Source organism: Chamaea fasciata, unplaced genomic scaffold (assembly GCF_029207755.1).
Source record: "Chamaea fasciata isolate MVZ Bird 193981 ecotype frontalis unplaced genomic scaffold, bChaFas1.0.hap1 SCAF_1, whole genome shotgun sequence".
Taxonomy (NCBI): domain Eukaryota; kingdom Metazoa; phylum Chordata; class Aves; order Passeriformes; family Sylviidae; genus Chamaea; species Chamaea fasciata.
Genome location: NW_027094086.1, coordinates 87,876,930 through 87,946,915, shown reverse-complemented (window position 1 = coordinate 87,946,915; position 69,986 = coordinate 87,876,930). Strand labels below are relative to the sequence as shown.

At 47.9% G+C, this 69,986-nt stretch overlaps 2 protein-coding genes and 2 long non-coding RNA genes across 6 annotated transcripts in view; 2 read left to right on the top strand and 2 right to left on the bottom strand.

Annotated features, from left to right (window-relative positions):
• GCNT2 (glucosaminyl (N-acetyl) transferase 2 (I blood group)) overlaps positions 1-338 on the bottom strand; it is a gene marked incomplete at its 5' end in the record, with an annotated part of 3,582 nt that extends 3,244 nt beyond the window's left edge. The window contains 2 exon segments of the mRNA XM_066203034.1: positions 1-129; positions 132-338. The exon segment at positions 1-129 is cut by the window's left edge and continues 90 nt beyond it. Of these exon segments, the coding sequence (XP_066059131.1) occupies positions 1-129; positions 132-338 (336 nt within the window).
• The window catches only part of LOC136292361 (uncharacterized), an 18,493-nt gene extending 12,499 nt beyond the window's left edge, over positions 1-5,994 (bottom strand). The window contains exons 1-2 of the long non-coding RNA XR_010721892.1: positions 5,948-5,994; positions 2,720-2,921 (exon numbers count right to left, since the gene is read on the bottom strand). This is a non-coding gene — a long non-coding RNA (uncharacterized lncRNA). The remainder of the gene's footprint in view (positions 1-2,719; positions 2,922-5,947) is intronic.
• Positions 5,995-13,769: 7,775 nt separating this feature from the next.
• LOC136288124 (uncharacterized) lies at positions 13,770-18,185 on the top strand. The gene is made up of 4 exons (XR_010720505.1): positions 13,770-14,161; positions 14,391-15,964; positions 16,740-16,907; positions 17,150-18,185. It is a non-coding gene; the product is annotated as an uncharacterized lncRNA (long non-coding RNA).
• Positions 18,186-24,955: 6,770 nt separating this feature from the next.
• Positions 24,956-45,687, top strand: TFAP2A (transcription factor AP-2 alpha). Of its 3 annotated transcripts, none has more exons than XM_066187942.1 (7): positions 24,956-25,072; positions 33,204-33,638; positions 36,586-36,637; positions 38,267-38,498; positions 39,373-39,491; positions 41,792-41,933; positions 43,496-45,687. In XM_066187942.1, the coding sequence occupies exons 1-7, from the start codon at positions 25,040-25,042 to the stop codon at positions 43,782-43,784; spliced, it is 1,302 nt and encodes a 433-aa protein (XP_066044039.1). In that variant the 5' UTR covers positions 24,956-25,039; the 3' UTR covers positions 43,785-45,687. The 3 variants fall into 3 exon arrangements, with proteins under 3 accessions (XP_066044039.1, XP_066044031.1, XP_066044050.1); XM_066187934.1 differs by lacking the exon at positions 24,956-25,072 and adding an exon at positions 30,444-30,854; XM_066187953.1 differs by lacking the exon at positions 24,956-25,072 and adding an exon at positions 30,893-31,923.
• Positions 45,688-69,986: the final 24,299 nt, after the last annotated feature.

The following is a 69,986-nucleotide window of genomic DNA, read 5'->3' as shown; positions in this document are numbered from 1 at the left end:
AGGTAGCACGAGGGCACTGCCAAGGCCAAGCAAGTCTCTCGTGCCGTGGAGGTCAGTGTACAGGTGGGAGATGCTGCCTTAGACCGCCCCCTTTGCCCAGGAAACAAGGGAGGCACTGAGAAAGCAGTGCTGCCTGCTGCAAGGGAAATGGCTCCTTGAGTGACGTCCGCATGAATACAGTAGACATTCTGGAGCATGAGCAGCTTCCTGAAGAAAAGCTCGAAGGTCTCAAACTCTTTGAGCAATGTCATGATGTAAGCGAGGGTGCGGGCGGCCTCCTCAACTGTGAGGACACAGGTGATGTGGTGGTTCTGTGTGACCTACTCTGTGCAGTAGGGGGGTTAGGTTTGTTCCTTTTACTCTAAAGAATTTTTTCCCCGTAAGTTACCAAGGAGACCAAGTTGGATACTTAAGAGTACTTAACCAGAACAAAGAGGTGGACAAAGCTTGAAGGGGGAGTTAACGCGAGTTTTGGGGCAGGTAAAGGACAGAGCTTGAGGCAGGGGCGCTTTGTTCTTTTCAGCGTTCGGGGAGAGAGAGAACGGCTGGGTTGCTGCTTGCAGCTTGAGAAATTCACTGTCGCTGGAGGGGTCCAGTCCTGGGGTAATCTGCCATCATCTGCTTGCTCTGGAATTCTGAGCTTCTCTGCCGCCCTGCTGGAGCCGGGCCAGCCCTGCTCCACTTCGGCGCTGCTCCTCTTGCTACAGTGTGACCCTGCACCACCTGCCCTGCCGGGACATCCTGCTGTTCCAGCCATCAGCCCGGACTTTTCCACTGTTCCAGCTTGGTGCTCTGAGGATACTGCAGAAGCACCGAGACTAAACTGCCCTGGGTTTTTGTAAAGCAAAGCCCTCAAGGTTCTTGGTACTATTTTTGTTATTAATGCTGTAGTTCTTGTTGTTGGGGGTTTTGTTTGTTTGTTTGTTTGTTTGCTTTGTTATACATACTAGTAAAGAGCTGCTATTTCTATCCCCAAATCTTTTGCCTAAAAGCCTCCAACTGCACATTTATAATTAGACCAAAAAAAAAAAAAAAAAAAAAAAAAAAAGAAAAAAGAAAAAAAAAAAGGCGGGGTGGGGGGGTGCATTCTCCATTTCCAAAGGAAACTCCAGCTTTCCCTGGCAGATACCTGTCTTCCCAAAACAAGACATGCAGTTAGGTTCTCTGAATGGTATTTTCCTTCAGAAGGACACCTTATCTTCAATAAGTGCTTTACAGACTTCTGCTAAAATTAAGCTCACTTAGAAGTTCAGCCTCCTAAGAGGTTTTTGTGCTTGCAAATGAACAGCGTAGAAAACAAATGGAAGTGAAACACTGTGACTCAACAGCAAAAAGGCAGTATCTGAGTGTTGCACAGAGGAGCAATTCATTGCTTCTCAGAAAGAATCTCTCTTGAAATGCAATATCTGACACCACCAACAGCTTGCTTTGATGGCTGTGCTTGCTTCCTGCATGGATCCATCTGATGCAGAGTGTGCTGCTGCTGCCCTTACTTTCAATATTAATAGTTGCACAGTCATCACTGATGTGGAAGCAGCATAACTAAAGAACAACTTGCAGATGGAAGCTGCTCCACAGCACCCTGAAGATTAAACAGACATGTTGCATAATTACTGTCTTGGTAATGAGCAGCTGGCACATATTTCAGAGTGTCCCCAAATTCAATTTTTGGGTATGTTCTTAACTGCGTTCTCCCCACTCTCCCTGCATGTATTATACAGCTGTTAAAATTTCTGTGCATGTACCCTACGACAGGAAAACTTCATATTTATCTCATGCAATTATTTTTTTTTTTTACTTGCAGGATTTTTTTTAACCACCCCAAAGTGTCACACATCACTGCTTCTGAATTGTGAAAGATTTTTAACATGAAATAAATACTACTTCAGTATGCCCCAGTGGCAATTACACTACTAGATCAAGCATATATGTAAGCTGTTGTGGCCTTTCTGCTCTTTGATATTCTGGATAAATATAATTTCTAGAAGGCAATTATCAGAAACCCATTTAAATACATACCATTTTCCAGCCAAAGAACACAGGATGAAGAACCACTCATCCATTCATCTGTCTTCCATCTCTATATTTCTGTCTTCACTATTCTTCATTTCTCATATAAGGCCACCAACACTCACATATAAGAAGCAAGAGAATTTTTGCCCCTGAGTAGAGTTACATCACAGCCATCAAGTTTTTTCAGCAATATTTTCATTTGCAAATTTGAAACCTGACAAACAGTTTCTGGTAAGTCTCTTTGTTCCAGCTGTGAGTCTGTTCATGTGGATCTCCTGCTGTGACACAGCATGTTTGGGACATGCAAACTTTTCTCAACATCACCTTCTTTTGTTCCCATGTGAAGCAATGCTGAGGCAAAATCAGTTGCTCTGAGATTTTGCCAATAAATGTTCTAAGTGGGCAGCGCATTGTGCTGCAGAGGGAGAAACACCATCGCCCACCTTCCAGCCCTTGCAGACAAGTCACCCCTGACACTGGCAGATCTCTCCCAGAAGCTGCACTTCCCTCCCATCATGGCCCCCAACAGTCTCCAGGATTCTCTGTTCGAGCAGACTGCAAGCTGCTGGCAGTGGCTTCAGCCCATAAAATACAGTCACAAGATGTAACGAGGAGAGGAGCCCTGGAGAAGCTTTGTGAGGATTTATGGCCAGAATATCCCCCAGGAGGGGCAGCGGTGCAGGACAAATCTGGCAGTCAAGCTTACCTGGAGACAGCAAGCAGCTGAGCCGCTCCTCACTGGACAGTCAGCAGGGACAGGTGGGGATAGCTGTCTCACACTGGAGGTCCAGGGCAATGCTCTTTGTGGACACCAGTGCTTTCAGCAGGAGAACAGCTCCAGTGGAACTGAGGAGCTGGAATGGAGGTCTCCAAAGTCCCAGGAAGTAACACAGGCTCACCTGATGCTGCTGCAGGCCAACAGTACAGCTTGTTACAAGATGCACAATCCTGACCTGAGACCACTATCCAAGTCTAGCAAAGAAAGGCACAGCCAACACCACCATGAGGGAAAAACATGTCCCAGCTCAGTCACTGGTGAATGCTGTCCTAGGGAGCACAGACTTGCTCAGAATGCTTCAAACTAATTTGATTGTTACACTGAATTATATCCAGGAACAAACACCACTCCCGTCTGACACCTCAGAAAGGCAAATTACCATGACAGCTAGTGACTATCAGACCAGCAGCCTCTTGCTGTCCTCTCTGCATTCCACAGACTGTGGAGTTCATAGCCTTCCCACCTCCTCACTGGGTCAGCTGGCTGCAACACCATTTCTCCCCTTCTGCCATAGTCTTAACATGAGACCTCCATCCAGCTGGAGTTAGGAGGATGTGTAAGGAGAAAAGCAGAGGGAAAGATGCTAGCATTCCTGTAGGAGTCAGGGTTTCATTGAGAGGGTTCTCAGCTGGGGGCAGACAGCACAGGTAGCTTTTCTGAAGTACAATGGCTGAGATCTTTCAGGGCATTTAGATGTCTTGGAAACTATCAGATTTTTAAAACTGCAGTAGGCACGGTGTAATCTGCTACACAGCTGGGAAGGCCTCTAGGATCTCGAAATATTTATTTTATATATATTATATATATGTATGTAGATTCTTAGTTGTTGAAGCCTGCACTACTAGTATGGTCCATATGAAACAGGTAAAGCTACATGCAGAAAATGAGATGAGCCTGCTCCTCACAGGAGTACAATGCTGTAGTGGTTTGAAAGCAAAACAAATGAGAAGCTCCAAGTCAGAGACATAATTTAACAGGAAGAGAAAAAAAAAAGGTAAAATAAAAATAGATGCAATAATACAAAAGACCACTGAGAGAGTCGGAAAACAATCTGTGCAGGGTGATGGAAGCAGTCCAGATGAGGTGGTCTTCCTGAAGCAGTGATCCCGTAGAAAGGTCAGGTAGCTCAAATCCTCTGGGAATCCAGTGGGTAAGGGCCCCCTGTACTGTCCCAAACCTCAGATTATATCCAGGTGAGAATGCTTGGTTCCTCCCCCTGAGCAGAGCATCTCACAATAGGATGATGAGTCATGCAGGGGGTCCTTGATGGCCCATTAAACAGAGACAACTCCCAGACGGAGATATCCATGAGTCATGGGCAAGGCATTTGATGGGCTATTAACAGAAGATAATGGCCCAGAGGGAGAGGGTCTGGGAAAACACTGCCCCACCTGGATTCAACAGTTCATGAAGATGGTGATAGAATACTTTGTGCACATCCTATACTACAACCAGGGACAAATGCAATATTTAATTTTTCCTTGGTGTGTTTTGTTGTTGGTTGGGGTTTTTTGTTTTGTTTGTTTGTTTGTTTTCCTTGCACAGACATTGCTGCAACACCTTTGCAGAAATCCAGGCTCACTGTGATCCTTTGGTACCAAGAGCCTTGGGGAAAAGAAGGCAGCATGCTTGGTGCTACTTCTTAATCCCTGTGCCTAGATTCTCTGGCAGTTAATATTTAGATACCTGAAAACATACTGCTGTGGGAAATCACGCTGTCAAAAGCTTTGGGATTTTGAGGGACTTTTTTGGGTTTGTTTTTTAGCACTAGTTCTCTCTTCCGCTGCTCTGTGTGAAATAGACCCATGCTTGAATTATAGGCAAAAATCACCAAACCAAACTAACCCTCCCCACCCCAGGGAAAAAAAAAAAAAAAAAAAAAAAAGTACTGTACAAGTCACATGAGCCACCTCAATGGAAAAAAGTCTTTTTCAGGTATTGGTGTTGTTGATTTACAGACTCATCCAAAGTTCAGGTGCAAGGAGCAGACAAATCTAGATGTACATCTGAACCATCTTATGTCACCTATCACCAGCAAGGTGTGAGGAAACATCATGAGGGTCCTGGCATCTTCTGTCATATATTATATTGGACTTCTGCATATTCTGGGTGCAAGAACAGAGTTATGGGACAAAAAGATAACAGATGATCGAGTTTACCATGCAATTTAACAAACAGCCTCTGTAAAAGGGCTCTGTGCTGGCAGAACTAAGGTTGCTGCTGACTGAGATTTGCAGTGCCACTCCTTTCTATTGTTCCCTGGACCTGCATTGAAGCAATTTTCATTTTATCATGAGAGGAGTTTTTGGTGTGGTTCCTGTAGTAGAAACATAGTCCCCAGTAGGATTGGGGATTGAAATTGTCTTTCAGGTGGATGAATGGAAATAGACTTTTCCAGACAATGAGGATATTATCTTAGGAATAGGGTTAGAAGTCAGTAAGCGGCTCCTGGCCTTAATAAATACAGGTAATTGGTTTCAGCTAATTTGTTAGCTAATTAAAAAGCAAGATGCACAGGGTTTGCACATTGGTTTTGAGTTCCTGTTTGGCCTCAGTCAGTAGTGATGAATGTGACGCATTTCGTTTTTATTTGGAATCACTTGGCATATTTTATTTTGTTGTTAAGACCATCTGTATCATGATATTCCTTTTCCTGGCCCTCTCATGCAGAGCTGTCAGTTTGAACTGCCACCACTGTTAAATTCAGAGTGAGCCTGTAGGGAGCAGACAATTCTTCCTCAGTGTGGTTTTTCTGGTTAGGAAGTGCAGGTAGCCACAGATGACTGTTTTGTGCCCAAGTAACGGATCCCTTCATCCCTCAGCCTTCTAAACTGAATGAGATGAAACTTCTTTGGTCTTGTGTTGGTTTGGGATGTCCTACAATGTGCATGGTGTCTCTAAAACTGTCCACTTGGAGCAGCCCTGTTTTCTCTCAAACATGCCTTACTCACCTGCCCTGTCTGAGCTGGAAGGCAAATATATACACCGTATAACACAGGGGAAGTGAAAACAGACTCTGAGCGCAAAAGCAGTCAAAACTTATTCCTATCTCTCCTCTGCCCTTCCTTTTTCCTTATTCACAGCAGTCTTTGCCATTCCTGCACTTCCCAGCCAGCCACAATCTGACTGTTGAAAGAGAAGAAAATCCAAACCTACCTGGAGCAGGAGTTCCCAGGCAGACGTGCTGGCACCGGACAGTCACAGCACGGCAGCACAGGCAGCAGATGGGAGGAGAGATGAAATGACACATTGAGGCAAATGCTAGCTCAGCTCACATGGTCCAGCAAAACCACGGAGTAATCTGATTGCACACAGCCAGTGAGCACATCTGTTTGCACAAACAGCAGGGGCCAGACAATGCACCATCTCATCTGCCTTTGTCTTGCTGTGCTCTCAAGCTCCAGGCACAGAGCCTCTTAGCCTGTAGGAGCTTCACTGCTTGTCTGCCTTTGCAGTAGACTTGTAGAGCAAAGATTTTGGGAATAGGTAAGCTGCCTAGCCTCTTGGCAGAGCACATTTTGCCAGTCAGACTTACTACTGCTCCAAAGCAGAGCGCTCAACAGCTCCCTTCTCCAATTAATTTCCAACAGGGACATGCTCTCACCTCTGTGCAAACTACTCCTCATCAGCTGCTCAGGAGCAGCAGCACGGCATTCTCTTCCCTGCTCATTTATCCTCCTGCTCAGGGAAAGCAAGACATAATTAAACACGTCCTAATAGAGGACAGGCAGGCTGTGGTGGTGAAGCTGTTTTTTTTCTGTAAATATGACTAGATTTTATAGCTGACACTGGGGTAGTCGAGGCATGGATAGGCATAGGGATCTGTTTTTTCAATGCAGATTAATATACACACTAGTGTCCAGTAAAGTATGAATGTACACGAGCAGCTACTATTTGTCCTGGAGGAGTGTCCGAAGGCAGCTGACAGTGGGTTTTGCAAACATTTGGGCACTTGCTAGCTTTATGAACATGAACCCAAGGTGTTCCCCTCGGTGTGTGAAGTGACATAGTTTGTGTTGGACCCCCAGAGAGGTGTCAGGTCAGGGCAGTGACCCTGCAGCCCGGTGTCTGCACGGCCAAGGGTCTGCTCCCAGCTGCAGGTGTGTCAGCAGCTAGAGGAGTAAAGCAATTCCATTTGCAGGTTGGGAGTCACCTGCTCTGCCAAGCAAGTCTGACCACAGCCCTGGCTGCTGGTACAGGTGACTGGCTGTGTCAGAGAGAGCAGGTATATGGATCAGATCACTGTTATTATTTTTAATCCTCCACTAAACATGTAGCATTATCATGCTCTTTATTCTGACAATATAACTTCTTGCCAGGTACAACATGAGCAGAGAACTCACAGAGATCTAGAAAACACCTACTCTCAAGAATGACTGAAAAATATATATGTTTATTATGGCATTAAAGAAAAAAAATGGGCAGGAAGTCTTCACCTATGTAAAAAAGGTAAACCAGAAGCAAATTCTGGTTCAAACGGGAAGGGAGTAGCTGATTTTCTCTGTGCATAGGACAAGAACTAATCATCTTAGATAGCATCAGAAGAGGTGAAGATCAGACATAATGGAAGCTTTGTAGTGATAAACAGTTAAATGTGGATTAGATTGTCTGGAGAGGCTGGAATTTTCCTGATGATGGTTTTCATTGGCAGGTTAGGTGCAGCTTTTTCAGCAGTTTTACAGGTCATACTGGTTCAGACCTGGTGATTTTCTAGGTCTTTTCAGCTTTCTTTCCTATGATGGTCTCTATTACATTACCATAACCTGGTTGTAGCTGGGCTGGGGATCCTGTTACGCTCAGCAATGGTAACAAGTGGAGTTTGTCATCATTTAGAAATATGCGCATGATCTCTGCTAATTGCTATTAACATTGAAGTTTGGTTTAAATCGGGATAGTGCTGGACCATTCAGGAGGAAAAGAACATTTGTGAGATTTTATGATTAATCCTAAGCATAGAGAAAAATAATTTAATAAATGCTAAGTCTGTAACAGTTTACCTATTGACAGGTATTTCACATCTCATGTCTTTTCTTATCATAACACAAATTAGCTTGATGACTGTTCCATTTCTTTTTCCTTCAATGAATTATCAGGATTATTTTTCAGAGGGCTGTAATAGGTATCTGTTGTCCTTAATGTCTTCCTACCTAGGAGAGATTTTTCAGGTTTAGGTAGAAGCAAGGCAGAGCTTGCCTTAGAAAATAATCTTTCTCCTCACCACCAGTATCTGTGGGGTGCCACCTGTGCTTTGAGGCTCTGGAATCTCCCAAAGGGCTTTAGGATTGAAAGCATTCCCATCACACTGCACTGCAAGTCTGCTTGGGAGATAATGTTAGACATCCTTGACTGTTGGAGCCCGTCAGGTTCTTTGTGAGTAATGAGAAGCCACTGGCAGAAGTACAAGCACCGGCTGTCAGGGAAGGAAGCTGGCCAGTGCTGCACAGCTGCAGTTTTCTTCCCACCAGAGGAAATGTCACTATTTATAGCCCAAATCTTTGTCTTAAGATTTAGCCTAAGATTTTCAACTTCTGTTGCCTTCTTTTCCCTTTGGAGGCTTTACTGTGTGCCAGGGTCTCCTCAGTGTAAAACCAACAGTCTGGGCAAAGCAGTCTGTGCTGCTGAGCCCTCCACCTCACACTGTGTGAGCCCCAAACTTGCACTGAAAATTACCACAGTTCTAATGTGAAGACAGGGTACCTTTCCCCCCCTGTCTTTGCCATCCACAGACATATGGAAGCCTGTATCACCCTTTTTAGAAGGAGCCCTGCTTCAGGCTCTATCAGGTTTTTGCATCATCTCCACATCTTTTTCCTGGTTATCTTCTGGAGCTGCTGATGCCTGCACACCCAAAACTGATCAGCAAAAGCCTCGAACTCCGGTCCTGAGTGTTTCAAATTGCCAAGCACCTTTCTGTTTGCTTTTGCTTAGGGTGGAGCCTCATGTTTATGTTTTGGTCCCTTGTACGACTGTTTACACAAAAACCTTTTATGGCTGTGTTACGGGAAGGGGAGTGGCTGCAATCACCATTCCCTACGGGGTGGAAGACAGACCCTGATGGCATTACTGAAGCTGGGACAATCTTGTCTCCCCATATTGGATCACTGGAAAGTCGCCAAGACAGTTATAAAAGGACAAAGAGGCCAGAAAACTACGGGAAATCTCCTGCCTTGCACGACATCGCATTCCTCAGCTCCTGCAGACAGCCTTGTCTTGTCTGGCCCTTTCCTGCTACACAGCTTCTTCCAGGCTGAAGTTTTCTTACTGGATTACGCAGTTACACACTTGGCAGCTGGTATCCTAACATCTGTTTTCTGTCCTGAGACAGGTTATTTCACGGTGCTTTCTGGAGCCTTTCTTTAGCAGCAGGTGTGAATTCTGCTTTGAATTACAGTTGTATTCTGCAGTCAAAATTCTGGAAGTGTTTGTTTCTTTTCTTCCAGTTTAGCTCAGTTTATGTTTGGGAACTACTTACAGCTTCTTGGCTGTTGCTCACACTGAGAATGTTCCTTGGCCTGAACCCCAAGCCTTTATTTAAGTTTATACTACTTTTTATTTGCAAAGAATGTACACTTTTCCCTATACCTACAGCAATCAGAAGAAAACAGGCAGCTTTATCCCTAAATCTGTGCTTATTCCATCTCTGTGGACTCTGTTACATCACTGGGCAAGTTCATGACAGAGAACCATTTTTGGATACACAGCAGTTATGTCCTTCTCAGAAGATCCTGGTCTACAAATGGTTGTAGGCTGGAAGGGTGCCAGGAGAACTGGTTCATTTCCTTGCACATCTCCTTTGTTCTTCCAAAGGCCTCAGCACCTGCTGCGGACACAGCACTGGTCTGGGATGTTATGACCCTCCTGAGTTCCTGCTCCATCTCAGGGATGCACAGACAATTGCTCTTCTCACTCTCTGACCCTTTTCACACACATAGCTCAGCTGCAAACACTGCCCTGCTCCAGGCCATTTGTTGTCAGTAGATTGTGAGATTTCTCCAAGCCAGGTCTTGCTCAGGACATTAATGAACTCATTGTCTTGAATGGTGACTTCTGCTGTGACTAAATAGTACAGGAGTCTGCGTTGGTCCTGGTGGTCAGCCTGAAATGACTACAAAGAGATACACTGCACCCCTCAGCAGGCTCTGAGGTTTCTTACACACCCAACTTGCCATGTCCAGCATGAGGCCACCATGTCCTCTAATCAATACAGCAGTTCTGGGGTAACCTGGCTTCTCTGACAGAAAACAGTGGTGGATTTATGTGCCTGTATTCATACAGTGCCATATTAAACATTTCAGCTGGGCCATCTCATAGCGGAAGTAAGACTTTTTCCAGGGGCATTAGCTATGGGATCTCCAGAGTTATAGCCACATTAATCATGAATTCCCCAAGAAACTGCCCTACCCCATTAAATACACTGGCATATTTTTTAATAAGGTCACCTGCCTTGTGTCAGCTGAGATGGAACAATTCCCACTTTCATTACCAGTTTGATCAATTTAATATCCAGCCTGCTCAGGGACTAAGCTCTAGTGATGCTGCTGTGTGTACAGAATGAAATTTGTAGTGTTTTACATCCTATTTGATTGAGTCTTAAAGCACATCATGTCTGTTGATGCCCCCCTGCTTTACTTTTCTCTTGCAAAGGTGGGTTCTTACTCTCTTTTCCTCCAACCAGTCCTACTGTTGCCACACCAACATGGAAAACTACATAGCCATCTGGGGAGCTAGCTGAAGATTCTGCTTGTTCTCAGTTTCTTCTGGGACCTGACTGCTTTCATGGGAACCCCAGGAGTGTGGTCCTCTTCCTGCTGGCTGCCTGGTCTTAAGTATCACATATTCCTCCCTGGTTTCTGTTGCATGGACACTCGGGGTTGTTTGTCAGCTCTTTGTGGCAAATCTGTTCCAGGCCACCATACTGTCCCCAAGCAGTCTGCGTCCTGTTGTACAACAAGCAGCACGTTCTGATCTCCAGTCATAAACTCTGCTGTGGCAGCAGGACCTACTTCATGATACAGGGCCAGCAGCTGCACTGGACTTGCAGAGTAACCTCTGTGCTGTCCCTTTTACTCAGCTTTTGCAAAAAATAAACAGTCCTTTTGACTCCTCTTATGCAACTACTTACCATAGAATTATATATTCAAAGAACAGGCAGAAAAAGACCTCAAAGAACATTGAGTTCAACCTTTGACCAAACACCACCACATCAACTAAACCATGGCACTAAGTGCCACATCCAGTCAGTTCTTGAACACTTTAGGGATCGTGACTCCACCATTTCCCTGGGCATATTCCAATGCTTTGCCACCTCCTCAGCGGAAAAATTCTTCCTGATGTTAAGCCTGAACCTACCCTATATCAGTTAAGGTCATTTCCTCTTGATCTGTCACTTGTTAACTGGGAGAAGAGGTCAACCCCCACCTGAGACTCCTTTCAGGCAGTTGTAAAGAGTGATAGGGGCACACCTGGGCCTCCTTTTCCCCAGGCTAAACCTACTCAGATCCCTCAGCTGCTCCTCATGTGACTCTCTAATCTCCATTGCCCTTCTCTGGACAAGCTCCAGCCCCTCAGTGTCTTCCTTGTGTTGAGGGGCCCAGAACTGAACACAAGATTCCAGGGGTAGCCTCACCGGTGCTGAGTCCTGCAGGACAATCACTGCCCTGGTCCTGCTGGCCACACTGTCCCTGATCCAGGCCAGGATGCCCTTGGCCTTCTTGGCCACCTGGGCTCATGCTCGCTCATGCTCAGGCATGAGCATGATCTCTATCCCCAGGTCCTTTTCCTGTGGGCTGCTTTCCAGCCATCCATTCCCTATCCTGCAGAGCTGCATGGGGCTGTTACGGCCAAAGTGCAAGACCTGGCACCTGGTCATGTTGAACCTCATTCCATTGGCCTTGACCCTTCAATCCAGCCTGTCGATATCTTCTGCAAAGCCTTCCTGCTTTTCAGCAGGTCAACACTCCTGTTGAACTTAGTGTCATCCATGGATTTACTGAGGGTACACTCAATCCCCTTGTCCAGGTCATGGATAAAGATATTAAACAGAACTTCCCCCAGTACTGAGCTGGGGGGAACCCCGCTAGTGACCGGCCATGGAGGGGATGTGGCACCATTCACCACCATGGTGGGTGGCCATCCAGACAGGTTTTTACTCAGCAAGGAGTGCTGCTAAGCAGCTGTGGGCCACCAGCTTGTCCAGCATTGTGCCATGGAAGTGCAGGTAGACATCTGCAACCTTTCCCTCATCCACGAGGCAGATCACTTGGTCATAAAAGGAGACCAGGTTGATCAAGCAGGACCTGCCTTTCATGAACCCATGCCTGATTCCATGGTTGTCCTGTCTGTGCCATGTGATTGTGTACTCAAATGATCTGTTCCATAACCTTTCCCAGCACCAATGACAGGCTGACAGGTCTGTATTTTTTCAGATCCTCCTTCCAACCCTTCTTGGGGGTAGCCTTTTCTTTGACTAACCTCCAGTCATCTTGCACCTCCCCAGTTCACCAGGACTGATGATAAATGTTATAATTTAAAGCAGATGATTTTCAGTTTTCTTTCATCCAAATAGTAGTGAAAAAATGTCTGTCAATGGCTCCTTTGGGTTGGGCTTTGGTCCTTTGCAACCCTGCTGATTCAGAGGATTTCTCTCTGGGAAGCAAAAAATGGCACATGGCTATGCCCTGAAGAGTGGGTGGATGATAGATATGTTCCAAAGACTAGATCAGTGTAAATATTATGAGCCTTCTTGGGAAAAGAATGATCCCATATTTTTGCAGGTAATTTTTACCAGTAGTCTTCTGTGTTTGTTACGTAATGCTTGAGGTTTTGGGGAGCAACCTGGCTAGCAACATCTCAGAGAAAAAAAAAAAAAAAAAAGAAAAAAAGAAAGAAAGAAAACAAAAGGCTAGATGAGTGCATTAGAGTGGCCGTTTGATGCAGCAGTTTAGACAAGCCCTGTCTATGCACATTCAGATAGATTTAGTATTTAGTAATCTATAGAGAATTACTAAAGCAGACTTCTGACTGTTAAAGCACTGTGAATTCACACCAGGGAAACAAACAAACTAACAGGCAAACACAACACAATAGAAAACTTCACAGAAAACTTCAAATAAAAGCAGGATTCACTCACAGGCATTCTCTGAAAGGGCCCGGGTACCTTTCAGTCGGTACTCCATTTCCTGCTTGCGGTAAATGTTCGCCGCTTTCCCGGGACATCCCGGTTACAGCCGGCTGGTACCGAGCAGCGGTGTTTGTTGCAGGCTGGCAATAAATGACTTGTTCCATCCACCCATCAGGTTGCTGCCCAAGTGCGGACCAGCCTGTCAAGCCGCATCCTCGACGGGTGGAGCGCCTAAACTGCAGAAGGTCCCCGCTCCCATGACCAAGCTGCGCTGTCGTTTGTCGCCTGTGCCACTGGATGGCAATGTTGGATAAAGTATCGCAGACCTCATCGGTGAGGAGGAGGAGGAGGAGGAGGAGGCGGAAGGGGACGGCTCGCAGGGCCGGCACAGGGACCGGGTATGAACAACGCAAGGCAGGAGCGGGTATTGCCTTGGCGAGCCCGTGGGAAAAGCGTCCCACTGGGACGTCGCAACCTTTGCTGTAATTTTCAACCTGAAAGGAGATGCCCGAACCACGAGGCGTGAATTCTCAGGAGCCCGCACTTGGAGGGCTCGAACCACGGAAAACTAGTATTTGGTGACGAGTTTTTAAAGGAGTGACTGGAGTCATGCATTGGCGCGGGTCGCCAGAAATTGCCCAATTTTTATACTTAAAAACTCTACTCACACTTCGTGGAAAAAAAAAAAAAAAGAAAAAGACTTGGTAAACACGGCATGGCTGGGCTCAATGACTATTCAGTGAACTCATTTGAATGTGCATAGACAGGGCTTGCCTAAACTGCTGCATCAAAGAGAAATGCTGAAATGAGTCATTTGTGAACCACGGCTTATTTTCTGTTGTTAGCTCATCTGGAATCCCATGGTGATCAAACAGCCTTTTACAATGTGTTAATACATCACTACTCCATGTGTTTAGCAACAGCTCTGTTCCAATAAATTGTTGGTAGTCACCCATTACAAAGAAGTAGGTTTGGGGGTTTTTTTCTGCCGCGTGTAAACCAGCTGGGACGAACTCGGAGATGAAAACATCAGCAAAATTTCGTGCTGTTCCAAACACTGTTGTCCATTCCAATATCGTACATGCCTTCTGTCTCCTTGCTTGCAGGGCACCGTTCAGCCGGGAGAGATTGCCTGTAAGGACTAGGGCTCCCGTCCTCCAAGACGCTGCAAGCGGCAGCAGGCAAACCACTTTTCGGGCACAGGATTGAAAGGGAGGCAGAAAAAAATTCATCCTCGGCAGCAGTTTAAGGTAAGGCCCTGTTTTCCAAATTGGTGACTGTTCCCATCCTATGCTTTCAGCTGACTGGAGAGATTGGACCAGACTATAAGCTGTTTCAGGCTTTGGTCTGCTTAAATTTGGAGGGAGCAGTAATCCTTCCCTTTTTTTGTTGTTTTTGGTTTTTTGTTTTGTTTTGTGTTTTTGTTTGTTTGGGGTTTTTTTTGTTTTTTTTTCTTTCCTCTGTAACGAACTGAATCAGTCCAGCAGGTCTGCAAAAAGTTGACAAGTGTCTGAGGAAGAGGGTGTGAATCCCTTAAGGCTGCTATTGTCATTGAACTCTCCGTGGTGTGAAACCACAGCCTGAGGTGCTGAGCTTCTACCAAGAGCAACTGAGGCTGAGGAACCAATTCCCTTCTGCCAGCTCTTTTATTGGAGTGAGTGGCTGGAGATGGAATCATCTTCAACCAGTACTGCAAGCTTCACCACAACTCGTCTGTCAGAACCCTAAGCCCTTGTCTGCTTGTGAGTTACTTAGCCATAAAGGCCCAAATACTCTTTGCCATCATACTTATGTTTCTTCTGTCACATATAATCGTAGCTCAAAGGTCCTGAATAATTGCATTCGTATTGGGGCTGATCCAGCCCCCAATAATAATCTTAATAACGTTGCTCTTAACCAGCCACATGAATCCCTTTCAATCCCCAATGCAGGCTCAGTCATGCTGTAATACAGTAGAGGAGGCCAGTCACTGTGGGGCTAATTTAGTTTAAAAGGCAGCCAGCCTATTTATGGGACAATTTTTTGTTCGTGCTCTAAATTCTTATGCACAATCAACAGCCTGTAAACCTGGTCAAACTAACACATTAGTTGTTGCCCATTAGTGCAGGTATTTGGGGCTTACAGCCCTTAGGAGCAATGTTTGTGCTGCGCTCCCTCACAAGTGGGATGCATCCCCTATTTAGTCAGTGGGTCCTGTCATAGGGGAAAAGCACAGAAACTCTTTTCCTGCACTGAAAATCAATTTCATACCATCCCAGGATGAGTTTGAACTCACACTCACCCAACAGCTTTTGTGACCAATGCCAGCCTTGCAAAATCAAGAAGCACCACTTTTTCTCTCTGAGGGGAGAGCAGAAAATTGAGGCAAGCAAAAGAGTATCACCCCACTGGTTGTGTTGCCAGAGCAGAATTCCCAGGAACATGGGGAAAGACCTTGACCCTTGGGAAGGTTCCACATAAGGACTAGACTGTTAGCAAAGCTTGGGTTCCTTAATGGGTCTAAAAGAAGATGAAGTAGCAGCTGGTTCTTAGGTTTTGAAATGCAGTCCACAGCATGCAAGACCAGATAGGGGTTAAGGCATGTCAATATCCAGCAGGGAACAGGCATCAAGGTAGATGACCTAAGTCCTAACACAAGACCAGTCCCCTGAATTAAGCAACGCCTTAATTTTTTCTTCAGGGTTCTTTTTAGGCTGGCTACCTGAATTCAGCAGTGTGCCTTACCAAAAACTTTGGTGGGGCAGCTTGATACTGCATGAAGGAAGGGTAGAAACAAATAAAATAAATGAGGGCGGGGGGAAGCAGATGGAAGAAAACTTTTCAGATAGTTTCTCTTGGTGTGATTGCCTTAGGGAGCAGATTCACTTCTGACAAGGAAGGCTACAGTGGAAGAGCTGGTGAAAGGAGTAATAATCGCTCCAGGTGGGAAACCGAGGCAGGGTAACAACCTGCCCATAAATTTTGGCAGGGTAGGCCGACATCTACATTGCCCACAGCTGGAGTCATCTGTCTAGAGGCAGGCACGGGTGTTAGGAAAGGAGAGCCTTTTCCAGGTTAGCGAGGCTGAGTGTGAAGCAGGTGATGCTGACTCTGGGGCAAGTGATAGCCTGCCTGTGTTTGCATGCCATATTTTTTCCAGTGACACCTTGCAGAGTGTGTGCTTGTGTGTTTTCTAAATAGCCCCAAATAAACACCACACCCCTCAGACATGCACATCTCTTACTTGTTTTGAAATAAGAACTGACAGCTGGAAGGCAGGAAAGGAGACAAAGACTTATGAGACTCATTTCGGCAGAACCCATTTGTACCAAGACCTCCAACAGAGTAAATCTTGCCAGAACTTGGGCTGGCTAGATTTCCTTCCTCTATGTCCAGCTGCTTGCCACATCCTTGTACCCTTAGGCGACACACTTCATTCCTCTGTGTCACAGTTATTTTGAAGATATGAAATAAATAATGCAAACTACCTCACAGAAAAGTATTTACAGTTCATCTTATGATTTTACTAATTTTTGGGTCAAATTTCTTCTACCTCTGCCTGCACCTTTGAAGAAAAATTGATTGTAGTGCAACCCTGATGCAGAGATATAAATAAGTAGATAAGTATATCATACGTATTGCCTGTCTAGTTTGTAAATCTGACACTTTGACAGCTTAAGCACATCAAGTGTTGGGTTGTTTTTCTTCTTGTGAGTTGGTTTTGTGTGTGTGTGTGTTTTGTTTGTTGTTGTTGTTGTTGTTTTTGTTGTTTGTTTTTTTTTTTTTTTTTGTTTGGGTGGGGGGTTTTTGTTTGTTTGGTTTTTATTTTTTCCACCTGTTGTCTTTAAGGCTCTTTCCAGTCTGGACTTCAGACAAACTGGGAGATAAAGGAATGTAGAAAAGCTAATGATAAACGTCCTGACTCCAGGAAGTCGTGTTCTAAAGGCATTAGTCCTTTTGGATAAAATTGCCCAAGAAGGCAATTCCAGCAATCCTCCAGCATCTAAAGGAGGAGAGGTGAGGAGTGGAAATGTCACAGCTCAAATTAGAGTTAGACCACTGGGTAGCATTATCCAGGCTGTCCTGGCACAGCTTCCCCTGTTTCTAATGCAGTGTTTCTGGTGCTGGGTTAAAGGGAGAAAAGCCTGGGGTTGTTCTTCAGCTGAATTTGCCGAAAAGAAGACACACAGGGGCGCCAAAGTCTTAGGAAAAGAAGCACAAGCTTAAGCTTTTTTTCGTTTATCGCTTCTCTCTGGCAGGCTCCTCAGCCGGTGCAGTCGTAGGGCTTCGCTCCCGCCCCGGAGAAAGCAGCGTTAAGGGAGCAGCTCATCAGCTCAAGACTGATTTCACTTGCAAACGCACTGGGGCTTCGTAATCGCTCACACTTGCGCTGTGTAAACAGGCTGGGTGGCTGCTGGCTGCTTATGACTCTGTCCCTCTCCCAAGGGGAGTCCTGAGGAGAGATGGGATGTGCCGGGGTGTGTGGGGGGGTCTGATTCCCGTGGGAGGCTGGTGCATCTCTTTGTCCTTCTTGCACGGCCTCAAATTTGGTCTGGACAAACTTCCCAGATGAATTTGGAAAAGTGCCATCGTATCAGTATGGTAATACCACGCTTTGGAGAATAAGAAGTTTGTTTGTCCAGTGTCCAACTGTTTGCTTTCCTGGGTGTGAAGATGACGGTTTAAGCCTCTGTCTGGTCAGTTTGTCTCCGTGAGCTGAACCTGGCGTGGTGGTTCCTGCAGCTGATAGAATGGACACCGAGGTGAAAATCCCCAGGACAGCTATAACGTGGGTACTCGTCAGCCGTAACCTCCAACCGCGCCCTCGTTTCCTTTTGGTAGAGGGAGGAGGCTGGCGCAAGAGCGATTTCATCAGCCCCTGACTGCAATTAGACTGTACATATAGCGGGTTGGTATTCCTTCAGTGGCTATATGGAACGATTACACCAGATTATCCAGTGTACAGCCTGTTCTTTCACTCACCTCCAGAAGTTTTACTCCACAGTTGTCAGTCAGGCAGGACATTTTGGTATAAAACACCACATTAACCAGACCAAGTCAAGCAAACTATATCCATAGCATAAAGCTGCCATGGAAAAAAAAAAAAAAAAAAAACCAAAAAAAAAAAAACCACACAAAACCAAAAAAAAAACCCAAAAAAACCCCATGTTGTTCACTGTTTTGTCTTGCTCTCCACTGAGTGTTATATCTTAGTGACAAGTTGCTGTAACCACACAGCAATTCTTTTAAAACCATAAAGTGTCGTGGGGTGCAGACATGTCCTAGGACAATGGCTAGAGCTAATGTTAAAGGCTAAATGTATTGCAGCTGCATACAATCTGGGCTAGATTAAAGACTAGAGCTTTGGAAATTTCTTGCTTAAAAAAAAAAAAAGAAAAGAAAAAGCTTAAGAGGTTTTTTTTTTTTTATGAAGCTTAATTTTTTTGGACGTCAGAGCCTCCAACAGTCATTTTCCAGTAATATGTCTTATTGTAATTATTTGACACTAAAATATATGCCTTGCAGACAGCAGTTCCAATGTTAGCTTAGAAATATCAAAGTAGATTTTATTAAAACCTCTGCTGTGGGTAATACCAGGCTTTGTTTTCTAAACATGTCTCTATTAGGGTGTTTTATTCAATGCACTGAAAATGGAATTCCACTTCCATTATATCATGTCATGCCAGGATGGATGCAATGCCAAAGTGTCACTGGAGAAGCTGAGAGTTTCAAACGTGAGTGCCCAAGTTTAGACACCAAAGAGTACTGTGAGGTATCAGGCTGGAAATGGCCTGTTTTATGGAGTTTCCAACTGCCTGCTCCTCCTCTTAATATCACTTTCCTGGCTATGGGACATGTTCTGGTGGTTAGTTCCGTCTCTGTTCTTGGTTTCCTTTCCTTCCCTTGATCTCAAGCAAACCAGGTGCAAGACCTTGAGGAAATTCCTTATCTTCCCCTTGCATCAGTTTACCTATCTGTAAAGCAGATAAACTAATAACACTGCACTTCTCGAGGGTTTGCTGAAGCTTATTATACAGCAGTGAGTGCTGTAAGAGGGAAGTCATTACAAAAATGACAGTGTTAATATGACATGGAGGTAGCATGAAGGAGCCCCATTCTGCTCCATGCAAGTCACTGGAGCTCTGTTATTTTCTTTAGCAGAAACAGGGATTTGGTCTATGCTTAAATGACTTGCACTTGTTTTTCTTCTTGAATGCTAATATAGAGTTAAGAGATAGCATTACAAGGAAAGCTCATTCCTGCCTATGTGTAAATATTTAGCAGCTGAATAGGCATTATTGAGCAGGGCACAGTTTCTGCTTCTCCACAGTCTTCAAGGATGTCATTCTAAGCTGCTACAGATCAGAAGATACACTGAAATTACCAGATCAAAATCCTTCCCATATAAGTGTACACATACAGAATTTATTTTACTGGGCAATTAAATGTGTAAGATAAATATCCCTGGGGGAGGAGGGTTGTTTGAGGTTTTATGGCATATCTCATTATGGGCTCAGTTTTGAAATCTTAATCCAAGCAAAACTCCCCATGTGGAGACTTAATGCTGCAGCGTAACTGTGTTTTGTGCTCAGGATATGTGCAGTTGCATCAGTGGATTTTAGGGCAGGGGGGTAGCAAAGGCAGTGAAGTTTTGCCTAGAGAAAAGCAGCGCTTCCTAGAACGTTTATAATTAGCAATAACCCTTTGATCAAACACGACTTGTTGAAGGACCTTAGGCAGCATAGCCTTTTCTGGATTTCATCTGATAATGTTATTGATGAAAAATTAAAAATAAATGTAAAATAGAACTTATTTGTAATTATTTTGGGGTGGCATGATCAGTAAAACTGCAATCTACTACAGATATGAGATTGCTGGCAAAATAGTTGCCTGTGTTTCAAATGCAAAAGCTTTTTAAAGGACACGTGAGTAGTCAGAATTGCCCAGAAAATACTCCAATTTTATATCCAAGCTGCAAATGCAATTTTTTTCTAAAACTGAGTGGGTTTTATCTGTTTAGAAAATGAAATGTACAACAGAAAAAAGCATCCAAGTTGGAGTGAACAAATAATTATATCTTGACAAGTGGATAGATTTTTATTTCTAAAGACAAAAGTGCTTGATATCTTCTAGCCTAAATTTATTGTGCTTTGCAAGGGGAAACAAAAATACCTCACCACATTTGTGCTTGAGACCATACAACTACTCCCCGGGGAATCCAAAAAAAGATGAAGCCCAGAGTTTTACCCCACCGATGCTTTACTCATAGGGATAATCTTTTTAGGACCTTGTCTTCTGGACATGGCAATGACAGTAGCTAGCCCATAAGGGCCTAGGTTGAGAAAGGTATCTGGTGAAGCAGAATGCCCCAGTTACCTTTCCCTATGAGGTCTAGAGCATGGGAATTTTTACCATGTGGTTGCTCATACAAACACCGGTCAGTCGTCTATAGCTGGGTTGCATTGGCATCACAGTGTGTGCTCAGTATTAACTCCCGATTACTTGCCGGTTTTGCTTGTTTGGTTGGTTTAGTGTAGTTAGTTTAGCAAATAAATATTAAAGGAGCAGGTAAGACCCACATGCTCCTTGGAGAAAAACATCGCTTTTTCTCCCCCTCCAAAGAAAAGTTTTCATCACTTTTTGGAAGGAGGCAACTTCCAAAAAATTGCACTCAAACACCTCTCCCACACCGTCATTTGGCACTGAAAAAAGTTGCTATTTGTATGCATTTATAAGTATTTATTTGCTGATTTCCTAACTGATCACCCTCCTGACAACACTCTGGGGATTCACGCACCGGGCCGGGGCAAAGAGGGTCTCGGAAGGGTTTGAAGGGGGAGGGCAGAGACGCGCGCAAATGTACCACAGAGCCGTAACTCAGGGACACAGCATCCTCATCCTTCTCCTCCTGCTCCTCTGCAGAGGCTGCGCAGGGACCACGGCTCCGCGTCTTGTCCAAGCGGGACGTCCCGCATCCCCTTTCAAAGAGTATCCCTGAGCAAAGTCGCGACGCGGGGAGCCGGAGAAGGAAGGACAGGGAAGGGAAACTTGGTTCCGTGAGCTCCCGGGAGCAGCTGAAGCGACCTGTTGCACTCGGTGAGCTTCTCTCCTGTGGGAAACGGGCTTGAAAAACAAAACAAAACAAATAAAAACACCCCAAACTCTGCTAGACTGAATAGCTGGGAGACAGCACAGTGGACAAGGCGGTCACAGGTGGGCGCATACGGATTTCTTCTCTCATTTTTTCTTTTCTTTCCTTTGCGACATCCCAAGTCGCTCATCGGAAGGGCTCTCCCGGATCCACTGGCCGCAGGGTTGAGACTGCTCCGCTCGGGGACCCGTCTCCCCCACAGCAGGGCATAAAAACAAGACACAACCCCCCAAATCAACAGTGGAAAAGCCTCTCCTCTAACATCTGAGGCACGGCACCTCCCCTTCTCCGGCACCGGCCTCCCAAAAGTAATTGAATCATGTTGGACCGTAAAGTGCGAGAGAAAAAGGGCGGGGAGTATCTGTATATTTTTTCCTCCCTTTTTCGTCTTTGTTTTGTAGGGTTTGCGGTGTTTGGGGTGTTTTTATATCCTGCCAGGTTTTGCCTCTTTCTTTCTGGTCCCCTCTCTGCTATAAGGAGAGCCCGGGAAGACACACAGTGCCTGCAGTGAAGGCAACCCTCATCCCGGGGACAGCGGCCATCCTGCTTCCCCCCAACCTCGTAAAGCCGAGGTGGACCCACACCAGCCTGAACATCTCCTTTCTCCCTCCGAAAATACCGATACCGGGGGTTCAGCCTGGGCAGAGGACCGGACAGGGGGTGCTTCCTCCCGACCCCGCCGGGTAGCGAGCTCACCCCTCCGCCGCCTGCAGCCACCCGTCCACCGCCGAGCCTCTGTCCCGGACAGAGCGGGGCCTCCGCCGGCCCCGGGGCCGCCCCAGCTGCGAGTGGCCCCATGGGCGCAGACCAGCCACTGCCAAAAATTACTTTAGAGAAAACTTTTTTTTTTTAAATTTTATTTTTAATTTCCTATTTACGTGTCAGTGAGTCGGCGGAAATCAGCCGCGTTGAGCTTCTCCCCAGCCGGGCGGCGCTGGGGCAGGGAGAACTGGAAAGCAACAGTGAGAAAAATAACCAAGCCTAAACTCCCCGCAGAGAATCAGGAGTCAGATTTATCTAAACGTTCTGGCGGCTGGCCCTGGGGGCCGGCAGAACAGGCAGGAGGGAGTAGGAAAGACCTGTCCGGCATCTGAGAGCCGGGCTGGTGGGAACACTCAGGGGTGAGATCGGTAACTCAGACCGGCTGGGGAGCCTCGACGCCGGGAAGGTGAATGACCCCCAAGACCATCTCTTCCCTACTTTCTCGTTGGGAAGAGATCCGTGCGGGATTTAGTCATAAGAAAGCTGCCCGTGGAGGGAAAGGGAAGCGGATAGGGCTTTGCCCCGCTTGCTGCCCGCGCTGTGACACACGGGGAGGGACCCTGCGCGTCCATCGGAAATAATTCAGGGGGCACAGAGCTCCGCGACGACTACCTCGGAGCCACCTGCTAAAATCACTACCGAGCTGTGAATCAGGCGGTGTGACATAGAGGAGCGAGGACACGTCCGTGCGCTAGAAGACAGTTTTGTCTGAGGAGAGAGGGTGCCTCAGCTTCACTTCCCTTTACACAGGGAGGAGGCAGGCGGCAGGGCGAGACAGAGCTGGCACTTCAGGGATGACAGTAGCTCAGGGTGCGGCGATTTCAGTACCCGACACGGGCGGGATGTGCCCTCAAGGCTGCGAGGGAAAGGCGTCCTCTAAACGCCCGGGCCAGGGAAGTCGAATTCACCCCCGAAGTGCGGTCACCAAATGCCCCAGGGAGGGGAAAAGGAGCGCCCCACAACCCCGGGTTCTGCTGAGCGCCCAGCCCATGCCCTCTACCCCTAGGCTAAGAAAAAGAGCACGGATGAGCCCGATGCGAGCCAGGGTTGCCCATAGCCCCGAAAGCCCGGCTCACGCCCCGGGCACGGGCTGTGTTGGGGCTGCCTCGCTGCCAAGTGCCGCGGTGCAGAGCCGGGCTGAGGGAGCCGGGTCCTGAGCCCGGAGATTTAACCCTGTGTGGGGAGCGCTGGACTTAGGCAGAAGGGAAAGATCAGTCCGGGAGAAATGTGGGGCCCAAGTTTACTGGGAACGTTTCGCAGAAGGCCAACTTAAAATCGAATTAATTGCCCACCCCTCTCCGCAAAAGAGTGATAAAAGTTGACATTTTAAATAATCGTTAAGGGGCTAAAATTGCCACCCCCCTGGAGAGGGCTCGAGGGCCAAGGCGAGTGGCAAGCGGGGAAAGGAGAGGCGGCAGGGCTCCGGAGTCAGGAAATCTCCGTGCATCTTCGACATCCCTTTCCCGTTTTGCACGGGGCCGTCTTCGCTTCGTTTCGTCCCCGAGCAAGAGATTCCCCTGGACCGGGGGGGGGGGGGGGGGGAAGGGGGGGAAGGGGCAGGGCTGTGTAATTAAATTCCGGTGCCCGGTTAATTGCTGTAATTTGACGCTAACTGTACACCGCGGGCCGGCGCTGGGAGCGGCGGTGCGGAGCGCGCCTCGCACGGCCCATTGACCGCGCCCCGCCCCACCGACGCGCAGAAGCCGGCGAGTTCCGCCGAGGGTGCCCGGGCTCCGCCGACCCCGGCTCCCCGGGAGGGTGGCTGAGAAGCGAAGCCCGGCAGGAGCTGACGATTCGACTGCCCGCAGCCCCGGCGTCCCCCCGGGATCCAATGGCTGCGGGTACCAGGTCTTGCTTTCCTCTTCCCACCGCCCTGGAGACAGGGCAGGAACTCCCCTCTACAAGGTCCTTGTATCCAAGCCCTTATGGTGGGGCCAGGGGGTGTGATCCCCTTCCTTCTACTGGAGACTGGGGTTAACCCAAGAACCCAACCCGACACAGCTTCACTGGTGGGTGACAACGCACCCCGACATCCAGGGAGCCTCAAACTGTCCCATACCTGGGACATGATGCCCCATTCACCTGTCTCTGAAATGTGAAAGGGCTTGCTGTGCAACTGCGAAGTGGAAAATGTTTATATCCCTCCCCAAAATCCTGTAGCTGGAGTACTGCTTGTCCTCACGCCCCCACTGCCCTGCCCCTAGAAATGAAGCAGGGTCCGTGCTTCCTCGCATTTTCGGGGTGTGAAATCAGGGCTGCGCGACACACTGGCGAGCTTCCCGGGCACTTCGGCACTTGAATCCCCGAGGGAAAAAAAAACCCAACAAAACGTGGGCGGGGACAAGGGGTAAGGACATGGAGAGGCCCAAGCGCCACAGGCTGTTGCAGGCCAGCTTCCCCAGGGGGAACGCAGCATCCCTCACCCCACACCGCTCCCGCGCAGCCCAGCGGGACAGACCCCGGCCAGCCTGGTTCGCATACCCCCGGCCGCTTCTCCCGCCCCCTCTTGGTGCCCGTACCAGGGGCTGGAAAGACTCACTGCACGGGGGGGGATGTCTTTGTTTCTTCCTGGGCTCCCCTGGCAATTTGCAGTGCTTCCGACACCCATCTGGGCTACTTCAGCCCTCCCGGTGCTCTGCCATCTGGGTTGCTGATGTTGTGGTCATCATTATTATTATTATTATTATTATTATTATTATTATTATTATTATTATTATTACCACGTCCATGTACTCCTTGACAACTTGCTCCCGAGGTAACCTTCCACCGGTCCCCCGAGGGAAGGTGAAGCCTGGGGGACTCGCCCGCCCCCACCCCGGCCTCGGGCGGGCAGCCCGGCGGCAGAACTGCCCTCTGCTCGCGGCTGGGGGAGCACCAGGACGCTCACCCGGCTGGGGGAGCGCCGGGACGCGAAACCCTGGCGGAGCGGGCAGGGGTCCGGCGGCTGCAGGACGCCCGGGGCACGCTCGGGAGCCTCCCGAGGGGCAGCGCCGGCGGTGCCCCTGGAGCGGCGGTGCCGGACGGGCGCGGTGGGAGCGCGGTGGCGGGGGGCAGCGCGCAGGCAGAGCGGAGGCAGCGCGCAGGCGCGGGCAGGGAGCACCCAGCTCTTTATGGCCAGGTGAGAGAGTCCCGGCTCAGGTAAGGGGAGGATTTACCCACAGGCGTCCTAGGCGAGTGGCTTGCCCTCGCAGTCCATGACCAGCAGGGACCTGGGGACTCGGAGCCCGCAGCCAGGATGTCTATCCTTGCCAAGATGGGGGACTGGCAGGTAAGGTGACCCTCTGCCCTGGGGGGGTTTATTGTTATTTTGGGACGGAAGGCAGGGCTGGAGCGAGAAAGGTGACGGGCCCGGAGGGAGTCGGGGACAAGCCTGACGCTGGGGTTGGGTGTTTTGCGGCTCTCCGTGCTGGTAGTGCCCGCGGTCACTCGCGAGGCCCGACTGCAACAGGTAGAGTGCGGTGCACTGGGGTCGAGAGCTGCTCCGGCGCGGTGGGTGACACAACGCCGGCAGCGTGGGCCGGCCGAGGGCGGCGTGTGCCCGCCTGGCGTCCCTGTGCCCGGGGCTGACGGCGGCCTGCCCGCCGCGGAGCCCTGGACTGCCCGCGGGAGCCCAGGCGGGGCAGGGCCCGCAGCCTCCGGAGTGACCCGCCGCGCAGCGGGGCCGTGCCGCGGGAGCTGGAACCTCTCTACGAGCTCCCACCCCAGCCTGTCCCATGGAAAAATAACGCTGCTGGGTCCCACCCGGCAGCAGATGCGCCGGGGGCCCCCGAGGAAAGCACTACCTCGGGATGAGCTGAAGGGAAAAGCAGAACCCACCAGCGAAAGAGGCCGGGCGGGGAACACGCGGCCCGCCGGGGCCTCGGCCGGCCCCATGGACCCGAGGGGGACCCACACACACCACGGGCGACACTACACGTGTTGAGTTACCGAGGCTCACGATCCGGGAGACACTTGAAAAAACCCTGGAGAGCCCTGATGCCTGTCCGCTCGGGCCGGATGACCGCAATTTGCTGACTAATGAAAGGGAAGATGCACCCTCCTGTTCAAGCACACGGGATTTTCTTAGAGAAAATGACTTTTTAAATTTTTATTTATTCCCCAGGACAGTCCAGTTCCAGGTGGGAGCCTAGTTTCTTTTTCTGCTCCCAGCTTTTTACTCGCTTGACTAAGCTTTTCCTTAGACTACTTTATTTTTTTATTTCTTTAGGGTAGGAGCAAGTCGTCTTAAAAAAACCAAACAAACAAAAAAAAAAAAAAAAAAAAAAAAGGCGGGGGAGCAGTATAAGTAAACAAAAATTATTTAAAATTTTTCCATCTGCTAACATCTTTTAATCAGACCGGTGCGAAAAAACGATCAAAAGATTTTATTTTCTTTCACTGAAATCAATTCTTGCACAATCATCTTTACGGGTTATCTGCTTTGAAATCTATTCCCGACTTTTCCTTACAACTCGGCCTTCCTTGCTCCTTCTCCCCGCCGCTGCGAGGCCCCCCTGGCCGGAGGGGCCGGGCCGCGCGGACCCGCCTCCCGCTGTCCCGTGTGGATCTCTAGGGGAAAACCTCCCCCTCCCCTCGCAACCCTGCGCTCCACCGGCCGGGGCCTGGGGGAGAGAAGGCAAAAGGGTCAGGCCTTTGGCCCACGGGAGTACCGAGCAGCCGGAGGTGGGGGGCTGTCCCGGGTGGGAGGCTTTCCCGACCGCCCCGGTTCAGACAGGACGGCGCTAAGGGGCAATGGGCCCCTTTATCAACCCCCTTCCCTCCTCTTTTTCTCATCTCCAGCACACCCCCCCCCCCCCCCCCCCCCCGCCCCGGGGCATTAACTAGGCTTAATCTGCCAGCTCCATTTGAACCTCAATGGGAGTAAAAACAACAATTTACTCTCCTGCCAGTGGCAGACAAAAGCGCTGGTGAAAAAGAGCATCGGGGGTGGGTGGGAGTATGGTGGAGGTGGGGGGAAGGGGAAAGGGAAAAAAAAAAAAAAAAATCCGTTTAGGGGACATGGATGTTTGTGTGTGTGAAGGAGCAGTCCCGGGAGCCCGGAGACTTAGCCACCCTTCCCGGCGTGGCGACACGTGGGCCGGGGCCCCGAAGGCCCACTGCGGCTCCCCATCGGAGTTCAGGGGCCATTTGCTCCTAGAGGCAGTAAATTTTCCTCCGACGTCGAGGGCGGGGGGGAGGGTGGCCCCGGGAGGGTCTTCCAGGCCGACAAGTCAGGTTTTGCCGTCGGCAAAAGGAAGTTTCGGTGAGCAGTAGGGCAGCCAGGTGCGCAGGCAGCCATGGGGATGCCCGGCTCCTGGGGACGCCTGGGGACACGACTGGCGTGGCGAGCTGCGCCAGGCCCGACACGCCAGCCTTACGGCGAGGGGAATGCCTCGCCCTTCGGTCAAGCGAGGAGAGGATGGCGGGGAGGGAATAAAGGAAGAAAAACGGGAAAAACGAAGCCTTTCTCTGGATGGATCAAGGCTGGGCACCCGGAGAAATAAAAGACGAGAAGGGTGGAGAAGCAGCCCCCAGGAGGGCAGCCTTAGCGCTCTCTTAGCGGCACATTGTTAAGCAAACGAAGCGCTCCACCTAAGAAAGTACCGAAGTTTTATTGTGGTCATTGTTTTGTCCTTTTGCTCAAGTGCTTGCAAAAGACTTTTTGGCTCCTGCTACAGTCAATTTACCGCTCGCCCACTTCTATTTGGGAGATAATTTTGGATTTGTTTGGGGTGCTGTTTTTTTGGAGACGAATAGCCAACAGAGCCGAGAAGAAAAAAAAATAGTTTGCGAAGGAAAGAAGCTTTTAAATATATATATATATATATATATATATATATATATATATATATGAAAGAAGACAAAATACAGAGGGCAACAGAAGCCTCCACAGACAATAACCCTGTTCGAGCAGGACTCGAGCCTCGCATCTCCTCGCTTTTCGTCCTTTACCCCCTTGGAAAAAAAAAAGGAAAAAAATAAGTGGGTGGGGGGAGAGATAAATCCCATGGGGTGGCTTCATGGCTAGCTCCAAACTTTCTGAGGATCGGACGGTAGCCTCTTTGATTTCGCTGGCCACTTTCCTCCCCGCTGGCAGGCTGAGGCACGGGGGCTAGCAGCGGCCCGCAGGCAGACAGGCAGGGCCCACTGCCCCCCCGCGCCGCGGCTCAGCAGGTCGAAGAAAGCTTTTTTTTCTTTGTCGTTAATTTCTTCTCTTTTTTTTTTTTTTTTTTTTTTTCCTTGCTCGTGGGTCCCTTCTACCTGTGTCCATCGCTGCAGGTTGTTGTGCTGGCAAGCAATTGGGCTGTTGTTGATATGCTAATGAGGCGATTAGACTGTGGGTAAAGAGCTGGAAAAGGGAAAAGTTTCCACCATTAGAGGGAGATCTCCGAGCGCGGACGGGAGCGCTGCCGAGCCTCCGCCAGCCGCGCTCCCCACGCCGCCCGGCACCGCCACCGTAGGGAGAGGCAAGGCAGGGAGAACCAAATCCTCTCTCTCACGCCAATCCATGAAAATGCTTTGGAAACTGACGGATAATATCAAGTATGAGGAATGTGAGGTAAGCGCTTCCCCCGGGCCCGGGCAGAGCCCCGGCCCCGCAGCTGCAAGCAGGAGCCTTCAGCATCCCTCCGTCTCTCAATTTCGTTTAGGAAAACTTCTGCTCCGTCGTCAGGCTTCCTTGCGGTCCTGCAGCCGGAGAGGGGCTGGGGTCCTTCCCCAGGAACTTCGGGGCTTGTGGAAACACCGCTTTGTCGGAAGTGTATGAGGAAAGGCAAACAGGATCCAGAAGCAGCCTGGTCTATAGGTAGATCCTCCGTAGATAAGGCTCTTGTAGGATGCTACACTCATCCATATGGATGGATGGATGGATAGGCGGCTGGCTGAATGAATGGACAGATGAATGAATGAGAGGGCCAAGAGACAAAGGGAAGAGAATTATTCTTGCACTCTAGGTACCCGAGGCATCCAAATAAATTGGCTCAGGACCGACGCTTAAATTCAGCCTTTTCGATATATCTGCGGGTTCAATTATACCGAGCTGCACAAATTTACAGAGGTCAGCTGCCTAACTGAAATCACGGGAGCAGTGTTCCCTCAGCTTCCTAATTTTCAGGGCCACGTTCCCACGTGTTTCAGACATAGTAATTTAATCGCTTGGGACAAAAAAATCCACCTCATTCGGTTTTGGAGCCGTTCAGCACAGATTGCGTGCGCGCATCTCTCTCTGTGTCTGTATGTGCATCCATATATTTAGAATGAGGCGAGTGTCTTTTAATCTGACTAAAAAAGGAGAAGAGGAAAAAGAAGAGCGATTCTCAGGACCCATGCCTAGTCTCAAACCATCGAATACTATTGTCACCCGTTTCGAAAAAGTTGCCTGTGCAGTGCGTTCGAACCGCGCAATAAAAGACTCTACTTTGCAAGTGAACGCTGTTATTTGGTCGTGACCCACGCGGGAAGATCCCCTCAGCCTCGGCGGAGCCTTGCCGACATGCATCTCTGGGTCGAAGGGGGTACTCTCCCGTCCGACCCTGACGCTGGTTTGGGCGATGCTGTAGTTTAGGAAAGGGACCGAGGACTCGACAAGCTCAGCGCCGATTGATTTGGTGATCTAGTCCGGGATCGAGGAGTTTGGGATGAAGCTGTCTCCCGATGCGGGAGCTGAGTTTTAGGTCCACTCGCTGGCGGGTGCTTGATTTCTATGAATGAGGTGTCAGGGGTGTTGGTGTTTGCGGGTTGTGTAAGGTTTTTTTAATTATTATTTTTGGTTGGCTTTTTTTTTTTTTGTTTGTTTGTTTGTTTGATTTATATTTTTTTTTGGTGTTTTGGATTTAAAAAAAAATTCTTTCAACCCGGAGAAAAAGACATTCCTCAGCTGCATTTCGGGTGGAAAGAGTGCCTCTTCCCCCTCCCTCTCTTCAGGACCAGTCTTCCAGTTAGCACACGTGCGAGCGTGTGGATTTCATCGCAAATGGCTTTTGTTGCCTTGCGTTAATGGGACTTCGCACCGAGGTGTTACCAAACACGGAGGGAGCCGCTCCGCGAACCGGCCGGATTCTGTGCGTGTGTGTGGGGTTGGCTCTCCGTGTTTGCCTCGGGAGCGGGTGCGAGAACACTTAAGAGAGGATGGAAAAGAGGGTGGCTGTACACTGCCGGGGGTAGAACCTGCCTTAAAATTAAAAAAAAAAAAAAAAAAAAAAAAAAAAGGAAAAAAAGAAACACAAAATGAATGAAAGATGGGAAAAAATCCCCCCCCCCCCCAAAAAAAAAAAAAAAAAAAGAGGCAAAAACAAACCCAGAAAAAAGGGCATGAAAGCCCGGCCAGCCGCGCTCAGCGCCCGGGGCGGCCGGAGCGCCGGGGGGTCGGGGCGGGCGGGCGGAGCGTGGGGCCGGGCGCCGGCGGCGCGGCGGCTGCGGCGGGGCAGCGGCGGCGGCGAGCGGAGCGGTGCCTGTTTTAAGGGAGTTGTTTGGGAGTTGCACAGCCAGTCCGACGGGTTGCGCCGGAGCCCCGGCTTGTCTGGGCCGGGAGAAGCGCTCGCCTAGCCTCTTTTCCCGGCTCCCGCTCCCCCCAGCGTCCCTCCCGCCCTCCTTCCTTCCCCGCCTTGCTGCCTCTTGCCTTTTTTCCCCGTCTCTTCCCGGATCCTCCGAGAGGGGGGCCGCGGGGAGCCCGGCGGATGCTCCTTGGGCTCCCCAGCCCCCCCGCCTCGGGCGCCCGCTGGTCTCGGCTTTGGGTTCGAACCGGAGGAGGAGAAGGAGGAGGAGGAGGAGGAGGGCTGACACCCAGAGGGGGAGACACCCAAAAAAACTTTCCCAGCCGGTTTCCGGGACGTGGGGCACGGAGGCGAGCCGGCTCGGCGGCGCGGGGCGGCCGCCGCGGGGGCAGCGGCGAGGGGAGCCCCTTGGCGGGGCGCCGTCCGGGCATGGACGGGGCGGCGGGCGGTCCCACGGAGCCCACCCCGCGCAAAGGCGGCGGCGGTGTGGCTGAGGGCGGCAAGAACCAAGCGGGAAGCGAGCAGCCGCTCTTCTCTCTAGGCTTTGAGGCCGGCTACGCGCAGCAGCCGCAGCCCGAGGTGCGCCCGCGAAGGACTGCGGGGCTGGGGACATGGGAAGGCGACAGCCGGTGGGGGAGGGAAGGGAAGCGTAGCGAAGGTGAGGAAGGAAGGAAGGAGGGGGGGGAGATTCCGCGCCCCCTCCCCTCTCTCCTTCTGCCCGTCTCTTCCACTCCTCCCTGTCCCCCCCTCTTTCTGCACCCCCCCCCCCGGCTCCCACCCTCTCCCTCTCTCCGGATCTCTTTCTCTTTCACTTTTGCATGCCCTGCAACCTTTTAAAATGTTGCCCCTTTCCTGTGATTCGTCAGACGCAGCAGCATGTGCCCCCTCTCTCTCTCCCGCTCCCTCTCTCTCCCTTTTTGTCTCTCTCTCCCTCTCCCTCTCCCCCATCTCTGATTAGATACACTGATTCTTCATTCAATGGACGTCATTTAGAACAGGCTCTGCCTTGAGTTGCCTTCTCGCTTCACGCTCGATTTCCAGCCATTCTTCCCTTATTAAGTGTTCGTGTAATATTAATAGTCATGAATATCTGCTATTAGGAGTCTCCAGGAAGGCAGCAGATCTGTTATTAGGAGCTCAATTGAAGCAGCAGCTAAGTCAAAGGAGAAAAAGAAAGAAAGAGTCAGAGGAAAAAAAAAAGGATTAAGAAACAAACACACACACGCAAAAAAAAAAAAAAAGAAAAAAAGAAAAGAAAAAAAAAAGCGCAAAACAAACAAAAAACAAAACAAAACAAAAAAAGCAAAAAAAAGCAGCCAACTTTGACTCCTCACACCGCGCCAGGATAGAGAGCTCGCCTTGGGAACACCCGATGAAGGGCAGCAGAGATCGGTGCAAGTTCTGATGGATTATCGTGGCGCGCCCGCGGTGCAGGAGCAGCCTCGGCGCCCCGGTCCTGCCGCCCGTGCCTAGCGCCGGGCTCCGGCCGCGCTCCCTCCGCGTCCGCGCCTCGCCCGCACCCGCGGGGCTCCGCCGGGGGCTGCGCGCTTCGCCGGTCCCTTTCCTCTGGCTTTTTGTTAATTTTTTTCTACCTTGACTTGTAACCCCCGACTCTTCGCAGATGTTAGTGCACAGTTTTTCGGCTATGGTGAGTTGCTTCACGTTTCTCTCGGAGGGGGTTCGGTGCGCGCTGGGTGTTGTTGCTATTGTTGTCGGCGGTGGCAGTGGGGGTTTCGCACCCAGCTTTCCGGAGAGGGCTTTTTTTCCTTTCCTTCATTTTTATAAATTCGGTGGTTTGCATTTCCCCCTTTCTCTCTTTATTTTTCTTTTCTTCTCTCCCCTCCCCCCCCCGCTTTTTTTTTTTTTCGGTCTGCTTCTAGCGAACGGCTAAAGGCTTTGCTTGGACCCTACCGCTTCGATTCCTTCACCTTGCCACCTGCAAACGTAGTATTTTCGCTTTCTCGTTTCCCATTTTCGGAACCGTGGTTCTTTCCTTCGAATCCTACTCCGTGGAGGCCATTCCTTTTGCCCCAGACGTTCATGTGGGCTCATCTGCCCGGCCTGGGGAGCCGGCAGAGCCGTGCCGAAACGCCCGGGCTCATTTCGGTGCAGCTTGTCCGTCGGGGCGGCGGCGCTTCTCCCGGCTCCCTGCCGCATTCCTCCGCTTCCTCGGCGGCCGGGCCGCCGCCGCCGCCCGCTCCGCTCCCAAACCGCACGCTGGCCAGCCCGGGCTTCGGCCGGGCATCGGGACGGCTCTCCCCGTAGCTGGGGGACCGTGGCAGTGCTTTCTCCCCGAAACATTCCTAAAATTCTTGGGGGGAACTACCGGTTTGTTTGCAGCCCATTTCGGCGTTTTCTGGTAACAAAATGGCAGTGGGCTTGGATTTCCCAGGGTTTTCTTGGGACGCGCGCGATCGGTAATGTCAGCGACAGCATTTATCTCGGTTCTCCTAAGGGCCGGAGGAAGGATTTTGGGTCGTGGCCGAATTATTATTTCAATAACGCTCGCTTGTGAATTATTCTTTTTATTTGTGGGAAATACCTGCTCCTTAAATGCCCGGGCGCGATCTGTTGTGAATCCACGCTGTATCGCCGCAATGTTTTATTAATTATTATGTTGTAATTATTGCTATAATTGCTGTTATCATTATTGCCGTTATTATTGTTTTTTTAAAAAGTGAGACTGCCTCTTAATGATTTGGGAAGAGAAATCAGAGGCAGAGAGATCCCCAGATCTGCTTTTCTCCGCCTCGGAGATGATGATTTGCCCCTCATTGCCCTATAGATGAAATTTTCAAGGCGATTTTGAGGAAAATCAGTTTGATATTATCTTTGTTTTTCTTTTCTCCTTTCCCCTCCCCCTCCCCCCCTCCTCTACCCCCTCCATCCCCCAACCCGCGCCCCCCCCCCTCCCGCTCCCCACCTCAGGAGCGCCACGACAGTACCAGCAACGGGACAGCCCGGCTACCCCAGTTGGGGACCGTGGGTCAGTCTCCCTACACCAGCGCCCCACCGCTCTCCCACACCCCCAACGCCGACTTCCAGCCCCCTTACTTCCCTCCCCCTTACCAGCCCATCTACCCCCAGTCTCAGGACCCCTACTCCCACGTGAACGACCCGTACAGCCTCAACCCCCTCCATGCCCAGCCACAGCCCCAGCACCCAGGATGGCCGGGACAGAGGCAGAGCCAGGAGACGGGGCTGCTCCACACGCACCGGGGTTTGCCCCACCAGCTCTCGGGGCTCGACCCACGCAGGGACTACCGGCGGCACGACGACCTGCTGCATGCCCCGCACGGGCTGGGCTCGGGGCTGGCCGACCTGCCCCTCCACTCCATCCCCCACGCCATCGAGGACGTGCCGGTAAGCCGAGGGGCCGCCCCAGGGCCCATTCGTCCCTCTCACCGCGGGAGCTCAACGTCGGGGGCAGAGGGAGGGAGGGAGGGAAGAGAACACCCCACCCCCCCCGCCAAAAAAAAAAAAAAAAAGGTGGAAGGGAAGAAGCGAACTCCCCCCAGGGAAAAGTGAAGCCCCCACCTAGAACAAAAGGTTCCCTCAGCTCGTCCCTGTGCTATACCTCCCCGCTAACTTGCCCACTAAAATATAAATAAATCAAATTACTGTCATCGTTAACAATATATTTCCTTCTCAATGACAATAAGCTGTTACGATTGGAAGAATATATAATATCACCACAGGGCCGTGCATTTGGGGATTTCTTACTGCCTTGGGAAAGACACGAGTCTGAAATGCCTGTGAGGACATTTAACGAGATCTCACAAATGTAAAGGGGGGAGGAGGGGGTGGGAGGGAAGTGCATGAAAGTGGCCTAAGAAGGAAAAATTTGTTTCCTATTATTACAGGATTGGCATATGGGATAACCACATCCAAAGTTATAAGAGGGTATGGGCAGATTCTCTTCTATAAAGGAATTAATTGACAAATCAGGGAAGAGGTATACTAAAATGCTGCCGCCTTCTTTTAGTAGCGGTGCAAAGGGATGACCTCATAAATCATTACCTATGGGTTATCGAATTCGAGTCAGACCTACTACACCCTATATTAAATTAAATGTTGGGAGCCTATTGGAGGATGCATTATTTGGGGGATATAATTCTGTTATCGATGAGTACAGACTTTAGAAATGATTTCTAATTAAGCATGACATTAGTGCACAGGCTACTTACAAAGCAAGCCAGGGCTATTGTTCAGTTAGGAAAGTGGCCTTATGCAACATGATAGGTCATGATCAAAGTTCATCTTTCTGGGTTTCTCCCCGAAAATGGAATTAGAACATGGCAATAAATTTATTAAAGCCCACAGAGCTCATGCTGAGGGACTGAAGCTGCTTGACTTGCAGGAGAAAAGAGGAGGGAATTGTGGTATCTGGATGTGATTTTTGCTGAAATGCCATCCCAAATTACAGGATCAAATATTACAACAATATACTCGCTGACAGTTTAATGAGTACAGTTTCGTGTTGCAAGGATAATGTTCAGATGAACTTACCTATTTTTGGGGGTCATTTTGAAATCTTTTGTAAATTATACTCCGAGAAAATAGTGAATTTATTACAGCCCTCATCTGGCTAAATTAGCCACAGAAAATTGCTGGTTGTGTTTAGCAGTTTTGCAATAAACGCATACGTTTTCCAAAGTGGAGGATTTAGTAAGCAATTTGGATCCGTTAAAAGCAGGTCGACTCTTTAAACTTGATATAAAATAACATGGAGGCAATCGTATGAATAAACTAATTTGTTGACTGCAAGCCCCTGATTGCTATAGGAAGAACATGACCTAAAACGTTCTCTTGAATTCTCCCTCTTCTCACTTGTGCTCCATGGCAGTGGGCTGATTCGGGAAGCCTCCTCTGCAGATCTATGAATTAATAGCATTGCTCTACTTCGTGAAAACCAAATGCCATCTGGTTTAAATCCTTGAGCCAGACTAGCCTTTTTTTTTTTCCTCTGTAAGACTGAATCAGCAGGCTTCATGAAGGAGAGTAAAAAATAAGAGGGTGCATCTTTTAGGTGTATTTTATCTAGTTTGTTTTTTTTTTTTTTTTAAATCCTTTACAGAAATCTGAGTTGGGAGGGTAATTTTTGAATTTTTCTGTTGCTGCAACAGTTAACCTTTAATAAAATCGACTGCTAAATATTTAAGAAAGTCAAGTAGATGGTGAAAATTATTTAATCATAAATATCTCTGTGGGATTTTAAACTTAACAGTCCTCCCTGTACGGAATATGTGTAGAAATAACACAAATAAAAGTATTATGCCACACTACATTTACTTTATGGGTTTAGGGTGCATGCATAAAGGGATCATATTTCCCCATATAGTTAAAACACAAGAACTGCAGCAGTAGTCATTTCTGAACATTTCTCAATTTAATTATACTTAAATCCAGAAGCACTTTAGGCAAGTTACAAATGAGAGCATTGAGTATAATAAAACCTGTAATAAAGCAACTTAGTACCATCCACCCGGAATCATTGAGATCAGGCACAATTAACAGGAGCATAAATCCAAGACAGAATGGAAAATGTTAGAATCAGTATTATTGTTGGACAAAGACTAGAGAAGGAAGTAATAGTTTTTTAAATGGTAATGCCTGGGTTTTGTAACGATTGCGAAATCTTCTATCTCAGCAGCACTGGTGTTAATTTGTAAACACAGCCAGACATTATATTGCCTGTCAGTTTTTGGAATTAGAAAACATGATTTCATTTGACTTTCTAATCACGTCGTGACTCCGCCGCGCGAACCCCAGCTGTAGCCGCGACCGCGGAACCTGCGAGGGGACAATAGTGGGGGAGCCCGGGGGTGCGCGGGGTGCGCGGGCCCCCCCGGCCGCGCCGCGCTCCTTTGTGCTTTCCCTCCTGCGGGCGCGGGAGCGGGCACAGCGGCGGGGAAAGGTTGGGTCGGGCCCGGGCTGCTTCCCGGGGAGGAGGAAAGGGACCGGGAGGAGAGTCTTCAGAAGCTTGAGGCCACTCGGGCCTCGGGGGTGTGTGAGTGATTTATTATATTTTTCTTGGGGATCGGGGGAAGAGCTGAGAGGGATGCAGGATTCCTCTCGATAAAGGAAATCCCCCCCCCCCCCCCAAATCGCCTTCCTCCCTTCTCCTCCTCCCACCCCTCCCTTTCCATGCAGGATCTGTTGTTTCCCTCCTCATACCGTGCCTAGGAATGGCGGGGGGGGGGGGGGGGGGGGACACAGAAAACTTCTCCTGCACCCCATCCCACCGCGGCCCTCCCTGCCTTTTGTTGTGGTTGTACACTGACATCCCTGCCTGTTCCTTTTGTTGCAGCACGTAGAAGACCCCGGTATTAACATCCCAGATCAAACTGTAATTAAGAAAGGTAAGCTGTTTCCTTGCGCATACCAAACATGTCGTCACAGGCTGGGGACTGCTCGCAGGGAAGACTTACCCGGCCTCCCCCCTCTCCCCTCCAGCCCCCCGGCCCCGGGCTCCTTCCTCTGGCATGTACTGTTGGCCGAAAGGTTGGAAGCAAAGAAAAACGGGCGATGTGGGTTGAAATCTTAAGTGGCCACGTTTGCTGGGTATTTTAATTATTATTGTCGTTAACGGGGAAAAATGTTAGCAGATGATCTAGAAAATCCGAGCCGGTCTTTTAGTGCATTAGCAAACAATTGGGTTTCATGGTCCTGCCCCATGCATCTGGCTGAGCGGGGGGCTTGAATCGTTGGTGGTAAACGGGGCTGTGGAAGTGAAATCGTTGTACCCCATCCTTCGGGTTTTCTTATTTAAATCACGCCGGTGGTGAGGTGGACTGGTGGAGAACAAGGGGCGAGTTTCTGGAAACTGATGTCTATCGGTGGTTAGGATGATTCGGTTTTCGTTGGCTTTGTGCGCTTGCTTCACTTGGAATTTATTTGCATGGAAGCTGGTACCCAAATCGTGCAAAATATTTATTCCAAATTTTCACTCGATTTTCATTTCCCGTCGTTCTTCGGACAACCTAAGGATCGGGAAAGGTGGCACAGCTCATTTTGCAAAGCAGGTTTTCGGTGGAAAGGGATGGGGTTTGTGTTTGGATGCCGTGTAGTGAGACGCTGTTGGAGTAAAACTGGCAGGGTGGAAGGCGCAGCTAGCTCCTGCCTGCTCTGAGGGGTGCTATGGCTGCGTGGCCGCCTGGAATTTGGGTACTCAGCCCACCACAGGAGAGAGATGCTGAGTAGAGACACTCTCCTCTCTAACCCTAATCGCTGTACAGCCAGCGAACCTGAACTTTCATACTCCCCCCACCCCCCGCCTGTAAAGCCTTTGTCACGTCAAATTAGATGTGCAAAGGATAAATCTTAAGAGATGCTCTTTCCAACTCGACATGATAATTGGCTCTTTTATTAGTAATCTCAAGAGTTCGTTTAACTCCTGTTGTATCTATTAGCCTTCCCAGAGCTATTAATGTCACAAGTGATCTATCCAAAACGGAGAGAGCCCCCCGCTTGCTTGGACTGCTCCCGCCAAGCGGAGCGGGCTAAGGCAGAGGAGAAAGGGAAGGCGGGCGGGACCCGAGACACCGAACGCTGGCACGGCCCGGCACCTCCCTGCCGGCCGCCGCCGGGCAGGGACCAACCTATGTTTTGGGGCGCCGGTTCTCCGCCGCGTTACGCGTTTTCTATTTCTAAATTTGTGTGCTGGCGGGGCCCCGGGGTTGCCACACATCCCGCCGGCGGCGCCGCTGCCCGGGCACGGCCCGGCCGCCCGACACGGCGGTACCGACGTGCGGCACCCGGCGCGGGCTGCGGGGCCTTTTCAATCTCCCGGCTGCAGTTCGAGGGATGTCCGGCTCTCTCCCTGCGCCTCCCGACGAGAGAGGGGAGGGGTGCCCGCGCTGCGTCCCCGCTGCCCCGCCGACGGTGCGGGGCCGGGGCTGGCCGCAGAGAGCGGCTCGGGTGCTTCCCCTTCCCTCCCCGGCTCCCCGCCCGCTCCTCACCCTCACCTCCCTGCTCCTCCCTCCCTGCAGGCCCCGTGTCCCTCTCCAAGTCTAACAACAACGCCGTCTCCTCCATCCCCATCAACAAGGACGCGCTCTTCGGCGGGGTGGTGAACCCCAACGAGGTCTTCTGCTCGGTGCCGGGCCGCCTCTCGCTGCTCAGCTCCACCTCCAAGTACAAGGTCACGGTGGCGGAAGTGCAGAGACGCCTGTCGCCGCCCGAGTGCCTCAACGCCTCCCTGCTGGGCGGAGTGCTCCGGAGGTGAGGGGCGGAGGGACGCGGGAGGCGGGATGCCGGGCTGTACCGTGCGGGAGGGAGGGATGGAGGCAGGGAAGGAGGAGGACGGGCGCCCACGCGGGGCGGTGGCGCGGGGGGAGTGCGGCGGCTGCCGCTAGGGGGCGGAGCGCGCGCGGCTGGCGGGGCAGCGCGGCCGGGCGGCGGGAGGGGGCCCGGGCGCTGTCGCATGGCAACGCGCGGGCTCCCGCGGCCCCCGAGCCCCGCCGTGGGGGACCCCTGCGTGTCCCTGTCCCTCTCTGGCCATGAGCACCCCCACGGGCACACACACCCACCCCCCGGGACCGGCTTAGTGGCAGGCGCTCCGCCATGGGCTCCCACCCCGTGGCCTCGCCCAGGCAATTAGGCAGTGCCTGGGCAGGGAATAACATCCAGGATTAATTAAGGCAGCTCCCATCTCCGCAGCCTCGCTTAGCCCAGATCTGCTGCAAAGCCACAGATGGGCCGTGTAGAGTTTGGCTCTGGGGCTGCCGGCCCCGCAAATCGGCCTCCTCCCCTCACGCCTGGGGAGAAGCTGCCTTCGTGTCCATGGCACCTTGGGAGCTCAGGGAGAGACACCTCAGAGCTCCCCATCAGCTCTGGGGCTGATCTAGACCTTAGTGAGGGCTGCTGTTCTCTCGGTGTGGAAACATCCAAAGCACCATCCCTGTATCTGGGATTCAGCTTTCAGCAGCAGTTGGTCTTGAGCCTCCCACAGCCATGTATCCCATCCCTTGTGCCTAAACCCTTTATTCCCTTCCCTGGGAAGGGATATGTTGGGGTCATGTGGGGGCGGGAGCTGAAGTAGGAGCAGGTGTTTCCCCAGGCCCCATTTCTCAACGCCTTTTTCTCTGTGGAGCAGGGCAAAGTCTAAAAATGGAGGGAGATCTCTGAGGGAGAAACTGGACAAAATAGGACTAAACCTGCCAGCTGGGAGGCGTAAAGCTGCTAACGTTACCTTGCTCACATCACTCGTGGAGGGTAAGTGACTCAAAGAGCTGGGAGGGCTCCTTTGGAAATTGTGCCTGTTGCCTTTGCCAAATGGGAGAAGACTTGCTGTTGGGTCATTTGGGTTTTCATTCTCCTTTCCCAGAGTCAGTGCTGCTCATTGGCATTTGCAAGGGCACTATTTTCTGTGTCTTAAAAAATGATCAGGTTAATTGTGTGCCTTTGCTTTTTGTTATAACCTGAAACGGGTTTGTGCGAGTCCTGCAGACTCAGCAAAGCATTCTATTATTTATTTGCTTTTAAGTTTCCGAGCTAGATGTTTTCAGGGCCCCATCTTGCTCGCTCATTCAAATGTAAGTAAGCAGATCTCATTGGGAGCTGCATGGGAAGGATCCCTGTGAAGGGGGATTGTGGGTTTAGCCCCATAAGGCACCCATGAGTATCGGGTTGGAAGTTATGGGCAGCGAAGCCTCTAATACTTCACTGCTGTTCTTCTGTCACAGGTGGACAACCAAGCAATTTTAAATGTCAGAAACTGCAGCTACTTTAAGTTTGTTCTCCCTCCCAGCCTGCAGCCGCATAACAGTAAATCATTTAACTTTTCTGACATCTGCATTTGAGAAATGCGTGACCATTACTTCCTGAATTAATTTGGGAATCCTTGACCTCAGCCATGAATTAATGGTGTCATGAAAGCCTCAAAGTTGCACCACTACCAGCCCCCACTCCCTTTTGGTTCTCATTTTCAGAACACATGTTCCCTTGGCTATATTATTCTCCTCTGCCTTGCTTTGGCTGGAAAAGGTGCATCTTGCTTTTAATGCCTTGGGATGTCCTATGCTGTCTGTACAGGGAAGTGGGAAGCTCAAGGGTTTGTAGTCATTTAGTTTTGAAGCAGTGGCTGTGTCACGCTGGCTGACACAAAGTGTGTCTGAGGCCTGCAGATATACCCCCTCTCCTTTCCCCTTACTTATGAGTTTGCCTGCATTTTAGACTGGTTCAGTTTGTAAAGGGCTTTTAAACTCAGCCTGAGCTGTCTAGGTCAAGGTTGAGTTTGGTTGTCTAGGCAGGAATTTGTTTTGTTGTCACCTCACATTCTGTGAGAAATGTTTCATGTTGGAGGAGACGGGGGAAGAAGTGCCTGAGATGATGCCAAGAGTCATTTCTTTAAACATCAGGATTAGTGAACGAACTATTTTTATGCTGTGTGGAAATTACCGCGTCTTCATGTTTCTGAAAAGACTTTGCAATTGCATTGACACGCTGTGGTTAAAAAAATCACGAGGGGAAAACTTGTAAAAAGTCTAGATTTGGTAGATGCTTAACATTATTTGTGATGTTAATGAATATGGAGAAGGTTTTATGGTAATCCATTGTTCTGTTTGGCTTTCACGTACAATGGCTTTGAAAAGAATGATTTTTTTAAAAAAGCAAGACCAGAGGCCTGATCTTCAGATAACTTAGTGATGGTGGCTAATTTTGGGGAGATGATAGTATAAACATTGCTGGGGCTTTGAGTCCTGTAGTGATGAGGCAGTTTCTAGAGTATTGTTATTGTTTATGATCCGCTCCATTTTATGGAAACAAGCTCACTGGACTGAGGCTTTGAAGCTCTAATTGGCGCATGCGTTCTTCCGGAGCTAGAGCTAATGGCAGGAAGCCCTGCAGTAAAAACCAACTGGTTCAGGAAATTAAAACCAAAGATTTGAAAATCAACAAAACAGACAGAGTCGGTGGAATGACCCTAAAATTCTCATGGTTAATCGTTTGGGGGTGAACATATAATTATATGCGATCAAGGTAAATTTTAAACACTTAGCTGTTTAATGCATTTTATTTAGAAGAGCTCTAGGAGTAATTATGATCAATATTAATCATTGATGCATTGCAAAAGAATATGGAGATGTGGCTGAGGCAAACACATTTTCAGAGTAAATAGCTGTGAATAAAATGTACATAAATGGCTCTCTATAGGTATGGAGATGTAAATCGAAGCGCGCATTCTATGTGGATGGAACCTGTCTATCTAAAAGTATCTCTTAGTCAATGTGACCTTTTAAAAATTCTTATGCGAGATTTCACTCCTAACAGTTGTTATGAAAATACGGATTTGCATTACCTTCGACTGAAGCAAAGAAAACTGCACGATAAGATGTAATTAGCTTTTCTGGCCCTAACTTTTTCAAAGAGAAAATGTCCAAGCTTTTGAGAAGAGAAGCCCAAGTAGAATGTAGTGGTTTTCTGGAGTTTTTTTCAAATAGATTTTTGCCTCTGTGCGATGTGTACTGATGAGCTGTGTTTCTTTCCATCCCCACCCATGCCTCCCTATTCAGGAGAAGCAGTACATCTAGCTAGAGATTTTGGGTACGTTTGTGAGACAGAATTTCCTGCCAAAGCAGTAGCTGAATTTCTCAACCGACAACATTCCGATCCAAACGAGCAAGTCACAAGAAAAAACATGCTTCTAGCTACAAAGTAAGACATTTAACTTTCTGGCATGTTGCTTAGAAATAAGGAAGGGGGACAAACTTGTGTTTGGGGCTTTTATTTGTGAAGATATTTGTTTGCTGCATGACCAGTGGCTGATAGCTTTGTAAGTTGTGAGGATGTGTGTTGGCCCTTCTGGTATAGGAGAACTACAGACCAGTTTGGTTTCCTTCAAGTCAGTGTGTGCAGATTACCTTGAATGTGAATTGTGCAAATTGAGGGTGGATGTTTAGTTACAGAAAAAGCAGTAATTCTTCAAAGCAAAACATTTTCTGGGCCTACTCACTTAGCTTATCAATTTAAGTAGAAGGGGAACGCTTCCCATCGACAACAAAATAAACCTGGCACATTAAACTGATTTCAGTTCATTAAAATCGGCAATGGTTCTTCCTGCCTAAGCAGCTCTGTTACTTAGCAAATATAGGGGTATTAAAAATATATTTTAAATGACAATCTGCATGCAGTTAAAAATGCTAGCAGAGTTTATCGCTGGTGGGGCTGCCTAGAGTTCCAGGTGGTGCGTGAAAAGAAAATGATTGTTTTGGTATGTTTGCTGGAAATTAAAAGGGTTGTTTAGTAGCCCTTAATTACCAATGGAGGTGTCACCAAAGGGCACAGTGCCAGAGGACACAAGCAGGAGATGGGAGTTGCTTTATGGCTGGAAGACATTAATGTGGGTTTTAGAATACAAACTGTTTCAACATGCCTCTGAGCTCTCTTGCTGTAAGGTGTGTTATTTCTCCAATCATTTTTTGCAGTGAGGGGGTGATATAACCTATCTTCTGCACCATGCCCTCGTATCCTCTCTTCTCACCTCCCTGGAAGGAAATTTCCAGGCATTGGTTAGCGTCAGCCTTTCCCTCTGTGGAAACGTCCCTTTGGATTTGGAGATAGAGATTTACATATATAAATGTTTCCGAATACCCTAATTTAAATCCTCAATTGCCCGCTCTGCCCTCACTCATTCTTCCTCGCACACAGGTGTGTGTTTTAGCTTTGTGAAGGAAGAGGCCCATATGTCTCTCTGATTCCCCCCCAAAAATGGAATCTTCTGAGATATGGATAAATCCCTTAGCCTAGCTTTGGATATCATAGCCTGTCTATTAAGCCTGCTCAGAAGCTTTAAACTGTGTTTGTTCTCCAAACCCCAGCTGGGTAGGGATGTCTGTGGAGAGTGTTGAGGGGTAAGATACGGAGAGCAGTGGGGCAAGAGGCACGTGTCTCCGTGTTCCTGTTGTCTGCCTGTGTTGCATGGGGTGGGCTGGGGTGTGATGTGTGGTGTGCTGTCGTGTGTGCACACACGGTGAAGGGAAGAGGTTTGTGCGTGCAGGGGAGGTGTGAGAATTAGGGGGAAGGATGCATAGAGAGGAGAGGGAGAAGGGAGAGAGTGTGTGCGCTCAGGAGCAGGAGCCCCCTTGAGCCATGGTCTTGTGCAGTCTAGCAGGAAGAATGCACGGGCTCTGCTGCCACCAGTGATGGTTCATTTCTCTCCCTCTCTCTTCCCTTCCCTCCCTCCCTCCCTCCATCTCTCTGCTCCATTTGTGCTACAGACAGATCTGTAAAGAGTTCACCGACCTGCTGGCTCAGGACCGATCTCCCCTGGGGAACTCGCGGCCCAACCCCATTTTGGAGCCGGGCATCCAGAGCTGCCTGACCCACTTCAACCTCATCTCGCACGGCTTTGGGAGCCCGGCAGTGTGTGCTGCTGTCACCGCCCTGCAGAACTATCTCACCGAGGCGCTCAAGGCCATGGACAAAATGTACCTCAGCAACAACCCCAACAGCCACACAGACAACAGCACCAAAAGCGGCGACAAAGAGGAGAAGCACCGAAAGTGAGGATTCCCCCCCACATACACTCCTCTCCCTTCCCCCTCATAGCCCATCGATCCATTCATCTCCCTCCTCCCTCTCCCCGGCACCCAGCACCCCAGGCTACAGCAACAGAATGAGCGTCCTTCTGCCAGTCCTGTTCTCTGACTCTGCAGGACTGCTCTGCCCTCTCTCCACACCCCTTCCCAGCATCCACATTTCCATTTGCTCCCACCTGAATTCCCCCCTCTTCCCACTGCCACCATCGTTTTACCCCAGTTTGGAGCCTAAGAGAACAGAACAGGGGGACGGAGCCAGCAAAGAAAAAAAGTTCTGTGTTGAGTTTGTGAACTTTTTTTTAAAATAAAACAAAAGGAGAAAAAAAAAACCAACAAAAAATAAAACAAAAAAGAAAAGGACTTTTTTTTTCTAAAAATATATTAAAAAATTAAAAAAAACAAACAAACAAACAAAAAGAAATAAATAATACTTAAAAATTCTATGAGCTTCACCGGACTGAATCACCACCTTCCCTTACATAAACTTCAGTTAAGATTGTAGCCATACTAAAAATGAAAAAAAAAAAAAAGTGAAAAACTCCAACAGCAACAACAGACATACAAAAGTCAAAAAGGACTGATGACATTTTATCAGTATTGTGAATAAACTTGAACACAAAACACAAGCGGTTCCATGTCATATCTTCAGTTGTAGAACTTTTTCCTGTCCAAGGTAAAGTGACCAACTTGAACTTTCTATTGCAACACGATTCACGGTTATTATATAAGGGAATCAGTGTTCATGTATGTATATATTTATTTATGTGTAATTTAATGGGAATTGTAAATATGGTGAGTCTGTTTTAAGCCTTTTTTTATTTATCTGGTGATCTCGTTTACCTCTTGTTTAGTGGGTTTTAAATCTTCCCCTCTTAGTTCATCATGTGGTTCATGGTACTTATTTAGATATCAGAGGTTTTTTGGGGGTTTTTCTCTGGGATTCTTCATTTTTAGCCCTGTTGTAGCATGTTAAAAGCGACAATGAAGCAGCTGAACAAATAAAAAACCATAAATTTTTATATATAATTAGTATGACATTTAGTTTCTCATTGAAGGTAAAATAAAGTGATGTTGGACCCTGGCAAGGTTTTTAAACATGTTAGTGGTTTTACAACCTTTATGTGTTGTGGAAAATGAAAAAAGTTATTTTCATCCACTGTCCTTCTCCTGAAAGCACCAACAGAGCAATAAATTAATATTGTCTTTTAAAACAAGATTTAGCTTTACTTTCCTTTTTTTCCCCGTCTTTTTTTTTTCTTTCTTTCTTTCTTTCTTTCTTCCTCCCTTTCTTTTGTTGTTTTTATTTTTGTCCTGGTTTTTTTTGTTTGTTTTTTTTTTTTTTCCCAAAGAACTTCAAACATTTGGGACCACCTGGTATCCTGTATTTCCACTGGCCATATTGGAAGCAGTTATAGTTGTATTGTATTGAGTTGTGCCGGCAGTAGTTTCCATGCCTATCAATGTATCATAGTCCTTTGTTGCCCAGATAAATAAATATTTGATACGCTTTATGTCGATTTTTTTATTCAGTAGCTGTCTTTACCCAGGCGTATTTTTGTTCTTGGCAGTATTTTTTATTCAGTATGGTTACAGTAATTGAGTTTAACTCTCCCTTGACAATTGCTCCTTGCAATAAGCAGCTGAACCCATTGTTTCCCTCAAGTATAATAAAAACTTACTTTCAACTTGGAGTTCAGAGCAGGGTATCATTTAGATATTCCACTGAGTCTGTATTCAGACAAATGACACAATAAAGCACAATGTATTCTTTTGGATAAAAAATTGTCTGTACTACTAACAAAAATGACACACTATCTTTTCTTTAACCAAAACATAATTTTATTTAAAAAATAAAAGTTTTATTTTATTTATGTTGACCTCTAGGTTTTTATTTATGTTTATATATAGCATACAGAATTATAAGCCTATAAAATTTTGTACATGTAGTTGTCCTAACAGAGAGCAGAGATTAAAAAACACATTTCAAGAAGGACATTTAAAAAAGAATCATTACTGAGAAAATTCTGAAATTAATGCTATGAAAAAATATTTATACTGATAAACCAGAGCTGGGTGCTCCCTCCCCCTCAAGAAAAAAGAAAAGCTCCGTAGTTGATGCCAACAAAATCATCTCATGGTTGTGAACTTTAGTGAAATCTTGCAGGAGACAGATTATTTCTGATTGATGGTTCGTGTTTTAGTGGAATGAACAGACTGACATTTTGAGATGGCTGTGTCAGTTTATAAGGGACTGAATTTTTTATCTTGAGTTTCTTCTTGTGGAAACCAGTTGTGAAACAGGGAAGTTCGCTTTAAAAAACATGGAGTGTGTGTCTCAAAGATGGGCTATAAAAACATGTGAGAATTCAGATTTTGAATCTATTTTCTTTGGCCCGGGGGGTAGGTGAAGTCAGGATCAGGCTGGATTATGTTATATCATAGGAAGGAAGACTTAATGCAGTTTAGAATGTAAAGGCATTTTAAAGAGAGGGTCTCCTTTAAGTGCTGATGGTATTTTTGGTAGTGGAGGCTGATTTTTTTTCTTTCTTCTCTCCCTGACTCTCTCTCTCTCTCTCTCTGCCTTTTTTCCCCTTTTCGCTCAGGCAGAAATTGAGGAGGTTAGGAGGGAGGTGTGTACAATAAAGCTGCACAGAGAATTAACATTTACTCATATATTTTGACGTTTGGTAGAGCTGGTGAAGCAAAGCATTAGATAAAGCCCAAGATGTTTCATTTTGCTTTGGTAATCTACTTATGGAAGGCAGTGTAAAATCAATCTTGCCAAGCAGAAAGAGAGTTGGTGGAGTCTAAATTCTATTTTCGAGAGCCAGCTAGTTTATAAAAATGGTGAATATTTTTTTTTTTATAAATTGAAAGTGGATCTTTTGAATGCAAAGCTGCAATCGTTTTAAAAACAGTTATTTATTATTTCCATGAGAGACTGGTTAACCGTAAAGTAGATGTAACAAAATAATGAGGTGAATGAACCCTAACTGTACATATTCTTGACATAAATGAAATGCACAGTATTGTAGCAGGTGAAGTGAAGCATTGTCTATCAGGGCTGTTTTTCTTGGCTGCATCTCAGATTGTGTGTGGGATCCTAACCTCAGGCACAATAGCATTCATAAACAGCAATACATTGCTGCTCTTTCTACAGCAACACATAAATACTCATTTTTAAACGAAAACAATCTTATTAAATACTATTCATTCATATCTGGATTTACAGATGCTTGTTACTTTTTGAAACCTGTACCAAATATAATCGTTTTATACTGGTCAACGTATAAAGCAGTCTTATGCTAGAACATTATAAGGTCATAATAAATAATGTTTTAAAGATATAATTAGCTACTTCATGGTAGGGGAGCACATTTTAGGTATCCTGCTGCTGGATTAGCAAGCCACCAAAAAACAAATGAAATGACCTTGCATAGATTTCTTTATTACTATTATTTCTAAGGAAGGATTTTACAGGCGATAATGGAAATCAGACTAGGTTTGGTTCAGCCTCTTCTGCTGTGACCAATGTGCAGTTACTAAAATGTACTAATTACTTCAGCATTCTTTGGATGCATTTTTAACATTGTGATCGAGGTGCAGCAGTGAAATTCTAGGTCATGCTTTTATACACTAAACAAAAATGTGTTGGTTTTTTTTTTTCCCTCCCCCAGATTGGTTGAAGTGAGGGTGAGTGGTGGCTGAATGTTAGAGTGTTGCTGCCACGCTGAGCTAATTCCTGCATGTGAACCAAAATGCAGCTTGGTGATCTTTCACCGTGAACAAGGACAGCCTTCCTCTTTGTACCGTATTTTACCCCACCCTCCAAAAATCAAATATTAATATAATTTGAGATTTAACTGGTGGAACAGCCATCAGGACAGCAATGCCCCGCAGCTGAAATAATATTTAAAATAGAAGAGATTTGACATTTGAGAAGTCAGTGGCTTGAAATACCCAGTTGTACTTAGCTAATTCAGTCCTTAACCTCTGGTTTCAAATAAATCAATTACAGTCGATTCCACTTCAGTTCAGAAGTGCACAAGGTTTTTAGTTAATTGAATACATTTTATTCACTTGCTAGGAGTATTCATTTATCCAAACCCTTACATTTAAAGGCAATTTCTTTATTGTCCATGATAAATTTGACTGCGTAATCAGATCACCTCCTTGTTTGTTTACTTGTCTTCTACCTCCAATTCAAGTTCCAGAATGTGTACTTCCCTTTCCCTCCTTAGTATGTGCATGTCTCAGCCCAGACCAGATTCCCAGAGCCTCAGCTCTCATGTTAGGAAGGTGTAGCTAAAATAACTAGCCCCCTTCCAACAGGGAGCAGCAGGAAGTCCATCCTAGCTAGTGAAGGCACAGTGATTTAAACTGGCTGCATAATCAAACGTGAAAGGTTGGGAACATAAAAAAGAAAAAAAAATTTGCGTTTGATTTTGTCCCGTGCACCTTTTCTGCATGAAAGAGCTACGCCTCTGCTCCCTGCCCTACAAGCAGCATGAGCTGTTAACTCCTAGAGAGAATTTGGAGCCAGCTTTGTATCAGCAGGGTAAGGTTTTTGTCGAGCATCGGGCAATGAAGATGTGTCCCTGATCCACTTTGAACAGATACTGGTATACACTTTGTGTGTGTGTTATTTGCAGAATCCTGCTGGCGTTGGTTTACTGTTTTTGGAAAGGAAAGGGGTTAATTAGCATCATTATCAATCACTAATGCTTGTCTAACATGTCCAAAGAATAATCAAGTTAGGGAACTGCATGAAGCTAACATCTGCTTCATTCCAGTTAAAGATTTTTCCTTATATCGTCCAATTATTGGAAGTCCACACTGGTTTCAGGCTTTGTCAGGGCCATAAAGCAGGGTCAGATCGTTACAAATCTAGAATGGAGGGGAAAGTGCAATATAAATAACAAATGGCTTCATTATTTGAGTTACAGGTGCAAGAATGGCTGTGAAAATGAGTAGGGATTACTAGAATGTGTTCCTTCTTTTTATCTCAAATACGGAGGAAAAAATAAATCAGCTAAGTCCAGTTCTTAAATCATTTATTCTGCATAGGCTGCAGCCTCTCCATTTGCAGTATTTGGTTTAGTAACCCCAGACCTCCCAAAAGAAGTAGTTTAAAGCAAGCGTTTGGAAACAGAGGAAAAGTGAAAGTCTTTTATGACCATTATTAGCAGAGCCTTACTGGCTTCAGAATAGCAAAATAGCCTTGCTTTTCTTCTTCTAGTTTAAGTTTTTAGGCTTCCTTGTGCGGATGAAACAGCTGATGTTTCAGGCAGGGTAAACAGATATATAGCTCATGATGGCAGTAAATATTTGTATCCTTAAACTGTTACTCCTTTCTGGTGCTGTAGATATGATGGTGACAAATCTGTGGTCCTTTATTCCCTCTTACAACTGCAGTCATGTCTCTCTGAGTTTAACTTTGGCGGCCCAAAATTTTTATCGTACCAACAGAGCAGTTAGAGCATCTTCACTGACTGAATGTAGTGTGCAAATCAGGATAAGATTATTGAGAGCTTTCTGGTAGTGTAGGAGGGACCTGCTGTTTCCCTGTGGCACTTTTCTTTCAGGCTCTGATTTTGCAAGGCACATGCTGGCACTCAGAGCCTGTGGTTTCCCCATGAGTCCCTCCCTCTCAAAACCAGGGCCCTGAGGTTACTCCAAGCTCCACGGTTATTGTCCCGTTTGTAGTCACAGAGCTCATTTGCACAATGGATCTTCAAACCAGGGTAAGGAGAGTGAAGTGGGAAAGCATAGCCTAGGTGAGGAAAAAATTGTCTTCTGTTCAGCAGGGAGGGAGAGGACTGTCAGGTGTGAAGTGCAAGCCATTTCACCATATTGTTCCTTGCGCACGTTGTGCACATATACACACATATCCTATTTTCTATAGGAGATCTGCAGCATCTATATGAAGACGTTTTTTATCCAGAGACGCTCTCAAGCCCCACTGCTGTTGTTGCCTGTGGTATAGTTAATTCTCTTTGTAATACTTGATTAAAAGCAGATGCAGGTGTTCTGAATAGAGAGTTGTTTTCTAGTGGGAGTGTGAGCTGTGCAGTTACACTCGCAGGCTGAGGGATGTATATTGCTTGTATACAATGTTTTTGGTTATGTTCCTACCTGCTCGTTCATCCCACAGAACTTCCTGCCTCAGCACTACCTTGGGCAGAGCTGCCCCCCCCCCCCCCTGCATACGATCCATCCTGATTCCCAAAACTAAAGATAAAGAAGCAGAGATGTGAAATATTTGGGGCACATTTCTGGTTGTAGAGCAGAGCAATTCTGGGGCTCCCAAGAGAAGGGAAGAACTGCATTCTCTTTTCTTCCCTCTTCCTCCCTCCCTCCCTCCCTCCCTCCCATTAAAGTTTACTGGCAGGTGCCCTTCCCTCCAGCTTGTCCTCCTTGCCCTCTACCTTGCTGCTGGATGCTGCTCCCTGTGTTTGTCCTGTCTCCTTCTGTGGTGGAGTTTATCTCTCTGCCCTGCAAAATGGGATGGCTTGGACAAGAGCTGGGGACACGCTGCCCACACTGCAGCTCATGATGATGTGCCCAGGCTGGGGGAGGCGAGTGAGGCAGGGCTGGGAGGAAAGCAGGGGCTGTGCCTGGCCTCCTTGCTCTTTTTCCTCATTAGGCCTAACGAACTACACTATACTAGTGCTAAAAATGTGCTCCTGCCATGCCTGCCTGAGTTTTGGAGCTTGTGTATGGGTGTAGATGATCCAGGACAGCAGTTGATGGGTGTCCCATTGCCATGGAGCCTTGATGAGGGCTGTTCCTGGCATGCTGATGTTTGGGATGGGGGCTGACAGGCTGGCTGCTGGAGCTTCTTCCCATCCTTGTGCCCTTGGGAGAGCTTGCAACTATCCTTCTGGAAAGGATGGGGATTTTTTTTTGCTGGAAGGGGAGCTAGGGAAAGGGAAAGAAAACAGGAGGTGGCTGTGGCTTAGAAGAAAATCAGATGGAAAAGGGGCAACTGAAATTTTGCTTTGTGTCTCCAGGAGGGCCTGGACATGGCCCTGGTTGGGGGTATGGAGATCACCCATTCCTTGCTGCAGCTGCTTTTGGAAAGTTCCCTGGGAAAGATCTGGGGAAACTGGAGCCTCCAGCAGAACTGGCTGCTGCTATGACCTTCTTGGAGGCCGACTGTTTATTTGTTCGCATTGTCATAGCCGGGGAGGTTTTTCACCTGGGGTGCCTCTTGCTCCTGCCTCTCTGTGCAGAGCCAGTGTGCCAGCACCATGTGCACGGGCGGCTGTACCTAGAGGTGTGTGCTCATCTATATTTTTGGGTGTTTGTGTGTTTGTTTGCATCTATCTATTTATCTTTATGGGCGTGTGTATTTATGTCTCCATCCCTGAGACTTTTGGAGAGGCTGGGATAAGAGGGGGTGGGGCGGGCTGTCTCCCGATAGTTGATATTCCAGGTTCAGCCTCTTTCTCCGCTCTCATTCTCTAAACCCAGCCAGGGGGAGTGTCGCCCCAGGCCGAACATATGCTTCTTTCCATTGCACTAATCCACCTTCAGCGTGGAGGAATAATTGCTCGAGTGTCCATGGCTCCTCGGCGCTTTGTCCCTCGCTGGCTCCCATCAGCTTGGCACACGCCATTTCAATCAAATCCTTTCAGAGCCCTGTCTCCTTTTATCACGTCCCCGCTCCGGCGAGAGGAAGGAGGGGAGGACCAGGCTCCCCGCAGCCCCGGCGGGCCGAGCCGAGCCAGACCGGGTCTCCCCACCGGGAACAAAAGGGCGGCCGAGCAGCACCGAGCTGAGGTTACTGTCTGCAAAGGCGTTAGAGTATGATGTTATCGTTGGGAAAGAAAAGAAAAAAGAAAAAAGAAAAAAGAAAAAAGAAAAAAGAAAAAAGAAAAAAGAAAAAAGAAAAAAGAAAAAAGAAAAAAGAAAAAAGAAAAAAAGGAGAGGAGAGGAGAGGAGAGGAGAGGAGAGGAGAGGAGAGGAGAGGAGAGGAGAGGAGAGGAGAGGAGAGGAGAGGAGAGGAGAGGAGAGGAGAGGAGAGGAGAGGAGAGGAGAGGAGAGGAGAGGAGAGGAGAGGAGAGGAGAGGAGAGGAGAGGAGAGGAGAGGAGAGGAGAGGAGAGGAGAGGAGAGAAGAGAAGAGAAGAGAAGAGAAGAGAAGAGAAGAGAAGAGAAGAGAAGAGAAGAGAAGAGAAGAGAAGAGAAGAGAAGAGTTAAAAAAAAAAAAAGTTAAAAAAAAAAAGCCATCCCGCGGGATGGTTGAGCTCTGTTCCCTGTCACGGTGAAGAGCTCCGGTAGTCCAAGGGGGCATTAGGTTATGAAGAGGTGTGTGGAACCCCCACCTCTCTGTGGCTGTGCTGCTGGTGATAGGGGAAGGGCTGGGAATTAGTGGCTGGAAAACTCCCGCGACTCTCTGTGATCAGCGGAATGGGAGATTATTGCAGAAATCTGCCTCCATCCCGATTTTCCCCTTTCACCCGGTCCCAACCCGGCGGGGACAAAGCGGCTGGGCACGGAAGAGGAGCAGGGATGCTCCTGCCTTCCCCGGCCGTCTCGGGACCCCGGAGGGGCACGGTGGGGCAGGCTCTGCCCTGCTGCAGGGAAAGGCTCTGTCCTTTCCTCATTTGTTTTGACTCTCTTCTCCTCCAGATGTGAGAGTCCTGTTCTGTTTCTGATGTTGCGAAGGGGGTGATAAATTCTACCTGGGACCCCCTAGCTGAGGGATTATAAGAAGAGCAAGGCAGGATGGTTAACCGAGGGAGATTTAAAATTAAAGAGGAAAGAAAAGGGGAAAAAAAAAAAAAAGGAAAAAAGAGAGAGAGAAAGAGAGAGAGAAATGTGCGCGATCTTTACATCTTTGCGGGACTCTTCAGGTCTTTCTTCTTTCTTGTTTTTGCGCAGCTGCCTGGGATGGCTGATGGGGGGCAGCCCCCCCATAACCCCGGGCTAGCACCGCGGCCGACCCCGGGCCCACCTTTCCCGGGAAGCCCGCTGCGCTCCCTAAGGATGCCTGTTGTCCTGTCCTGCCTTGCTGCTGCTGGGAGGCGGGGACAGGGGGGCTCCGGGTGGGGATCCTGCCTCCCCCATCAGCGCTGTTGGGTTCGTCGCAGGTGAGAACCGAGACTTTCACAAGAGAACAGGGTGTCGGGCCACCGACGGGATGCCCGCATTTCATACCCCGCCGTCCCTCCATCCTCCCCATCCTGCGCTCCGAGGGAGCCCGCAGAGCCCCCACCCGGGCGAAACTGCTCCGGGAGCTGCGAGGGGCTTTGCCCCGACACACGGGGCGGGCCGGGGGGCGAGAGCACCGGGGAGCTCCGCGGTGACGGAGCCGCCCGGCAAACACGCGGCCGCTCGGCTGTGTGCCGGGGATTGCTCCTCTCCATGTGTGCCCCGTGAAACCATGAACAGTATTTTTACTAAAGCGTGGGTCTTTCCTGCTGCTGAGAAAAATCGCCTTTATCTATCTATCTATTAAAAAAAAAATACAATACGCTTTCCACTATTCCACTACGCTTGTATTTAACCGCAACATTCACAGAAACTGCCTTATGAAAACCAGACTTTTCTATGAAAAGACTCTTCTGGCAGCAATTAGTCTGGCTTTCTTCAACAAAATTCTTTGTAATGTCATTCAGCGGAAAAAAAATAATCCCAGGATAATTCTGATTACAGGGTTTAAAAAAAAAAAACTAAAAAAAATTAAAATTAGCATATTCGGGTTTGCGCTGGAAAAAAAAAAGGTTTAAATTTCCTTTTGATCGGAAAAAAACTCGCTGAAATTGTGCGAGGGTGGGCTTTCACGGGAAACAGACTCGTTCAGTTCCTGTTTGATGGGCGTAGAGGGCATAAACGCACACACTCGTTAGCGAGTTATTTTGGGGGCTTTGCCTCAGCCTCGCAGTCCGGCCCCACCTCGGCCGGGAAGCGGCGGGCGGGCGCTGCCTCCAGTGGGAGGCTCGTGTCCGGCCCCACGCAGCTGCGCCCGCCCCCCGGCAGGCAGCGCTCGGCTGAAAATCGCGCGGCGGCGGCTGCTCGGCGCGCAGGGAGCAGCGCTTCCCTTTCCTCCTCACCCCTCCCCGGGAGCTGGCTGTCCCCGCGTGGGTCCCGACCCCCAGCAGGGCAGAGGTTGTCACCCCGGCTCGCTCCCTGCCTGCCGCCCCCTGCCCACCGGAGGAGGATGAGGGAGTGGGGGAGTGAGGGGACAAGAAATGTGGCCCCGGGAGGCGGGGGAGGGTGGGGGTAGCTGCCTACCTGGAAGCGTGTCGCGGATGCTCGGGCAAAGCCAGTCCCTCCGCCTCATTCGCAGGTTTTTGCTACTTTCCCCCTCCCTCTCTCTCTCTCCGTGCTCTGGTGAAAGGTTGCATGTTCCAGCCCAGAGAGTCAAACGTTAAACTGTTAAACCAGAGTAGGAAAGGAGGGGGGAGAAGGGAAAAAAAAAAAAAAAAAAAAAAAAAGAAAGGCGTGTTTATATTTCAGATATTTTAAAAGGACAGCTTTAATTAGGTTAAATACAAGTATTATTGGCCCAGAAGCACATACTGCAATAAGCTCGTTACAAGCCTAATTGCAAAGGAAAAAAAAAAAAAAAAAAAGGAAGAAAAGTGCGTGTGGAGACAGACGCCGCGCTCTTTCGGCACGACCCACCTCCTGAAGTGTGTGCGTGGGGATGCGCGGTAACCTCGGCGTGGGGCGCCGCGCATCCCCACGCGGGACGGCCAGGGCAGGCTGCGCCGTGCCCATCCCTCCCCAGCCCGGCTTCCATCCTTTCGGGATGAGTTCGGTATTTGCACGCGGTGCTGGTCCGGAGTGGGGGGCTGCTTTCGCGGTTGAGCGAGGTGCGGGGTGTCTGTGCATGAATCTACTCCGAACTTGCCGTACAGCTCAGTCCCCCTCGACCCTCCAAAACAACTCTTCTCCCCAGCTGGTCCTTCTCTCTCAACCCCTTGGCAACACAACTTGTGGGGGGGGAAGGGGGAACCATTTGCCCTGAATCACAAATTTTCATGGCTTGGAAAGGAAAAAGGTAACCCTCATGTCTAGCTCAATTAATAAACATGGTGATTTCACACCCAAAAGGAGGACATTATTTCACGGGAGCTCTATCAGCTCCATCACAAAGGGTCACAGCGCAGCTGTGGCGAGCCCGGGGTTATTATGCAGCCTGATGATAGGATCCCGCTTGCCATCCCGGCTCCTTCCTCGGGGCGACCAATAGCCCCCGGCAGGGCTTGTGCCACCTCATGATAAAGGACTTACCCGATGTGTGAGGAAATGGAGCAGCTTTCAGATGAGCGGTAATAAGCTTGCAGGCGCAGCCCCAGCCCTTCGTTTCCCCCCCACCCCCCGTCTCCTGCCTTTCAATTTAACTTTTTTTTTTTTTCCTCTCCCCAGACAACAACAGCAAGAAAGTTATTATTCATTTGAACGCAAACCTGACGCTCCCTCTCACCTTCTCCGGCCCCCTGCGGGGAGCAGAGGCGGGAGAGCCCCGGTCCCCCCTCCCAGCCAGCCCTCACGGCTGCCGGTGGCAGGAGGAGCTGCCTCCCTGCAAGGAGGGACAGTTGTGGCTGATGGATTTCTGATGTCAGGAATTGGGTCCAGAAGCTGTGAGGCAACATATTAACTGCGATCCCATAATCTCTTAATCACATTACGTTTTAAGTGAGCATGTGTAATTTCACCCATCAATGATTTATTTAAGCAAGGGAGCACAATTACTTGTCTCGCACACAAACGCTGGCTGGGGGAGCATTGTTTGCCAGAAATAAAATCTGCGGTTTCAGGGACTATCTGTTTCTCCGTGCTGAGAAACCCCAGACTCCCGCTCCCGAGCACAGGAGTTAGGCGGTTGATCCTCCTACACAGGCAAGGCGAGGGCGAGGTTTCCCACCCTTCCCATCCATCCTCTTTCCAGAATCAGCCCGGCAGCAATGTCTGACGCTGGTGCGGTGAGAACTGTCTTCAGCTGCCCGGTCCCTCCCCGGTGCTGCCCGCAAGCTCCTGCTCTGGGGGACGTGCCAGGGAAGCCAGGGGGAGGTTTGCTGGCGTGTGGGGTACTGACCCTTCTGCTCCGTTCTGACAAAAGCAGGTATAATTTATCGGGGGAGCCGATATTACACGGTGTCACTCTTTCCGAAAGCTACATTAAAGAGGAGGGAAAGTCGAGGAACCTCTCCTGGCGCGTTGCTGGACACTGGTCTGGGCATTTGACGACTCCGGCTCTGGCCTGGCCACATCCGGCATGGTGAGAGCTGGAGCACGCCCCGCATTTTGTCACGCCAGCCCGCTCCACCCGGGCTGCACCCCCTTCCCCCGCTCCGGTCTGAGTCTTTAAATTGCCCCAAGGAGAGCAACGCGTCGTTTCAGCGGGAGGTCAGCATCCTCCATCAACATCCTCCATCCTCTCTTCTTTTCGGCCCCAGGGCCAAACTTGCCACCGAACAGCCGGTGCCGGGATCCGCTTTCCCGGCTGCGGGGCAGCATCCCCGGCAGCTCCCGCCTGGGGACGGAGACCGCCGGCGGCCAGACCTCCGAGCCTCACCGTCTGCCTGCTGAGGGTAGGCGGGCACGCAGGGAGCTCCTCCGGCTCCCCCAGACCACCTTCTGGCTCCGGGCCTCCTGGTTCCGTTGTGCAGCTTGTCCCCAGCACCAGGCTGGAATCACCTCCACAGCATTATGTCATTATCGTTATTTTGGTATCATTGCCATTAATCCCCCGGCAGATCGCTCTGTGCAGAGCGGCCGCATCCCGTGCCCGCGGCCAGGAGGGAAAACCACCCGAGAAACGCGTGGGACTGCCCCGGGGCCAATGTCTTCCTCAAACCGGGCCGGGGTTCTACACGTGCCGCATCTTTACTAAATAGTCGATGGAAGAAGGTCCCGGAGAGGTGAAATGTTCGGCTACAGAGAGAGAAAAAGACCGCCCTCCTCTTTCAGTAGCTTTAATTTTTTTTCTTTATTTTTTTTTTTTTTAATTTTCTGGATCTGCCTTAGTCAGACATTTGGCAGATTTAACGTCGCAAAGGAAACAAAGAAAAAAAAGTAATTACATTTTTGGAAAACAAACAATAATTACACGATACAATCGGTATAACAGTAAGTGAAACACAGCAGCGGGAGTTAAAAACAATATTCTAGCCATGGAGATGGGCTCCGCCGCTGACTCAGCGGATTTGAATACTCCAAATTATCCTTACATCGGATTTCGGTAGCGCCTTTCAGCTCCAGACTACTAGCTTTCAAATTAAAACATATCTCGCTGATTAGGCACGTATTAGGGTCTAAAAAAAAAAAAAAAAAAAAAAAAAAAAGGAAAGAAAGAAAGAAAAAACCAACAAGGAAGAAGGTTTCTCAAGGCAAAAATTATTCTGGTGGATCAGGAATATTTCATGAGCCCCTTTTTCCCATCCATATGTCAGGCGTGGAGTTGTGTTCGGAGGGGCAGCCCCAGCACCCCGGTTCCCGATGCCCGCGGCGGGGGCGGGAGGGGAGCAGAAGCGGCTGCCTCGCATCTGAACTGCTGCAGCACCTGTCACCTGGAGAAGCTGTGACTTCACATGCCCCGCGGCTCTGACTTCACGTTGGAGCGCATTATTCCATCACTGAGCCTTGTTGACATAAACACTTCCTCCCCCCTACCCCGACCTTCTACTCCCTCTCCCCCGTTTGCCTGACTTTCACACGAATATTTAGGATGATGTCTAAGGCAGCAGAAAAGTTGTGTGTGTGGTTTTCTGTGTTTTTTTTGTAATTAACCATTTTTCAATGTTTTTTTTCAATTGACTTAGTTTTATTTTAATCAAGGGCCCTTAGGATTAGTTGTAATGATATGAATGGTTAAAGTGGGAAGAGCTGAAGGCTCAAGAATGCTGTCTCCTCGGAAGAAAATATCAGACATCCCACAAGAAACAGCCGTGCAGAGTGTAGGTCTTATGTAAATGGATAGAAATCATAGGGCTGCCTGTGTAATGTGAAGTGTACGTGAAATCTAGCATTTGTTCAACCCAACTTTTGTTCTGCTTCCCGTTAACTGCCAAACCAAAAAGAGGAAAAAAAAGAAGGGGGGAAAAAAAAAAAAAGGAAGAGAGAAGAAGAAAAAAACCCCATCTTTGACTGCTGCAAAATTCTGATTCCCACCACTTAAAACACTTATCCCAGAGAAAAGTTTTGAGTTGTGCCGTTGTTCAGTCTCGGTACTGCCCTCAGGACTCCCAAATTCCCAGTGAACAGGCACACAAGCGATGGTGACAACAACAGCAGCAAATACGAGGCTCCTCGCCGCCTGCTCTATTTGGAAGCAAACCCAGACAGAAGTGGCAACTAAAGCTTTAAACTCTTTGGAAATTCCTTTCTGGTTTAAGAGAGCCAGGGGGCTTTCGTCCTCTCCCTGCCGTTGGTTGTGATGAAGAGCAACAAAAGAGGTAAAATGCCTTCTCCAACTAACTGGCTCAGCGTTTCACATGCATCAAAGGGAAGGCAAGAGCTAATCCGAAAATGACCACTTTAATGTACACGAACCCATGGCTACAGCAGCAGAATCGAGGGGGATTTTGAACTCTCCACCACAACAAAACCCTACACTTAATGTCATAATAACAGATATTAAACAAAAGGGAATGAAAGGATCTCACGCTGAGTTTTCTGCATTCTTGAGTCTAATTAAAAATATACAGAAAAAAGACATAGTTTGGGTCAAAATGGCATGAGAGACGCCTTGTGCCAGTGAAGAGGCTGCAATTATCAGCTTAGAGACAATGTCCTAGAGGTCTTATTCACTCTTTAGCTCCAGGGGAGCTGAAAGCCAGTGCAGGGGTGAGTGAGACATATGCACCCGACCAGGGCTGAAACGGCTTTGAGAAAAGGTCTAAGGGACATTTATCCTTTCCTTTCCCCTTCCCCTAGACAGCAAAGGGGGACTAAAACAAACACACCAGAGCCTTGCAAGGGGTTTTTGTGGATTTTTTTTTTTTTTGAGGCCACTTGGACGGCCCTTCTGTTCAAATGGAGCCTGGGTGTTTACTTAGTGTCAAGATTTTATGACTCTAGTTTCTGCCTTTGGAGCTGGTGCCACCAACTGGGAGGGGAATCCTGTGATGAGCAACAAGTGCCCTGCATGACAATACCTTCCTGGAGAGAAAATACCTTGCAGAGAAGGGATCTTCTCCAAAACAGCAGGCCAGAAACTGGAGCCAGACAAATTCAAATGCAAGATAAGGCACAGGCAGGCGATTTACCACTTGAGTAAGTTACTGAGAGCTGAACCGGTCCTAATCCCCCCTACATTTTGGCAGAAGTGTAGATGTCTATACAGGTGATGTGACTAAGTCTAATCCAAGTGATCGGGCTCAATATAGCACACAGCCTACCATAACAGAGGTCTAATGAAGCCTTCAAAGCTATGACTAATAAATGACTTAAAGACTTTGTGATCTAGCCCCTTACAAATATCCACAGTGCTGTTTTCAGGTATTGGTGTTTGGCTGATGTTACTCAGATGTAACAGTAGGCAAACTGTCTTTTCCTTGGCTCTATGAAACCTCTTTCAGTACTTGCCTATTTTGTTTCCAGAGGAGCCAGGCTTGGCCAGGTGTCAGGAAGATGCGTCTTCAGTGAAGGGGCAGCAGTGTTGCCACTCTCCCTTTGTCCCAGACTTTCTTGGTGCCTTGCAGGCATCTTGGGCTGCACCCATGGTACTCCCATCCACCAGCAAGGCAAGTGATGGGCAAGGGTTCCTTCAGCCAAAACAGTTGAGATCTATGGATGGTACTCCCACCCCAGAGAAGGCATATAATTGCAGTGGAGAGGTGAGCAGTGCTGTCCTCATCCCATGGCAGCCACAGGGAGCAAAATATGCCTAACTCAAAATGTTCTATTTATCCCTCCTAAGATGGTCAAATGGACCAATTTAGCATTACTCAAGGTATTGAATTCGATGTATAAAGATGTAGCAGAGAGCAGCCCTGACTCAAGCTGCAAGCAAGACATGGTGACCTGATGGATCTTTCTTTCTTAGGTCCTGCCTATGTCTTGTCCTCAGAGCCTTCATCTGCCCAGGCCACCCTGCCTTAAAGCCTGTCTTGCACAAAGAAAGATCTTTCCAGCTTGCCTGCCAAGACCTTCCTAACCTGAGGGCCTTTGCAAGTGGCCCAGGAAACCTTTCCCCATAATTGCAGGGTACTCACTCAGGGCGATATATACAGTGCAATCATCATTTACCAACATGGTGACTCCTACTAACCCTGTAGCACTTTAGCTGCCTTACTGGAGCTAGAGATTAATTATTGCCCTTAAATCTAAGGGGTCTTCTCCAGGCAACATCATTAACACTTCTGAGGCTGGTTGTATGCTGAGTTTTTGAGAAAAAGCTGTAAAATGAAGGTTTCGGCTAACATTGCTCCTCAGCCTGTAAAATCCTAGAGAGGAGAGAAGAATATTTGTTATTTAAGGGTTTGTGCTCAGGCTTTCTGCCTTCTGTTTTCTTTACAGCTTTGGAGTGACATCTATGAAGTGGTGTTTGAAACATTTATGTGCTGTTTTCAGTGAACACCTGGAAAGCAATCCCACTGCCCTTGCAGGGAATACTGACAGGATAGGACAGGGAGGGATACTGTAGCTCATTTTTACACTTGCAGGTGTAAGTTTATGCTACTTAATCCCACAGTGGTCTTTGGCTAGTGCACCCATGGGAGCTGAATCACAACTGGTATTGCAGGGGTGCTCCCCTCACACTTCCTGGAATGGACACTGCTCTGCATACCTCTGGGACGTGAAGGCTCCCACACAGAGCTGACTGAAGATACGCTATCAGGTCTGACAAGGGAAGAAGTCCTACATCAGACAAGGCTCCCAGCATCCATGTGCTGGAGGCAGCCCTAACACTGTGGTAGCTTTCTTTGTGGTATGGTGCCCAAGATATTTAGGAGCTGAGTAGGAAGCTGTGAGCATGTCCACAGTGCTCTGCCTGCCTCCTGAAGACTGCACTTAAGTGAAACTCACAGCCTTAACCACTGACTTTGGAGGAGCTGAGGTGTGTTTCCTTAGTCCCCTTTGTGTGAGGCTCAGTGTGGTGATGGGAGTGAAGTTCTTATCAGGGTGAGTACATTAAAAATAGCAACAGAAAAATGGACTTGAAAAAAAAAGCAATTGAATGCAACAGCAGCAGCAGAGAGAGCAACAACTCCTTGAGAGATGGGCTTAAGTAGCCACCCTGTTTTAAAGTAAGTTGGATTCTTGAGATGAAAACAACAGGGGAAATTTTATTCTAGCAAAAAAATTGTCATGATCATGGTCATCATGGTCATGATCATCACCATCATCACCTTAAAGGAAATGGTATATGAAAGCTGAAGAAGCTTGACCGTCTTTGCCAAGTTCATAAAATAATCTGATCCATATTGCTTATTTCTGTTTAACATTGCATCTAATTGTCATGCTGGTTGCAGTTCCATTGCCAGTATAATTTTGAAGCATTTTATTGTTTTTTTTTTGTAAAAGTTTGCCCTCATGTGAGTCTTGGCTTTTACATTACTCACTGGGAAGCATATATTTTTAACCAGTGTTATACAGAGTGATGTCACCCTAATCTTTAGTAATTAGCTAAACCTTGAGAACAAACACTTACAACATACAGGGCCCAAACCTGTCACAATTTCACTTTTATTAGTGTAAACACTCATGGCATGTTCTGCATGGGCACATTTTTAGTGGGGCTGCTCATTCATCTCTTGATAGTGTGCTGGGTAGGCAATGGTGATGAGGAGACTGGGAACCAGACTGGGACTTGGGAGAATTACACTCTTTTCTATTACTTCTGTCATAGGGAATAGATAGGAGGAGGTGGGATTGTAACACAATCCACAAGTACCGTACTTCTGTTGTCTGTTTGAGGAATATAATCGATTATACTGATTAGAACAGGTTCCTGTACTAAGTTTATCCCCAACATACATGGCTGTCTGCTGTGGATTAAGCTGCAAAATATGATTTGCAAGATGCTGATAACTTGAGAGTAATGAAAGTCACTGTGTCCCTTCTATAATCTACTGTTTGTTCTTCACATTTTTTCCAGTATTGAGGTACTGGGATTATATTCACTGGGCTGTGCCCAGTTCTTCTGCACTGAAAGCAATGGGAAACAGCTAGGTGTCTCTCTGCACTTTCAGGTTATTCAGTGCTTTAAAAATCTGATCCCTGTGTGCTTTCTGTCTATGTACTTACCTTAAGATCAACCTAACTGACTTGGATGCAAGTGAAAATTTTACTAAAAATACTTGCTGGCCTGTTTCTAAGAATAAGTTAGAAAATAAAGACAAAAAGGGTACTCTAAGTCTGTGCCTTTCAAGTTTACATTTGTCAGGGGAGTATCTAATACAGCTGGAAAACTGGATCCTGCAGATGGGACATCTACATGGAACAGTCTGCACCCATACAGTTCAGGGAGTCTTGTCAGTTCAGGAAAGCTGCTTCCAAGCCTTGGTATTTGGAGATCTGGACAAAAGGGTTGAGATGCCATGGCATCATGTCATCACTCATACCCTTACCAACAGATCCTTCTCTTTTGGTTTTATGAACAAAATCAATGAAAGGAAAAATTCTCAAGGAAAGGAAGCAAACTTCACAATCCTGCTTATTAGTAACACCAAGGTCTGAAGCCGAAGTGATGGGAAAGTCACATTTTAAGCTGTGCCTATGTCCTGGATTCACCCTGTTGAACGAGAAAGTAGTACTGTCACTTCCGATTCCCTCCCTGCTGTTGCCCTGGCAGTGTCCAGGGTGGGAACAGTTGCATGCATCCACTGCTGCATTTCTTCCATGGCTGTGTCACATTTCTCTGGCTGCTCCTCAAAGGGGCTGTTTGTCCCTAAACTCGATGGCCTCCCCCAGACCCAGTCTCTGGTATTCAACATGAGCCTTGCTGGCAGAACGCATCCTGGCGGCCTTTTCCGTGGGGTCCTCTGAATGACAGACAGACCTGTGGCTCCCCAGCCACTGCCCTTCGTCCTGTCCCTAAGCGCCTCCTGTGAACTTCCACAAAAGGACTCTGAACAGAGCTGAGCAGCGTGATGTATCTTGGCATCCCTGCCTAGGCCTCTTCAAAATGTGCTTCCCCTTGTTCATAGTAATCAGGCCATTTCTGATGATGGTTCAGCAATGCCTCCCAGGCAAGTGAGGGCATGATCAGTCCTTCTTCTCCAAATTTTGTTCTGAGTGAGTCAGATAAGTCATGTAGGCAAGGAGAGGCTCTGCAAGTCAGGGAACAGCAATGGTTTGCAGTGTTCACGTGCCCCTCATGGCTGTGCTTGGAGAGGGAAAATCATGCACCCCAGTAGCCTTTGTGGTACTGGGGTGCAGGGAGGCATTGCTAACACCCCAGTAACTGAGACCATAGCTTGTAGAGCATAAGGTGGTTAAACTCTGCAATCACTCCTGTTTCCTTTTCAGTGTGTCCCGCAGGAAATTAGCTAGATGGCCCCACTAATGTTAAAGGGGTCTTGCTGCTACCAGGAGACTTTGCTACTTTTTGGGTTTACCTAAAGCTAATTGAAGAATGGGTAATAAAAATATCTGTTTGCTTTTAGATGTGGTATCTAGATCTCTCTGCGTTGGTCTACTGTTATAGACCAGTGTTTCTGGTCCTACGACTTTTGACATCTTGGAGCTAGGAGAGAGGCAGGCTCTGAACCTAGTGATTTTTATGGGTCCCTTGACTGTAAAAATAGAACTGTCATTGTATCTAGCTGTACTTTTTAAAACAGTGCTGATATCTGGAGAAACAGCAGTGTGCTAGTAACAGGATGACAAAATCCCAAAGTAACTCATCTACCAGCTACTATTCTACCAGCGGCGATTCTACAAAAAGGAATTTTTCTTTCCATTGTTATTTGGTGTTTCAGTCAATCAATTAATATTTCAACAGGAATCCTGTTAAAACTGGGTATTATATTATCATCTGTTAAGCACAAGCCAGGATATTTTATGAGAAGAAGTCAGAGAAAAAAGGATGATGTTTTCCATGATTATTTGCATTTGACGCAGCAGAAGACACACATACCCTATTCTCTCCTAAAACAAACAAAAAAAGATCCTCCAGCTAGGCATTTTGGATAGTGATTGGGCAAAGGTTTTAAGTGGTTAAGTGTCCACCACAATATTGGATTAACCCCAGCCATGGCTCAACATGCCATTCATCCTTGTGCCATTGGAATAATACACTTTAGACAGGAGAAAAGATAAACTTCACCTGTGCTGGGGCTTACAAAAACAGAAGCAGTTTTCCTGGGAAATGCATGGCCCCCAGCCCTCACTCAGATGACATACCCTAAACTAGTCTCTACTTGGGCAGCTCTTGTTAGCAGGAAAAGGCCTTGGGGTCAGGCTGTCTGGGTCGTGGGGCAAAGTGCAGCGTTGAATGGAGGAAGCAGGAACTTTTGCTGTTTCACTTGTCAGTAGAGCAGTTTCAGGAGGAGCAAAAGCTGTGTGAGTGCTGTGCCTGTACAGTGCACAACATCTCCATTATGGACTTGAAGGACAGTGCAATGTTAGTCCTTTAGTGAGAGGGGAATTGAAGCACCAAGTTGTTAAAGGACATTGCTCAAGGCCAAACATCCCACCCCACACAGTACTGGAGAGAAATGCAAGCCTCTTGCCTTTCAAACTATTGTGTAAATAATTTTTCTCTACTCCCCCCTACAGAGTAGTGTAGGGTTTCTAGCATACTGGAGGAAATAAGCATGGTATAGACATACAGAATCAAAGGAAGACATGAAACAGTTTGCACTAGGGTGTGATTTTTCAGGAAACAAATTACAAGTAAATGGTTTTTTAGATTATTGGGTGCAAAGAAGGATTTGTCCTATATCCATGGATGGAGACATGAATAAAATTTGCTTTAAGTAAATCCCACTAACATGCCAGTCTTTTGTGCTTGTATTGCTGGCACCAGGAGGTAGACTATAGTCATAAACTCACTGTTTAAGACATGCAGAACTTAAATACAAGGATATTGCAATTGCAGAAGGTGAGAATAGATGTTTCCCATTCAACTTCTAATTCCTGCTCGATGTGTGAATTTGAGCCTAAACAGTGGTGCTGGATTTTTCTTCAGTCCTGTTTCCCATTTAAAAATCCATTTCAAATGAGATTGTAAAATCTGTGTTTTATCCCAAAATTCAAAGAGTAGCAAAAGAAACTAAGAATATGCACGGAAAGAGGTACCACCTGTGAGACTTGTGTTGACTGAAGCGTTGAAGCACTGGTGGTTGGTGCTGCTGAAGGCAGGGGTCCGACCTTGCGGTCAGTGTCAGGGCTGCCCTGGCAAGAGCTGCAGGCGGGGAGCCTCCTGCACACTGACTGAAGTGTAGCTCCCTTTGGGAAAGGCTGGCATGCCATTCAACAACCTCAGCTCCCCTATGCATGCTGTGGATCAGATTGTCTGTGATGGTCTCCTACCTCTTTTTATCTCTCAAAGAGGCTCTTTGCAGAGCTTGTGAAACCTGCAATTTATGCAGCCTAGGCTGACTCTTCCTGCCTGCAGCAGCCACCACTGCCATTCCCCAGTCCTGTTTGCTTCCTGAGCTACAGTAGATGCTTTATTAGCAACAGGATAGATTCAAAAGCCTGCACAGCCCAGGAGTAAGCCTGTATTAAGCACTTCCTCGCACTTCCTCTGTTGCAGCAGGCTTGTCTTGCCTCTGCTCTGACCCGCTGATGGGCTGATGTCCCCTAAGTTCCAGCGCATGAGTGTCAAACCTGGCTGCAGCTACAATCAAGTGAACACAGTGGGAATCCAGGGGAAAAAACCCCAAGAGTTAATTCCACAGCATTATCATAAAAATATATATGTGCACAAGGGGCTGTTCTCTTTGCTGTGTTTATGTGGCTCCCCTTTTCGTGCTAATAGTAGCAATGTTTCTATGTCCTGTGGTGGGAACAAGCCTCTTAGTGAATAATATAGTGTTAAATCCTGGGTAACACATTAAAATGCCAGTAAAACCAGTGCAATAAGATTAACTGTGGCAGCTCCAGCTTGTGACCAAGCTACTTTTAATAATGTAAATCTTAAAATTTGTTGTTCCTCTCCCATGTATAGGTATACTTTATTTTGCTCTTTCAAGTCAGAACATGCTTTAGTGAATTTCTTCTTTCTCTTCTCTTTCCTTTTTTTTTTTTTTTTTTTTTTTTTCCCAGTAACTCAATCCTCTCCCCTGTCCTCTCAGAAGGATAGTAAAAATGAGAGTTCAAAGTTTCAGGGAAATCAAGACGCATTTCAACTGGCAGTAGAGACCCTCATACTATACTTTGAAGGCAGGCTGGGTGTTTGATGTAAACCAAGAGAAACTATGTCCAGGTGTGTTTGTATGAGTGGTACCTGCAAACACCATGTGCTTATTAATCTGTGGTCTGAGCAACACCTAGATAAAGAGAGAATTTAGGAGACATAAGAAATGGCTATGGGATCAGGAGAAGACCCTTTGAATTCCACTTTTCTATCCCTCTCCCCCATCCCCTGCTTCTGTAGCAACAAACCTAGGTGTCTGTGGAACTTATTTACATGCTTTGCTTCCACTGCCTACACCCCTAATTTATTCCATATGTTTATTGCCCTTTGTGTGCAATACTCCTGCCTGTGTTCCCTGTTTGCTTATAATTTCCTAATTTTTCAGGTTCTACTTCTTGTGGGTTGGTTTGTTCTTGTTTTATTTTATTTTATTATTTTATTTTTTTTGTTGTTGTTGTTGTTTTTGTTTTTTTCTTTTTTGTTTAACCTGCTCACACATGTGTGATCTCAGTGAAATTTCTGCTGGAAGCCAAGGCAGCAGCATTCACCAGTGCTACTTGGAGCCTTGGCAAAGCAGAGCTCTTAAAGCAGTGCCTTGTTCAGAGGTGCTACACTGAGACTGCAGACAGGATGGGAGATTCAATTAGTACGACTGCTTCAGTGAGTCAGCACTCCCCTTCTCCTCTGCTGAAAATTGGGCCCATAAGGAGAGGAAATATCAAGACACCGCTCAGTATGTGGCTTGGTTTAACAAAACAGCAGTTCCAACTAGACAGAAGAATGCTTGCAGTCTTAGAGTGTAATTTTGAGCCAAAGATTCACTTTCAAAAGCATGAACTCCGCTGTTTGCAAGAAAAACGTAATACTTCCCATTGCTGCAGTTCCTCTATGCCTTAATACTCATCAATAAATTTTTGTTTATGGGCAGGGACTGGGCATTATCTATGCCACATCTTGTGGATACCCCTCAAACCAGACACATGGAAGGAAACCCTGCAAGCATGATCTTCACAAGACTTTCAAATGTTTGGGCATCTACATGCTCTAGGGGAATGTTGCCTGAGCAGAACCTTTCGGGCTTTCAATGAAACTTGCAGCTTTGTGCCCCTGCACAAAATCTGGTGGTTTCAGAAGTCTTAGACAGAAGCATAGGAATGCAGTAGGTGATCATGGGCACTCTGCAATTACACAACTTTGGGTGGTCTGCCCACCTATGGCAAGGCACGAGCTGCCCGTGAGGCTGGTGAGAGGGCTGATGGACTGCAGGGTGGCATACAAGTCTGTGGCTCTCACACTTGGCTTGAGCTGCTGAACTCCCTCACAAGTCTGTGACACATCTCAGCAGCCACAAAAGGCAAAGAGCTGCTGCTGAATTTACTTATCAGGTAACTCATGGCTGGTAAAAGAATATCAATTAGTTTTAGATTTATTTTTAAACTGTGCTAAAACAAGCAGTAAGTTTAGTGTGTATGCACTCAAGTATGGGAGCATATTAGCCAATTAACAGTTAGTTTTTTAGATATAATCTCTCTTTTTCTTCCCAATGAAGCAAGAGTATCAGTCTTTGTGGGCTTGTCTATGTCATCCTGAGTGACTCTTCTTTCCAAAAAGATGAAAGTGATTGCTTCAATGATGGCCTTATTCTTTATTCAGAAACACTTATTCTTGTCCTTAGCTTTAAACTTGGGAGTTATCTGTTTGACTGTGGAGTCAGAACCATGGATTTTGCATGTGCCTGCATGCCATCACTCGTCACTGTGTTGGGTAACCTCTTCATAGAGGTCTCTTATGTCTATGTTTGTATCTACAGCTCTCTCAAGATGTATATCTATTGTGTGTCATTCCCAAAGATGCAGTATTATGCAGATGTAGATAAATTCATAGACACAGACACACACATATAAAACCAAAGCATACAAATACACTTTGTGGGAGAACTCTGGCTGTAGAGTCTTACGGCAAATTAGATCTGCTTAAATGCATCTCCCAAGGCATATTCTATGGATTGCTATCCACTTCACTGTTTCTGACTGCCCTGCAGTGCAGAGGTGCCTTTAGTGGTGAAGCAAAATTACCCCATGCTCAGTTCCCTCTGACCAGGACTTTGCCTTCCTTAGCTGTAGTAGTGATGAGAGATGAGGGCCAGTGACCAGTGCACCACATGCTGGTACTGCTGTTCACTGGTGGCTGCACAACCCACTTCATGTTTTTTTATCCCATACTACTCACAGGTATTGGGTACTAGACTTCTCAAATACAGATTCCCCTGAAATTATTAACAAAAGTCATTATTGGCAAGCTTGTACCCAAACCAAAGTATTGATTTCTGACATTGCACGTAGCCCTCCATCTTGATTTTTCTAGAGAAACTGTGGAATTAAGTAACCTGGTCCTTTTTGGAAAAAGGAGTAAGAGAGGTGGGTAGGGAGCATTGCTACCCACCTTTGCTCCCTCTTGATTCCTGAAGCTTCAGCCAGCCAGTAGCTCGGTAACAACATCTCAGGTTGCCTGGCCAGTGAAAAGTATAGGTGAGGATGGAGGGCAACCACAGGGGATGTGAGACTTGGCTCTGGGAGGAGGCAAGGGAGAGACAGCAGGGAAGGGGTGCCTGAGGTGCACGTGAGCATGTGAGCACCCACCACATTGCTAGATGGGAGAAATCACACAGGTGAAATGCCAGTCCTGCAGAAGTCCAGGAAAGTTTCCTCTTTTCCTTGTTTGGAGCCAGAGTCCTACTCCTTGCTCTCAATACAACCAAACACTTATATTTAGGTATTTTCTTACCTAGCATGGAAATGTATCCTCCTTGGCCATTGCTGTGGGGCTTCTATTGAAAACAGTCTCCAGGGATTACTGTGGCATTCAATTCCAGTATGGCATCTCTGTAATACTCCTGTTGCCTCTGACTTGAGCTTAAATTCCTGTGAGGAGACAGGAGGTGTTTTGTGCTCACCTTGATGCCATTCTTGTCCTGTCAGTACGTGATGGCAGCTCCCACCAGGGGTGTCCTGTGGGCCTGAGTACTCATCCTTTGGGGGTGTTTTTTGTTAAAAGGGCCCAGGCAGCACATGCAGAGGAAAGCAAATGCCATGGTTGTGTAAGACATGGGGAGAAATGTACTTTCCTGGGTACTGGAAAGGCGTGAGGTGTTTTTGTGGAGTGCAGGTTCCCTTTGTGAAGCCAGTGGGGATTGGCCTGGTTCCATTCCACACAACATTACAACTTTCGGCTGGGCCCCTGCCACCCACCCCTCCTCACAGCTGGTGTAACACATCTGCGTGTTGAATCTCAACACCTGCTCCCACTTTTGGGAGCAGAGGCCAGTAGAGTGAGGCTCTCCCTCCATGCCATCCTGCCCTTTTCCTGGGGCAGGGCATGCTGCCTGGGCTGCACAGGGGCACAGGGCATTGCCTTGTAAGAAACAGCCTGTTCCTGGCTCAGTTCCCCAAATTCTTCACTCAGTTCCACATGCCAGGGTTGTGTACACCTTATTATGGGAGGCAGCCAGACCAGCCTTCTCCTCCCTACTCAGGCCCCATGGGGGAACACTGAAACCCACTGTTACACTTTTTTTATAACCCTGCAGAGTTTTGCTGATCTGAGCAGGTGAAAACCTGACCTGCTGTACAGATATTTGTCTGCAAACCCACCTTGATAATTTTCCTATGTTTCATTAAACACGACAAATTGAGGCTAAGGTTTTCACCCTTCTGATTTTTAACAGTTACTGATTTTACCACATTTGGTTTGGCAGCTTGAAAAAAAAATCACCAGAAGGATTACATTTCAGTGGCACAACACCCTAATCCTCAGGCAAATGATTTGTCCAAGCTTAATATGAAGTACTTAGGATGTATTGTTTGATGTAAACACTAGTTCTAATAAAATGGTGCCTGAGGTACAGT

Bases quoted from the DNA above. Each gene is read 5' to 3' on its own strand.
- TFAP2A (XM_066187934.1), top strand. From the start codon at position 30,459: ATGCTCCTTGGGCTCCCCAGCCCCCCCGCCTCGGGCGCCCGCTGGTCT. The intron at 30,855-33,203 runs GTGCGCCCGCGA...TCCCCACCTCAG, and splicing joins CGCAGCAGCCGCAGCCCGAG to GAGCGCCACGACAGTACCAG. The intron at 36,638-38,266 runs GTAAGCTGTTTC...CCCTCCCTGCAG, and splicing joins TCAAACTGTAATTAAGAAAG to GCCCCGTGTCCCTCTCCAAG.